The sequence below is a fragment of the Crinia signifera genome, chromosome 4, assembly GCF_055691185.1.
Source record: "Crinia signifera chromosome 4, ASM5569118v1, whole genome shotgun sequence".
Classification (NCBI taxonomy): domain Eukaryota; kingdom Metazoa; phylum Chordata; class Amphibia; order Anura; family Myobatrachidae; genus Crinia; species Crinia signifera.
The window spans coordinates 39,433,460-39,505,548 of NC_139220.1; the positions used below are offsets into that span (position 1 = coordinate 39,433,460).

The window sequence follows — 72,089 nt, forward strand, 5'->3', positions numbered from 1 at the left end:
TTTGTCGAAACAGTATCCCCTGCTTTACCACCAAGGACTCCCTCTGTCGGTTCAGCAAGACAGCTTCCTCCGTTTTTAAACTCTCCTGGAGGAGTCTTTGTCTGTGTTTTACAGACCACCTAACTGCTGCTATAGAAGAGTCATTCTGCTGATCTTCTCTGACTTGGCATGGACTCAGCTTTTGAAGATCACTGAGCTCCAATTGACTCAACCAGCAATATTGTCTTGGTAGTGCATCTATTGTGGCACCTAAGGCTGTTAGGCACTCTTTGACTGGGGGCACCACAACTCGCCCCTCGTGGCACATCCCCTTCACATCTGGAGCAGGCACCTCTATCCATTCATCTTCTTGAGACTCCACAAACCTGCCCGGTAATCTTGACAAAGCATCTGCATCTACATTGCTTTTTCCTGGTCTGTACTTTATGGTGAAATTGTAAAGGGCCAGGGCCGCCAACCATCTGTGCCCCGTTGCATCTAGCTTTGCTGTGGTTTGCACATAGGTAAGAGGATTGTTGTCTGTGTGCACTTCAAATGGTACTCCATATAAATAGTCATGAAGTTTGTCAACAATTGCCCACTTAAGGGCCAGGAACTCCAACTTGTGCACTGGGTAGTTTCGTTCACTGGGTGAGAGGCCTCGACTGATGTAGTAGACTGGTCTCAGCTTTCCTTCTTTCACTTGGTATAGCACTCCTCCAAGTCCCTCGAAGGAAGCATCTACATGAAGAATATATGGCAACTCTGGATCAGCATATGCCAGAACGGGTGCTTGAATCAGGCAGTTTTTCAAACCCTCAAATGCTTGTTCACACGATTCATTCCACCTTTCACCAAAGGTATCATTTACCCGGAACAATGGTTTTTCTTTCTGGTGAGAGCCTCTTGGAGCTGGGTAACCCCGAGTTAGATCTGTAAGAGGTTTGACAAGTTTACTGTAGTTGGGGACAAACCGTTTGAAGAAGTTACCAAACCCCAAGAATGACCTTAAGTCCTTCAGTTTTGTTGGTCGAGGCCACTCTATCACTGCTTCTATCTTTGCCGGATACGTAGAAATTCCATTCCTGTCCACAATATGTCCCACATACTTGACTTTGGCTTGGCAGAAACTACACTTGTCAAGAGATAACTTCAACCCCTTCTTCATTAAGCGATCCAGCACCTTGAGCAGTCTTTCATTGTGCTCTTCTAATGTTCGGCCAAATACTATCAAATCGTCCAAGTAGACCAGCACTTCTCTGAAGTTCATGTCACCCACAACTTCATCCATGTATCTTTGGAAAGTGGCTGGGGCTCCTTTTATTCCTTGTGGCATTCTTTTAAACTGAAAGAATCCAACTGGACAGATGAAAGCGGTTTTGTCAGCATCCTTCCGACTCATCAATATCTGATAGTATCCACTGCGTAGGTCCAGCACAGAAAACCACTTGCTTCCCTGAAGACAGTCAAGGGCTTCATCTATCTTAGGGACTGTGTACTGGTCCGGAATAGTGCGCTTGTTTAAAGTCCGATAATCCACGCACATTCGTATTTTCCCATTCTTCTTTCTAGCTACTACAATAGGGGATGCATAGGGGCTCTCTGATTTCTCAATTACATCATTCTCGAGCATCTCTCTTAAATGTTCTCGAACATCATCCAAGTCAGCAGGTGCTAGGCGTCTTGACCGTTCTCGGAAAGGCCTGTCATCTGTCAGCCTGATGTGGTGTTCTACCCCTTTGGCTTGGCCCAAATCCCAGTCCCCTGAGGAGAAGGCAGCCTCTCTTTGCAGCATCTGCTCAACAAGCCATTGTTTGTCTTCTTGACCAGCATCACTTCCAGCAAAGCAGTGATCAAAACTTTGCATGTGTAATTTGATATCTTTTGAAGAACTCTTTCCCTCTTCCTTCTTCTTATAAGCATCCAAACACATAGGGTGAATTTTAAGAGTTTTACCATAATTTGCCCCTCCTGCCTCTTTGCACCATTTGGCCAGTATCTCAAACAAGTGGGAGTTTGTTCCAATAATCACTGGGACATCTCGAGGTTCTCCTTCACTATTAGGGCAAACAAGTGCAACCACCTCTACCTCCTCTTCTATTCCAGCTATTTCTTTTGGGAACTTCAATGGTACAGTGATGTATCCGAGGTAGGGATAACTCTTGTCACTCAAGCCCCAGATAGTCAGTCCACATAATGGCTTGATGGGGAAGTCAGACAGATTCTTTCGGTACCAGTTCTCAAACACAATGGACACTTGAGAACCACTATCTAGCAAAGCTATACATGATCTTCCATTCAACGATGCAGGAACATGAGGCGTAGGGCCTAGCAATCCTTCAGGAAAATGGCTCCATCCTGGGTTAGAGTTCCCCACAGTGTTAATGTTCACTTTCTTTAGAGGGCCAGTGTGGGGTATCCTGGTCCTCCCCCTCAGTTTTCCGCCGGCTTCCCATTCCTTGGGCATGGTGAAGGAGACCTCCTCTTTCTCCACCTATGTGAACATTGTCTAGCGAAGTGCCCAACTTCTCCACAATTGAAACACTCTCCCTGCCTCCGAGCGGAGATATCTTCTGACATGGGTAGTCGTTCTGCAAGGTGGCCTTTCTGCATCTGGGACTGGATCTGTTTCTGCATCTCCAACAGCTGGGCAATCTGTTCCCCTTGTTTCTCCACAATCTTCATTAGCTCAGCACCGGGAAGGGCAGCATCAGGTTTTGGCTGTACAACCTTGACTTTCTTGGTCACCCTTTCTCTGGACTCGACTATAGATTCCTCTTGCTTAACATCCTCTATTAGCTGAAGGAAGGTAGGTGATGTTTTCCCAAGTTGAGAATTTCTTATCTTCATTGCTACTGGGTCAAGGGACAAAGCTCCCCTTAACAACTGTTGCATACGCATGTTGTCCACTTCTGCTAGGGATATCCCTTTCTTTGATACGATAAAATGGATAAGCTTGTCCAGTCGATAGATATAACTGGACAATTTCTCCCCGGACTCCTGGTAAGTGTGTCGTAGCTGGTATAGAAGATCAGTGGCATCCCCTGCTATCCCATATTCCCGGTCCAGAGCCGCTAAGTACTCTTGAGCAGTGGCTTGGGAATTACTTCTCCTTACAGCTTGGATTAATTCTCCAGCTGGACCTCTCAGGCTTTCCACTACCCGTTGTCTCTTATAGGGTTCTGAGCAATGCCATTCTGCCAGGTATTGGGAGGCCATCTCCATCCAAGCTTCATAAGTTTCTTCCCCAGCAGGGACTGGCGTTAGTCCTGAGAAGATTCTGAGCCTTCTGTAGCTCCCATCATGCTGTGACTTTCCTAACTGTTCCACCAATTGCTGTACTGCAGTGAGGAACAGTTCACTTTGACCCTTGTCAGTTTCACTAGTACAGGAGGACGGCATAGGATTTTCTTCCCTGGTGGCAGAGAATACTTGTTGGCTAATATTTCCATCAGACACTTCAGCAATAAGAGGTGTTGTAGCTAGGGGTGTTGGCTTCAAAGGAATAACAATGTTCCATCTTTGTTTACTTGGCCCAACTATGATGGAGGGAAGAAAATCTCTATCCAATTTTGCTTGTGTCTCACATAATATCAGGCTGGTCTTGTCAGCATCTCTATGTTTCTGTCCAAGTATTTTAGGCTGTTCAATCCCATAAACCCTGTGAAGCACCTGCATGACTTCATCCTCGGTCACACCTTGAGAATCCCCATAGATCCCTAAACATTGGGTTGGGTCTGCAGCCTGCTGTTCACACCACAAATACATTTCCTCTCTTATACTATCCATGGCGTCTGTGCTGAGTAGTGTTCACTGAGGGTGTCTTCAGAATCTCAGCAGTGCCTCCACTGTAACACCCCCTTCTGTAGTATGCGAAGTGAGGGTATATATGTACCAGATGATGTAGGTGTATCTCACCTCTGAACTTTATTGGCAGTGCCTCCACCCGAATCACGGCTTCTCTTCTGGGGAGTGTTCTGGAAGTACACCAGGGGGAGATTCGGGAAACCCCCTGCCCAGTACTAATACGCTGTGACACACTGTGTGCTGCAGAAGCCAACTTGGCACATTTATTTAACTGGGGCAACTAAATGCAGCTTTTATAATTTTATATGAAAATCATACATTGGAATGACATGACAGAATGACGGGAACAATACAATAATAGGACATTGGGGATGAAAGCATAACACCAGCTCCTAGCTTATACTGTGGACAATCGGCTAGCACAATAACTCTAAATGATTCCAACAGTCTCTGACATAAACATCACTTGTCATACACTGTTACACTGACTCAGTATCTCAGAGACTAACCTTACAGGTGCTGGCTAATGGGAATAACCACATGTGCTGTATGTAGCATATTTACTTATAACTCTACAATACCTTCCATGCACAATGATACCACACACAACCACACAAATGGAGCAGTGCACTGCAAGTTGGGGCCCTTCTATATTGATGTAAGCATGGCTTGGAAACACTCTCTGTCCAGTTTACAGCTTTGCAGGAGTTGTTAATCCTTTGCAGTAAAGTAGAACAATCCCAGTGTGTACACGTGTATGCAGCAACAAATAGTAATTCCTCAGCTTGTATCCTTGCTTAGGTGTATCCTGAGACTTGTAGTTCCACAGCATTTATTTATCATCAGGGGAATACCATGGAGTATAAGTTCAAATGCATGATGCTTGCTGCATATTTACCTGCCCTCCCATCTATCCCTAACTCTTCAGCCCTTGTGGCCAGACACAGTCCAAACCCCACTTAAATAACAGTTACTTATCTGCACACATGGGGATCACAAGACTTGAACTTGATTCTCACTCAAGATGGCTGACTAGCAATGTGTCCTTCCTCAGAGGTGCATGCAAGCCTCTCCCTGGTGCTCCTCACTGTCACTTCACAGCACTCCCTCTGGCTCTGGAATCCTTCTTCAAACTGTGAGTTCTGTCTATATCAAGAATATTGTGACTTCTTGTACAGGGTCCCCTCTCCTGGACTTCTCACACAGCACAGTCTCTCTCTCTGGATACTCTTTGATCTCCTCTCCCTCATGCACTGGGGGATTCCAGTCCTCCCACACACAGATCCGTTTTTAGCTCCTCCCCCTTTTTACAGTGGCCTCCTGGGAGGTGTAGTTTCTCTTCCTGGAATGTTAAAAGACATTGTCCATCTCTCTCCTTATTTGTGTAGAAGTTATTAGTAGCCTCTGGGTGCTCAAGTCCAACTGTAGCACTCCCAGGGGTTACACGTATAAAGGGTTATTTTGTTACGTTTACCATAGAACATATATCAGCCCACATACTGTAGGTCCTATTAAATGGGTTTATCTATGTCACATAGTTCTCCTAGGTGTCAAGAGGACAATGCGATATATATCACTGTTTGCATGTATTGCATGCCCTATAGTTAGAGCATTTTGGCTCAAAGTCCGCAAATATGCTTTAGAATAATCTAGTAAATGACGTTCCTTTTACCTCAGATATTAGGTATTCTACCACAGAGACAATGGATATCAAGAGGTGGTAAAAAATGATTGTTGATCCTAAGTTCAGTGGCTAAAAAGAACATACTGCAAGTATGGAATCACTCAGAAATTCCACCATTTTTTTATTTAAGGAAAAGTTATTTTTTTTTGTTTAGAATGGAATGGTTGGAAGCCTCTTTGAAGAAAGAAACAAAAATGGCAGGTTTTTTCGAACTATGGGAAAGCTATATTTCAATCCTTCCCACTTCTACAAAAAATATGTATTAATTAAATGTTTTTAAAACACCTCTTGATATCTAACAAGAATAGGGGCTCATGACCCACCAATATAGCGGTGATTCCTTCTCTGTCCCAGGGCTGTCGCGTGGTATGTCCCAGAAGCAAGTACCATAGGGATAGGAAAATTATTGTATAGAGAGATAAGCATATGGATATGTGGCACCCCGGACTTTTTTGTAGAGTCCCAGCAGCGGGACCTTAGGGGTTAAAACCCCCGTGCAGTGCAGGGCGCAAGGAGCGTCCCCAGGCTGACTGACAGCTCTGGGGGACGTATAGGAAGAGGAAGTTCCTGGAGGAGGGGAGGAGGCTAGCGGGGCGCGGTGACGCGCACGTGACCCCCGCCGACCCCGAGACGCACGCCGGGGAAGCAGGGAGAACGGCGTGAGGAAGAGGGAGCGTGCGAAGCAGCGGGGAACGCTGGAGAGACGCCGCCGTGCATAGGACGGCACCAGAGCCCCGGGGAAGCGGACAGGAGCCGAAGAGGCCGTCGCAGAGGTCCTCCCCACGGAGATGCAGACCAGAGCAGGAGCGGCGCATCTGAGTGCGGCAACGCTGCAATAGCAGCGCCCACACTAGAGCGCCCCTGCACAGAAGAGCAAGCCAGCACCAGCCTGACAGACGGCCGGAGGACCAGCCAAGATGGGCAGGAGCCTGCACCTTGGTCCAGTAACGCAGGTACTCTCCCTTACAAGGCCCCAGGCTGGATCCCCAAGATCCACTCCCTGCCACCAACGTAACTGTGCTAAAAACTAGGAGCCCACTCTCAAATCCCTGTCGCTAATAGGATTCATGGCTACAGCCTCAGGGACTCCCTGAAAGACCCACTAGACCCTCTTTCCCCCCACTTCATCGTTGGTCTGCCTGCCGCGCCATGGAAGCGGAGGCAAAGTATATGTAATTTGCATATCCAGTTTACAGTCAGGAAAACTCCACAAGTCCCTGCATTACCCTGTCAGCTCTGGAAAGACTGCCATCTTGTGGCTAAAAGTGACTACTACTAGATTCAACTTTCCCTTGGCTTTCCTTGCCGGATTACCCTTACTCCTCAGGAACCCTTTCTGCTATTCCCTCTGGTTACATTAAAATGTGTCTGGTTCAATGTTATGCGATAGGTTATAATTTGTCTGTCACCTGTAACGGTGAGCACCCTGTAAATGTAAGCGTTGGTTTCTAAAGTCTATCGACACCATTAGAGTATTAGTCCGCTAGGCGGCCATGAAGTGTTATTTGTGAAATAAGTCACTATAGTACCATTCCAAGTTTGGCACACGCTAAGCTTGGATGTGAGATCTGTATTTAATAAAACGCAAACAGTTGTACCTGCTGAACGCCTTGCTTGAGTTCTTAGGGCGGCGCGGTCCCTACAGTCGACGAGGAGAAGAATCGGTGTGGAACCACGAGTATCCAGCAACTCAAGGTAAAACATACACCCCTGCCGTTGGCGTGTCACAGATAGATCCATTCATGACTGGACTATGCTTCGGATCTTTATTGGTTTTTGACAATGTATAAACTTCAAAGTCAAAATTTATTGTATGTTTTATGCTACCAAATCCCAAATAAAGAATAAATAAAAAAAAATTAAAAATAAAATCTCCGGTGAATGCGAGACAGAATCATTGGGAGAGTGTCTGTCTTTGTAGTCCAAAATGTTAATTTTTTTTTTTGCAATTCAAACAGTCTGGTTTAAATGCTTCAATTAATTGTCTTTTTTTTTTTAAATGCAAAAATGGTCTACATTGAATGTTGAATAAAGTTAATATTCTTATTTTAAAGTGACTCACCATTGGATCTGCGGTACTTGTGTAGTTTTATGGCGGCAGCTTACGCTATGTTTGAAGCTACGCTAATAGCATAGCCCAACGGCTGCCTTACTTGTGTAGTGTCACGGCGGCAGCCTAAGCTACGTTATCAGCGTAGCCCAACAGCTGCCTTACTTCTGTAGTTTCATGGCGGCAGCCTAAGCTACGTTATCAGCCTCATACGTTTTCATACCTCCACTATCCACGTCGGCGTGGGCTCGAACTTATATAGTGTGGCGAGCGCAGCGCAACGCTTCGGTCTCGGTGGCTTGCTGCGCTCGCCACACTATATAGAGTCGACTCCACGCCGATGTGGATATGAAAAGGTCGGGAGGACGCGAGGACGCATACACATACTCAAACCCGAAGATTGGGGACTGGGGCCAAATTTGGCCTATAACAAAAGGATCTGAATCAGCCCCAGCAGACCACCCTGGGATCTAGGGGACACTTGTGTAATACCCTGGTACTGCAAGAGTTAATAACTATTTAGTTTTATCCTGCATAGTTACAGTATTTCCTGTGGGAGAAGTTTGGAGATCAGGCAGTGTTCACATGCAATCCTCCTGTAGAGGGAAAGACAGAAAGTGAAAGTTAGAAAGCAGCAGATTCAGCAGAAGTCTGGAGTGAAGGAGAAGGTGCATGGGGATGCAGTTAAAATCCCAGCGGTCGGGATCCCGGCGTTCAGAATCCCGACGCCGGAATCCCGACCGCCGAAATGCCGACACATTCTCCCTCCTGGGGTGTCCACGACACCCCTGGAGGGAGAATAAATTAGTGTGCCGAGCGTAGCGAGGCACCGGGCCCGCTGCGCGGCGAGCGCAGCGAGCCCGCAAGGGGGGGCGATCCACGTCCCCCCCTTGTCGGCATTTCGGCTGTCGGGATTCCGGCGTCGGGATTCTGAACGCCGGGATCCCGACCGCCGGGATTCAATACTGAATCCGGTGCATGCATGTTGCTGGGACCATGGAACGACTAGCCGTCATTTCCATGGTCCCCAGCGTTGCACCCTGTCTATGGAGAGAGCAGCAGCACATGTGGGTTGTTGTGAATAGAGCCCATTTCTGCAGAGAAATATGAGGAGAATGCAGCCCCTCACATCGCATGTGGGGAGTGCTGCCATTCCCAGCAAGGCACCTGACAGAGAGAGAGACCGAAGTGTGAGAGCAGCAGTACTCAGAGTGAGTACTCAAGGGTGATGCCCACCTATAGATGTGCCCTAGAAGAGTGCCAGGTGTGAGTCTCAGACGAGGACGTAGCTGGGTGAGTGGTCGAAGCCACGCGGCATGCTGAGTAGCCCCCCATTGACAAGAGTCCTTGATATGTATGAGAGAGACAGTAACCTGTGATGTGTAGTACTACTGGTCCCAGGATGCCCTGGTATGAACTGCTGTTCGCCATATTTATGCCGCTGCAATTAGTGATGTGCTGGAGAAGGTGCCCTGATGTAACCAATGTAACCGATACGAATAATGTGCTGGAGGAGTTGGCATGATACGTGATCTAATGTAACCATAATGCTTTGTGCTGGAGGAGAGTGTTCAGAAGTTTTCCCTGCTATATCCCTGCTATATGTTAAAATAAACTGTTTATTGCTGTTTTATGAGATGGCCTGGCGCCCAATCCTTTCTGCGCTGCACTGACACCTTTAGTCCACTCCCACAATGCAACCGTAATTAAACTCCTGATTATTCAAGGGACCCCCTGGTACCTGTGCCTTACCAATGACCAGCCGGAGGAAAGTAAGTGTGATGCACTATACACAGTGACTGCAGGTATGCCATACCTAGTGCCAGTGGGGTTTTACACTTGCATGCTATCCTGCTCCTTTCTGAAGAAGCCATTCATATAAAAAACTTGCTCCTGAAGAAGCTGGGGGAATAACTCCAGGGAAAGCTGATGTTACTAAGTATATACCACCACCACCAATTCCACTGGACGATAGTTATATAAGGATAAACCATACCCTTTGGACTGTTCCTATCATCCATTTAACCAACACCTGAAGGCTGATCCGAGGCGAATTTACAGAACTGCTAGTTTATCCAGGTTAACCTTCACACACCCATCTAGGACCATGGATATACTACTCAATTGTATCTACTATTCCCACGAACTCCATTGGGATTGCTGGCCACCTGGTTACTTACCTTGTTGCTTTACAGAGACTGGAGCCATAATCTAAATCCATCATTTCAACTGATAATCTAGTGGTAATATGCTCTATGAACTTATATTCACGTAAGCAAGCATTGAGAGACATTGGGGTAGATTTATTATCTACTCACGCGAGATCTCCAGTGCAGCTCAGAGCCAGCAGCAGTGACAGCCCTGCCCCTGCTTTAGGCATAGGGCATCATCACCTGCAGCTGTCGAAGTCGATAGCAGCGGTGGGCAGAAGGGTCAGTGATGCTGACATACATTAGCGCATACAGGCGCGCATTATAAAATATAGCAGCTGCGCTAAGCTTCCTCCCCGTAGCGCCGCCAATAAATAGTATATAGTATAGCATCATGCATCAGGGGAATCGCTATCCCCTGCCATAACGCATGGGGATAGCGCATATTCCCCTGATCGCTGGATTGTAAATCTACCCCTGTATATTTGATGATGTATGCCAATTGTTTTATTTTAGTGAAGGTGTATACTTTTGTATAATGCTTTTTTATTGTGTTGCTATTAAATATGTCATTTTAAAATTTGATTTGGTTCCTGTCTACATTTACAGTGTTGAGAAATAAGTGCCATCTAAGTTTGTTATAAACTTATTGTTTTATATGTGAAATCTTGGTGGCAGAGCCGATGTGTCTGCAAGTGGCCTCTGCCCCTGCATCTAAGACAGGGGTGGCCAAACCATTCCTCGAGATCTACCAGCAGTTCCTGTGTAGCACCGCAGTGGGTTGCTATTCACTAACAACTGACATTGTGAGTATCTGCCTAAGGTATGGGCCACTGAGGGTTAACTGAGAGCAGGCTGCTTTAAGGCTCCCAGCTGGGGCGGAATCAACCCAGCAAGATGACTGACAGCTTTGAAAAAAAGGGAGCTGGATTGGCTAACAGAATGTGGGGTCAAGAGGTGAAGCAGGAAGAAGCACGAAGGGATGGCCATCGTTGTCTTTGCCATTGATGTTTGCCATCGATGCCAAAAGTGCAAATGGCCAAATATGCAATGGATGACCATCAATGTTTTTACATATCAATAGTCATCCATTGTCTTTGACTGATTGGCCCGTGGGGAAATCAGAATATGGGGGTGGGGCATCACGGGTGTCCTGGGCTCCGTGTCCCAGGAACAAGCAAAACAAAACTATTTGTTTAAGCTTGACATCAATGGTGGGAAACTATCTGGTTCCCCGCTATTCAGAGCAATGCAGGTCCCCGCTATTTGAAATATGTCTTTCACACCAGAAAATGCATTCCCAGGTTGGCCCCTTTTACACCAGCCTAGTCCCTGCATTTTCTGGTGTGAGAGGGTGAGAAAACCACCCCTCCCCCCCTTTAACCAGTTTTCTCATTTAACCGGCTATATCTTTGGAACCAACTGACCCATTTACATAACACAAGTATCATATTGAAGAACTTTTGAGTGGGCTTAGAATGATTTTGGCCCAGTGAAACTGGAACATTTGGTTCCAGAGTAATCTGCCCTCAAAGAACATGAACAGCCATGAAATTACATTTCAAAAATAAAAAAATCGGTTTACACACAATGTCTCTGGAACCGATTGACCGATATGGACCAGCCTGGTATCATATTGAAGGCCCAGCGATTTGAAATTGAATGAGATCAACCATAAGCTTCTGTGGTGCTAGGGTGGGAACTGGCAGCCGTCTAAACCAGGTGGGGGTCGGAATTGACGGGTCCCATATTATCCTATTGGGAAAAACGTTACAGCTTTGCCAGGCGATATCTCCGGTTCCCGGGGGGCTAGAGACATGGGGCTGGGCTCGTTGGAAAGCCCTGATCCTCAGCTACTAAATGACAGGTGGGCATGTGCCCGGGTGCCTCCCCCCCCTGAATCTGCCACTGTCCCTGCTTGCAATAGAAGTAAAGACTACGCTCACAATGCTTCGGGCATACATCCTAGGGATGGTAGGGCATGAAATACCGCCTGTCGGCACATTTTGGTTCGGAAAACCGTAAAAAAACCTATGTTGACCTAATGACCCTGTTGACCTTACCCATGTCAACCTAATGACCAATGATTGTCGACCTAATGGTGTCGACCTAATGACCGTAGCCCCACCATACTTGCCTAATCTCCTAGAATGGCTGGGAGGCCCCTGAAATTCAGGTGGCATCCCCAGTCCCCCACAAAGGTTGGCTAGTCTTTAGCACCCCTTTAATACAATGAATCTACAACAGCTATCTATGTAGAAACACATTAAACCAATACAATTGTGTTGTTGGATGGCATGTTTTAGGGGACACATGTACCTGGATTTCTATTCCTAGAACCATTTATCCGCAATCACTCACAGCTTAGTGCAGGTGCTCGTTCTAATGTGCACAAATCAGAATCATGCCACCTGTCCACACTCCAGACAGCAGGTTTTCTGGCGACGTTCCTCACTTCAGTTTGTGAAGTGTGTCTACCTTCATCGTTACAATCTTAAGATAATTGGTTGATTTACTCCCTATTCCCCTAATAGGCTATATGTGCCTGATAACTAGGATCCGTTCATGTTGAGGCCCTTTTCTCTGGAGTTTCTCCAGTAACCAATGGATTGAAGTTCTGAGATTTTACAGAAGCAAATTCATCTTTGGTTGCATCAGGCATTTCCTTATGGTACGTAGATGGTGGTACTGTACTTCAGCATCCTCTGTGGTATCAGGGCCACATTCTGTAAGCTTCAAAAGTGATAAAATGGAGAGTGATAAACAGCCAGCCAATCAGCTCCTACCTGTCATGTCACAGGCTGTGTTTGAAAAATGTCAGGAAGGAGCTGATTGGTTGGTTTATCACTCTCTATTTTATCACGTTTGAAGCTTAGAGAATCTGCCCCCCAGCTTTAAAAGTCTTCAGTTTATTCTGCTATAAATATACAGATGTGTCCAGATACGACACAGAAGGTCGACACCTGAAATCGGTCAACAGGGCTAAGGTCGACAGTGTTGGAAGGTCGACACAAGCATTACGTCAACAGTCAAAAGGTCGACATGAAATTTTCACGTTTTTGAGGGCGAATGTCGACTAGTTGACATGGACACCGTCAAAGTGTACTGCATCCCCTTGCATGGCTTTGCTATGCTCTGCACACTGTTGGCTAAAAAAAATTTGAAAAGCTCATGTCGACCTTTTCACTGTCAACCTAGCCATTGTCGACCTAATGATTGTGTCGACCTTCCAACCTTGTCGACTTAAGCTATATCAATCATCACCTTAGACCAGGGTTGTGCATCCCAGAATGCCCTGCCACAGTTTTAGCATGCCCAAATCAGATGTATTTGACGTTCCCCTCGGGGCCAATGTGCGGTCCCATGCTCATTGGATCTGAGCCGGAGGTCGGACTTGCTGACCGTCCGACCTCCGACTCGGTCCCCCTCCCAGCAGCAGAGAATGTGGTCGTATGCGATACATAGCATGTGAAAGGTCCCAGGTGGCTCAGGGGGGGTCAGATGGCCATACACTGCTACGATTCACATTAGATACTAAGGGCTACATTTACTAAAGCTTCTAAAAATGAAAAGAGGTGATGTTGCCCATAGCAACCTATCCAAATGTATTTATCCATTTCTAGGATGCAATAAACAAATAACAGGCACATCTAGGGTTGCCACCTCATCCCTTTAAAACTGGAGACCAGAGCCAGCCCTAGCCTAAATGACGCCCTAGGCAAGAGTTTGGCTGGTGCCCCCTAGCACCGCCACTAGTTCCGCCTCTGACCCTTCTCCCCTTTCCCAGCACCATCAACACTCATCATAGCAGTCATCATTTTTTTGCTCCTACCCGCAATATTTTAAATAGAAACAGTGCACACATTTAGTGCGCAGCCCAAACAGGGGTGTGTTCTTGCTGGGAAGGGGCATGGCCACACAATAGTACCCCCAATTCAAATTATGCCACACAGTAGTGCAACTTTATTCATATTATATCATGCGATGGTGTCCCTTATTCATGTTACATCACACAGTAGTACCACTTTACCTTATGTACATTACTCACATTATACCCTTAGAAAAATCCTGAGAAAATATTGAAATTTAACCACCTCCATTGCCACAATGCAACCCAGCACAAAGCAGTGTGTGCTGGGCAGCGGAGGAGAGCTGCAGCTGCTGCTGTCACTTAAGGGGAGGGGGCCCGGGGCCCCCACTGGGCCCTTCCATCAGACTTTGGCCTGGGTAATTTGTACCCCCTACCCCTTTCTCTCGGCACCCCTGATAATATCACACAGTAATGCCCCTTACACATGACACACATTATTAATGTCCTTATAACCATAATGCCCCTTACACATTATGCCAACCTTTATTAATGCCCTTCATACACATGACACACATAATGCCCATTACACATATGTTGCACATTATTAATGCCCTTATACACATGACACACATAATGCCCATTACACATATGTTGCACATTATTAATGCATTTATACATGACACACATAATGCCCCTTACACATATGCCGAACACTATTTCACAACCAACCCACCCGCAGACAGCACTCGCACAGCCGCTAACACTATGACTGCTTGGATACAGATGTTTCCTCATACACCTTGCCTCAATAGGCCATGCAGCTCCTGGCCAGTTCTGCAAACGTGGGGTGCCTTATTTGCTGAAAATTTGTCTTATTTGCATTGTTATGACCAGCACACACAAGGAGCTTCTGATGATTAAAATATTGTGTGGCATGCCTATATTCTGTGTGCGACTGTGGCTGTACCTGAATACGGAATGCTATGTTACAGTGATTTCCATGAATACACTATTTCATATGCAGATACAGCCTCACACACACAGAATATAGGCATGCTGCATATCATTTTAATCAGCAGAAGCTGCTGATGCCCCTAGACATTCCAAATGCCCTAGGCAACTGCCTAGTTTGCCTATGCCTAAGGCCGGCTCTGCTGAAGACATATTAATTACACAGGTTCTGTGGCTTATTAAAAAAATACAGTTGGAATGAAGTCTGATGGCTGTCTAAAAAAAAAAAAAAACAGTTGAAATTGAGTCTTGAAGTGAGCCAGCCACAGAACCTGTGTAATTAATATGTCTCCAGTTTTAAAGGGATGAGGTGGCAACCCTAGGCACATCTGATTGGTTGCTATGGGCAACATCACCTGCGGACAGTCATAGACCACACTTCAAGAATGAGATCCAATGATGTAAACACCTAGGTGATTTACATTTGGCACATTTTCTTTCTTAATGTCTTTGCCTTGCCCTGCTGGTGCCATCTCCAAACCCAACCTCTCTTATCGCCAACCCCATCCCCATTGACTCCTCTATTTGGTAATACATCTTTCCACCCTGGGGTCTCCCTTCATTATTTTTTGGTGTCACACTCAAACAAGGATTTCAAGAGTGAACCACTCGGTTGACTCCTTAGGTGTCATGAGTTTTGTCGTACTCCAAACTCAATTGGAATTACCTAAAAGAGACATACGGACAGGGCTGGATTAACAATGGGAGCTACAGCTCCAGGCCCACTCTCCAAATCGGCCCAATTTGTAACTGAGGGGCCAGGGCTTTCCCACAAGCCCAACCCTGCGCGTATTCAATTATTCAGAGCACTGCTGCAATTTGCATAAATCTCTGTAGGTGTTTTTAAAATATAACCAGGAAAAACATAAACAAAAAATTGCGCGGAAATTAATAATCTGTTGGATTATGACAAATATACTTCACATGGGATGTTGCTATAGGCAACCAATCAGATTCTATTTACAGATGGAGCCATTCTTATCGTTTTCTACCAGTGCGTCATTCGCTGGTATTTGAGAATAGGGCGCGCAAGCGTCTCCGATGTGCACGTGCCGCATTCGCTGGCGGAGGATGACGATCGGCGCACCGGGAGACGCTCAGATGAGAGCGGTTCCACCTGTATTAAAGATGAGTTGTTGCCCGTAGCAACCAATCAGTACCTATTTCTTATTTTTTTAGCACCTTCTAGAAGATAATAGATATAATGTGATTGGTTGTCCATAGCAACATCTCATCTTCAACAGAACTCTAATTTTAGTAAATTCACTCTTGTCTTGTGATATCTATTTTTATGTTGTTTTATTAAAAGTTATTTAAATTTGGCATAATCCCCCAGATTATTCATTTCATCCATGCAGAACCCTCAGTGGCTGGCTCCTCACAGCCTTTATGTCATTTTATTCCCATCTAAATCCATCTTGTTAGACGCCTAAACATATTCGACCGCATCTAGATCAACAGTAATGGAAGTTAGACGCCACGTGGGAGCGTGGTCGACGGGATTCTTTCATTCTTTTTGATGCTGAATGTCACAGGGGTCCCTGTGGACATTGTATACAGATGGAGCGCCTCTCATTAGGTGCTGGCAACCACCAGATCCCCTGCACTGATGATCACCGGCGGAGAGGTGTTCCATATGACTGGGACGTGCAAGAGTCTCACACGCACATGTGTCCAGGCACTCGGCGGCTGTGGACGCAGACCCTGCCCATCTCAGCTTCAGGGAGGCGGACAGGGTTAGGGAGGGTACGGGGGGTCTGCGGGCACTGATGAGGAGCGGCAGGGAGGCAGCAGAGGGTGCCAGTGATCTCAGTGGGAAGGGGACGCTCGAGCATCTCCTGTGCGCGCGTCCCCTTCACCGGCTGGCGGGTCCTGGTAGTTGGCGATAGAATCGATTCAATCGACAGGACCTGCCAATCTTCCGTTACTGTCGATATAGACGCGGTTCACTATCTTTAGGCGTCTAACTAGATGGGTCTGACTAAACGTAGTCAACCACATGGACAATCCAGACAGCGTAGATCCATCAACTGGATACCGATATGATTACATTTACATCTGTTCTTCATATGTATGTACAGTTGATGGTTTCTCAATTTTATTTTACAATAAACATAAATTGCATACAATATGTTAACAAAAACAAAATGCAAAGCCAAGATACAGTAGTAGTACAAGATGTAGTTATAAATAGTATCCTCTAGATGGCACCAACAGATTATAAGTGTTGTCTGGTACTGTATTCAGTAGTTTTGTGATTAATCTGTAGGTAGCTTCAGGATGCAAGGTCGGGTCCTGATTGCTGCAAGACATGGGGGTTTACATCACAGATATTTGATTTACAGATTTTATTTACGGTATGATGATTAATGTCCGTCACATGCGTTTAATTAAAGTGGTTTGAAGAATGTCAAGTCAATCAATGACAATACATTTTGAAAGCACGCTGTACATTCATCAGCTTGTTAGGTTGAATGGTCATACAATAAGCATCATTTTCTAAAACCAAATTCACAGGGACTCGTTAGGCTGTGAAGCAGATACTTTAATATCCGCGTAACAATTTATAGCAGTAGAGGGTTAAAGTGACGCACTTATATTAGTGCGTCACTGCTGTTACCAGGCACATCCCACTGTATTATTACCCTACTAGCGCTTCACTGCTGTTAACAGGCACCTCCTGCTGCATTACCATATTAGTGCATCACTGCAGCTACCAGGCACCTCCTGCTATATTATGATATAAGTGCATCACTGCATCTACCAGGTACCTCCTACTACATTACCATATTAGTACATCACTGCAGCTACAAGGCACCTCCTGCTACACTACCATATTAGTGCATCATTGCAGCTACAGTAACAGGCACTTATATTAGTGCGTCACTGCTGTTACCAGGCACATCCCACTGTATTATTACCCTACTAGCGCTTCACTGCTGTTAACAGGCACCTCCGGCTGCATTACCATATTAGTGCATCACTGCAGCTACCAGGCACCTCCTGATATATTATGATATAATTGCATCACTGCAATTACCAGGTACCTCCTACTACATTACCATATTAGTACATCACTGCAGCTACAAGGCACCTCCTGATACACTACCATATTAGTGCATACTTGCCTACTTTTGAAAACTAATTTCAGGGAGATTATACTTAGCAGGAGAATTTTGCACAGCGCCCCATTGAGGGGGCATGTCAAGCTCCACCCAAAGGACGTGTCTAGTTCCATATAAGGAAAAGAGATTGTGAACGCTGCACCTAGAAGCGTGGGTACTGATAAATCTGAGAGGAATCTTTTAAAATGACTTATATCCAAATGTAGATGATCCCCAAAGCAGTTAGTAAGAGCTACTGGGAAATGGTGCTGATGATTCAGTGTAAATATCTGTCTCTAATTCCTTTTTTACCCCAAAAATGTAACAGTGTAATGTGGGTTAGGTGAAATGAGGGAGATTGGTAGACTAATGAGGGAGAGAGGGAGATTGCTGCTATTTCAGGGAGTCTCCTGCAGAATGCAGGAGGGTAGGCAAGTATGTATTAGTGCATCATTGCAGCTACAGTAACAGGCACTTATATTAGTGCATCACTGCTGTTACCAGGCACCTCCCACTGCATTACCATACTAGTGCATAACTGCTGTTACCAGGCACCTCCTGCTGCATTATCATATTAGTGCATCACTGCTACTACCAGGCACCTTCTGCTGCATTACCATACTAGTGCATCACTGCAGCTAACAGGCACCTCCTGCTGCATTACACAGAGAGAGAGGGTGCAAATGCACTATGCGATCATTACATTACAATATAATATATAATAAGAGGTTGTTAGTATAGCATTGGCCAGTGATATTGGCCTACCCACCAATCGTCCAGGTCACCTCTTGTCGAGCAGGTCCCTAACACTATGGGGTTGGCATCTGGGCGTGGGGCCGATCTGGCTGGACTGTCTCAGGGCATCACAACTTAAATACACAGTCACTTTTTATATCATGTTTGTCTATTATTTATGTATGCACATTTCTTTCACACACTCTCTACCTCCAAACATATAGTAGGGACCTCATACTTATAATTTTACCACTTTACTATCACTATTCTTTATTTTTATTTATTATTTATTAACAGTTTCTTATATATCACATACAGATTCCGCTGCACTTTACAGAGAGAATATTTGAACATTCACATCAGTGCCTGACCCAATGGAGCTTACAATCTATATTCCCTACCACATGTACATGCACATCCAGATATTCTAGGGTTCATTTTGTTGGGAGCCAATTAGCCTACCAGTATATTTTTGGATTGTGGGAGGAAACCAGAGTACCCGGAGGAAACCCACGCAAGTACGGGGAGAATATACAAACTCCACACAGTTAGGGCCATGGCGGGAATCGAACCCATGACCTCGGTGCTGTGAGGCAGTAATGCTAACCATTATACCATCAGTACTGCCCTCCGTAAACACTCCGTTTATTGTGATGCCCTGGGGGGGTCGTTAGCTGGATCATGTTTCAGGGTTCCCTGCGTCCCAGGTGGTGACCTCGAAGTGTTAGGGACCTGCTCGACAAGAGGTGACCTGGACGATTGGTGGGCAGGCCAATATCACTGGCCAATGATATACTAACAGCCTCTTATTATATATTATATTGTAATGTAATGATCGCATAGTGCATTTGCACCCTCTCTCTCTCTGTGTAAACCATTTTATTCTCATTACTGAGGGTGTGCAATTTAGAGCCACTTTTCCCTACCTCCTGCTGCATTACCATACTAGTGCATCACTGCTCTTACCAGGCACCTCCTGCTGCATTACCATACTAGTGCAGGGTTGCCGGAATGGCCGGGAGGCCCGGAAAGGTGGGCAACCCTCCCGGATTCCGGTGGTCCCCTCCCCCCCCCCCCCTCATTTACCTGGGGGCAGAAGCTTGAAATTGCCGCTATTCGCGGCATTTCGACGGAAGGGGGCGGGGCTAAATATGCAAATCAGTCATATTTAGCCCTGCCCCCTCATCGGAGACCCACATATCGCGGGATTTGCATCACTGGGGGCAGGGACTGATTATGTCTCCATCAGGCCCCGCCCCCAGAAGAGATGCTGACAGTCTCCTCTCCGGGGTTCTCCCGGAGAGGAGACTGTAAAAGTCGACAACGCTGTACTAGTGCATCACTGCTCTTACCAGGCACCTCCTGCTGCATTACCATACTAGTGCATCACTGCTCTTACCAGGCACCTCCTGCTGCATTACCATACTAGCGCATCACTGCTGTTACCAGGCACCTCCTGCTGCATTACATACTAGCGCATCACTGCTGTTGCCAGGCACCTCCTGCTGCATTGCCATACTAGTGCATTCGCAGTAAGCAGCAGTGATGTACTTTCCAACATCATCTGCATTAGGCCCATTGTATATTGTATGCAATTGCTGGTACGCTGTTACTGTTCTTTTTGTACAGCTTATAAAACAATGGGTGAAATTTAATAGGATGAGAGATTCAGAAAGTGAGATATTTGGTAAGAAATCTCCAGTTGTTTTAAAGCGGCAATCATTTACACTGCAAAACCAGTTTGATTTTGCAGTGTAAATGATTGCCACTTTAAAAAAAACAGAAGATTTCTTAACAAATCGCCCACTTTCTGAATCTCTCATCCTATTACATTTCACCCGTTGTGTACACTTTATGACACTTTAAAAATAAATGTTAATAATAATAATAATATAATGTTTTGCAACATTCTCAACACTTTGAAATGAAAACACATTCGAGGATGTATTTCTTCTTTATTTCACTTTAATTGAATAAAACTGTGATAAAATCAGAAATAAACAGAGCAGTGAAAAAAACTGGATTTGAGGGAAATGGCACCTATAAAATCTTTAATAAATACATGTCAATAAATTAATATACAAGGTACGTTTGATATTTAAATAATAAAAAAATGTTCACTGGCAATCACTTCAGAGTATTTATGGTAAAAAAATTATATTCTCCAGTGAAAGATTTGAATAAATTAAACATAAATGATGTAGTTCGTGAAAAACAGGCAGATCCGATGTCGCAGATACTGTCCCTGTCATATATTGCACACAAATCTTCACAAGTTGCAAAATCTTTGATCAGATGACTCCGTGAATAAAATAAAGACTGTTTCCTGCAAACGAAAAAAAGCAATTGAAATACATGTAATACTAAAAACAAAAATCATTAAATAACTTCGAGCTAAATGATATAGCTTTCTCCCACTCCCATGTCCAAGACTTCTCTCGCGCTGCCCCCCTGCACTGGAACAACCTCCCGCCACCCATCAGGCTTTCTGATTCCCTTACCTCCTTCAAGCTCTCCCTCAAAACCCACTTTTTTCGACTAGCCTATCCCTCCTCCTAACCTCTTTTGATCCTCCTATCCTGCCTCCATTCCCCTCCGTTCCTACTTATCCTATTGTTTTTCGTTCGTCCACCCACCTATTTTTAGTATGTTAACTCTTATGCGTAGGGTCCTCCTGCCTCACGTACTCACCCTACCTCTTTACCTCACCTGTCCTCCTGTCCTGTTCTTCCCTTCCTCTACTTCATCTTCAGTCTCCTCGACAATTTTTACACCTACTTCTGAACTGATGCTGATTTTATTTCTACCAGCTATACCCCTATTTATACTGTATTTTTCAACACACCCTGTACGTTACCTTGTCATTTGTTTTTTGTTTGCTATGTACGGCGCTGCGGACACTTTGCGGCGCCTTATAAATAAACGTACTCCTACTACTACTACTCTCATTTAGTTTTTGTTCAGACATCTGCAAAATGATTAAACAGGGCCGTCATCAGTGAGGGGGACTGCTGGACTTCGGTCCTTGGCCCAGACAAAAATGGGGCCCATGAATGGAGTATATCCAGGCGAATTTGTATGCAAGCTCAATGTTTTGCGTATGCGCAGCCGCATTTCTGCACATGTGCATACGCTGGGTGCGTATGCAAATTTTTTCCCCGGGTGCAAGCACCCAACATTGTGGGCGGTGGGCAACAGGCCCGGATACTCAACCATGGGAACGCCCAGCGTTTCATGGGTGTTACCATAAAAACACTGGGCATTCCCCTGGTAATCGCCGGGTGACTTGGGCACCAGGGGCGGGCAACTGCCTCACCAGATGTCAACTGCCCACTCATTTCAGCCCTACAGTGCATGCATATATATATGCGTGCATACACCACATGTTTCGATGGTCAGCGACCATCGAAAGATGAGGGTGTTCCCCCACCCTGCGAATGGGTGTTTATGTTAAACATCCATTCGCAGCCAGTGCGTGCCAACACACGCTGCGAGGGGGAGGCGGGCGCTGTTTGGTGGTTTGGTGAATCAACCAGAAAAAAAACCCTGTCTCCAGTTCTGCAGATACCGGAGATTTCGTCAGACACGCCAGGGGTTCAAGAAATTAACTATAGGGGAAATAAACTGGAGGATTGGGCAACAAAATGAAAGTTGAGGTTTAATATTGATAAATGTAAGGTTATGCATTTAGGGGGCAGAAAAATGGGCGATCTATAAATTAAATGGGGAAAATAAAGGGGAATCCTGAATGGAGAAGGATTTGGGCAGTGGCGTAACAATAGCCCAACAGCCCCCGCGGTAGTGGGGAGGTGCTGTGTAAATGCAGGCGCCGGGGCGCTGCGGGGCTATTGTAACGCAGTCACCACAGACCCGCAGATTTACTGATATTCGCTGCGGTCCCGGCTCCCCTCCTGGCTTCGGACGGACGGACCATCATAAAATGTCTGCCCCCATATAGCAGACAGTTCTCTGAAACTGTCAGCTGTATGGGGGCGGACATTTTGTTATGGTCCATTTTTCATAGCAGAAGCCAGGAGGGGAGTCGGGACTGCACTGATGACAAGTTCTGCGGGTCCTGGCTGCTGGGCAAGAGAGATGAGGCACAGGGGCCCGGGGGGGTGGGGGGCATGGGCACTGCAAATTATCGGCAGGGGGGGGCATGTTTTTTGGTACGCCACTGGATTTGGGGGTGCTCACTGAAAGTAGACTTAGCGACACTGCTAAATGTCAAGGAGCAGCAGCTAAGGCAAATTTGGTATTAGTATGCATAAAAAGGGGAGGACAGTGTAATCGTGCCAATTTATAAATCATTAGTACGGTCTTATCTAGAATGCAGTGTAAAAGAAACAAAATTGATTAAGGGTTTAGTCTCGTTTGGTTATTATGAGGAAAGGCTATCCAGGTTATGGATGTGTACATTGGAGAAGAGGCGTCTAAGAGGGTATATGATTAATATATACAAATACTGTACATACAGTGAACTAGCTGGCGGTCTTTTTACCAGAAGGACTATACACAGGACCCCCTAAGGTTATGCTGCCCATATGCTGCACATACACACGCCTCTGGGGAGACTATCGTCCAGAAACAGCACGGGGGTATATTGCGTGGATTCTATGCCAAAGTAGGAAATTGTAACAGGTTTGGGGGTCCAACCACAAATCAGTTGCCAATCGATAAGTCAACCTAACCCGGCAAGGGTTAATAATCCACCTGTACACATTACAGGTACTAAGTAGAGACTGAACATGATTGGACAACAGCCTTTTAAATATCCAGGCTGAAGACTGCTGCTCATATCCTTCTGAAGAAACCGCTGTATACTGCCATAGCGGAGAAACGCATCAAGGGGCAGAATCCTTGTACTTCTCGATTACCAACTGATTTGTGGTTGGACCCCCAAACCTTTCACAATTTCCTACTTTGGCATAGAATCCACGCAATATACCCCCGTGCTGTTTCTGGACGATAGTCTCCCCAGAGGCGTGTGTGCATTAACAACGCTAATCCATTCCGGCTGAACATCTAAGGAACCAATAGACCTGGGTGAGCGCGTCTTTACGATTAACAGCTACAACAACTTTCCGGCAATTTCCATCTTTCCACTTTCCACCTCAGCTGGCAGCCGAAGACGGACAGCTCACTGCTATCAGCGGGTCATCAATAGGCGACGACCGCTGGCGGGGTAGCTAGAGCTATCTGCGGCTAACACAGCTCCATATCCTGGCTACTACTTCAATCAGCAATCTACACCAGTTATTATTTTCATTTATTCATTAACCTATATGGCACGATCCGGCATAGGGGACATTCAAGTACAAATTCCCGCATTTATTGCATAAGGAGAGCTCTCCAAAGACTACGTCCATTGGGCATCTGGACAACCACTTATCAGAATCAGAACCAATTTCGAGTAATGTATATATATGTATGTTTTTATTTTTATTGTTTTTTATAAAATAGTTCTATACTGTTGGTATAGTTGTATACTATATATGTATTCACATAAGAACATATAAAAAATTAAATATTTTAATAATTTAATTTTGTCCGATTGTGTGGTATCTACGATTTATCGTTTATTTCCTTTTCCTTTTAGTGTTCTGACAGCAAAAGTACCAATTTGTTGTTTTGGGAGCAGCCATTAGTCTTAAATTTATAATTCCTATTATTTCCAAAGGTCAGTTTAGAATTTTTGCTCCCGATTGGCTTGCTTCTTTAGCCTTAGTTTGTCTAGTTTAAAAACAAACAGTATACTTTATATTATTCTATTATTATTATTTATTTATTATTATAACATTTTCACCTTTTCATATATACAAATGGGGATGTAAGCGTTAAGTTGGCAACAAAATTGTTGAGAGCCAGGGCCATCTGAAGATGACATTAATCCCTTCGAGCAAACCATTACATTTTTTAGTTTACTAATAATGAATAGGCCTGTCGTATGAATAGGCCCCTTTTATGTTATATGTTCCTTATTTTATAAAACCATTAAATGCAATTGAACAAGTCACATATGCATTTAACAACATATAATTATATTTCATTAACTGTTTATCCATATCCATGTTCCATGTAATTGACTGTTTATCACCTTTTAACATGCCTGTACAGGTCGGGTACAAATTCCCAACATTCAGGATCCTGACAGTCATAATCCCGACCGATCGTGGTTAGTATTTTAATCCTACCCCTAAACTTTACCCACCGCAAAACCCCAAACGTCTCCTCGAACAGCTTGACCTTAAATGTCCCCTCCCACAACCTAACTCTAAACGTCCCCTATACCTCCCAACTGTCCCGATTACAGCGGGACAGTCCTGCTATTTGGAGACTGTCCAGCTCTCCCGCGGGTATCAATATCCCACGGGCGGATGGGCAGTTGGGGGGAGTGGGAGATCACTGCAGCCTAAGGGGTGAATTTATGAAGCTTGGAGAAGTGTTATCTATCCCCATAAAGAACGTTATGAGCAAGGTGATAATGGTTCAGCCAATCAGCTCTTACCTGTCAATTTACATATTGTAGCTGAATGGCTGAACCATTATCACCTTGCTCATAACGTTCTTTATGGGGATAGATAATACTTCTCCAAGCTTCATAAATTCACCCCTAAGTGCACAGCATCTCTTCAGTACAGGGAGGGAGGAAGTCCAGGGAGTGAGCCGGGGGCTGCCCAGCTGCTAGGGGAGTGCTGGGCAAGCCCAAAAAATATGAAAATGGGGGTCGCTGTGCTAGGCCATACCCCTCTAGCTGAAGCCATGCCCGTCCACACCTTAGCCCGCCTTCGGTCCCGATTTTTTTGTGACAAATAATGGGAGTTATGAAACCTAAATGCACCTATCACAGCCTAACCCTAAATGTCTCCTCCCACTGCCTAACACTAAATTTCCCCTCCCACAGCGTAACCCTCCTGCTGCCTAAGCACTGCCCTCTCCCCCTTCCCCCTCCAACCTAAACCTAACCCCCCGTCCTCTGCAGCCTAACACTATCTCTCCCCCTAGTGCAGGGGTGTCCAAACTTTTTGCGACGAGGGCCAGATTGGGTGAAGTGTAAATGTGTGGGGGACAACCATTCAGCCTGACATTCTTTGAATCATTAATCACATCGGAATGGTCCCCCACTCTGCCCCCATTCACTCTATGTCCCCCAACCTGCCCCTTCACTGTATTTCCCCCAGCCTGCCCCCATTCACTGTATGTCCCCCAGCCTGCCCCTCCTTCACTGTATGTCCCCCATTCACTGTATGTTCCCCACTCTGCACCCATTCACTGTATGTCCCCCAGCCTGCCACCATTCTGTTAATGTCCATCAGTGCCTCCATTCATTGTATGTCCCCAAGCCTGACCCTCCTTCACTGTATGACTCCCATTCACTGTATGACCCCCATTCACTATCTACCCCACTCTACCCTCATTCACTGTATGTCCCCCAGCCTGCCCCTGCTCCCCCTTCTCTGAATGGCCATCACTGCCTCCATTCACTGTATGTGCCCCAGCCTGACCCTCCTTCACTGTATGTCCCCCACTCTCCCCTCTCCCTTCTCTGTATGTTTTCCAGCCCCTTGTGTGAGCCAGAGGAAGGAGAGGCAAAGCAGGCACTGCAAGGACAGGAGATGCTTGGGCTCCCGCTGCTGCCCTCCTCCGCTCTGCATGTTACTGGAGCAAGCTTCCCCCTTGCTACCCCCCTCCCCAAACACTGCTGTCACTGTGATTGTGGAGTAGGGTGATATACAATTGCAGCAGCAGGGGTAGGACGCCAAACACATCTGACTGTGGCGGCCGGCATCTTCTCACTGCAGCAGACCACAAGGTAAAGGCGCGCTCGCCAGGGCCCCACCTTTAGTGTCCTGTGCTGTGCTTCCCACATTGGATGCTCTGCCTGCTTCCATCTGGAGGCTGCGGGCCGCTTGAAATGACAGCACGGGCCGCAATTGGCCCCCGGGCCTGAGTTTGGACATGCCTGCCCTAGTGCCTCACCCTAACCCCTGTACATACCTTTGAGATCCTTTGGGATTCTGAATGTCAGGATCCCCCAGTGGTATTGTGGCTCTGCCAGGATCCTGCCTGTACATCAGGAACCATTAGTATAAATGTAAATATTCCATGCACTAGCAGCGGCATGTTCACTGTTCTCTGGAAAAGCTTTTTGTGACATTTTGAATTCTAGAAAGTCTTAGAACATATAAACTGTTTATATTATTCTTAAAACAGGTTTCTTATTGCTTTGAAATATCACAACATGTCACTGGCTTGCAGAATGTGTAGTTTTGCAAAATAGGTTCTTTCATTTACAGGCAAAAACTAACTGGCAGTCGCCGGGAGTAAAGCAACAGTGTGCAAAAGACACACAAAGTGGCTTACCCTACAACGGTTGGTGTATGCTACTCAGAGGGGGTTATTCTGGTTCACTTGCAAAGGCAAATTCACGCTCTAATGGACAAAACCATGTGCACTGCAGGTGGGGCAGATGTAACATGTACAGAAAGAGTTACATTTGGGTGGGGTTTGTACTTCAAACTGATATCTACATTGCAGAGTAAAAATAACTATATTCACCCTGCACAGAAACAAAATAACACCCAAATCTAACTCTCTCTGCACATGTTACATCTGTCCCATCTGCCCCACCTGCAGTGCACATGGTTTTGTCCATTAGAGAGTGAATTTGCCTTTGCATGTGAACCAGAATAACCTCCGAATGTATTCAAGAAGTCCACTTGTACTTTTTGGGGGGTCTGAACAGTTCAGGATAACCAAATATTGGTGTAGCTCCTCCATAGAACATGGGCAGGACATGAGAGTGTTGCATACTTGCCAACTTTTGAGCTGCCCTCTCCAGGAGAGGGCAGCCAGCTCTGTTAGGCAGGGGGGTGGGGCCATATCCAGGAGTGGGAAAAGAGGCGGTTCGGGGGCGTGGCCACACAGATGATGCCTTGTGAGGGGCGTGCCTACAGCGTCGCGTCATTTTAGTCCCGCCCCCCCGCCGTGCAATGCCGGTATTTCAGGCATTGCACTGCGGGGGCCTGGGCTAAAATGACGCGATCGCGGCATTTTACCTGTGGACCCCCCCCCCTGGCGAGGGACACATCACGGGAGCTGGGGGGGGGATATGCGGGAGGATTGCCACCCTTTCCGGGGGGCCGGGAGGGGGACCTGATTTCCGGGACCCACCCGGCCATTCCGGGAGGGTAGGCAACCCTGGAGTGTTGGGAAGTTGCTTGTCTTGTCCCGGTGGGACTTTTCTGACCTGGAGGACCCTGCAGATTACAGCCCCGGGAAGCAGACATCACAGTCATTTAGTGCACAATGGAGGGGCGGGTGGATTATTGTTCCTTATTTTTAAAAACTTACCCGACTTATTTTCATTCTTTACTTTCATCCTGGCACACATGGCTGGCAATCCGCACTTCACCTTTACACCTGAGACACAGAACATGTATTACTGTAAGCCACAAATCATACGTAAATAGAAAGGATCGCGTTGGAATCACCATGGCTGCATGCGTTAGATTGGTATAAATGCATATAGCGCACTGTCCCAGCAATGCGCAGAACTGATTACATTAGGACAGGGGATATGGTGTCCATGTCGACTTGATTTAAAAAAAAAAGCATTAAAAATTAAAGTCGATATTTTCCACATCGACCTAATGCTTGTGTCGACCTATGACCATGTTAGCTTAATGCATGTTGACCTATTTCATGTTTCAACCTATTCCCTGTAGACCTCTAGTGGTCGACCTATGTCCTGTCGACACAATGAGCCGTTCCCCACCACATCCATAACGATATTTTGCTCTTGGGGAGAATTGCATTTTGCAGGTTGAGCTACTGTAGGCAGCAGGAAGCACTTGGGATATCTTATGCCACAGGACCGTAACATACGCCTATTAGTATTAACCTTTCCACACATGTCTAAGCTACATACACTGCAGCATTCCACTGGGAGGACAATTACTATGGAACATCAGAAGGATCTGTGCCATCCTCATTGCTGTGTTTACAGGTTAGGTTGCTAGGCAACAGCACAGCAACCACTTGTACCTTAGTGATAGATAGATAGATAGATAGATAGATAGATAGATAGATAGATAGATAGATAGATAGATAGATAGATAGATAGATAGATAGATAGATAGAGATTATATAGAAATATCTATAAATAGATATATAGAGTGAGAGAAAGAAAGAAAGAAAGAAAGAAAGAGAGAAAGAAAGAAAGAAAGAAAGAAAGAAAGAAAGAAAGAAAGAAAGAAAGAAAGAAAGAAAGAAAGAAAGGCAGGAAGGATGGATGGATGATGGATAAGCTATGATATAGATAGAAAGATATAAAGATAGATATGATATAGATAGAAAGATGAATAGATAGATAGATAGATAGATAGATAGATAGATAGATAGATAGATAGATAGATATTATATAGGAAGAACGAAAGAAAGAAGGATAGATAGATATTATATAGAAAGAAAGAAGGATAGATAGAGATTATATAGAAATATATATAGATAGATAGATAGATAGAGTGAGAGAAAGAAATAACGGAAGGAGGGATGAATGGATGATGGATTAGCTATGATATAGATAGAAAGATATAAAGATAGATATGATATAGATAGAAAGATGAATAGATAGATAGATAGATAGATAGATAGATAGATAGATAGATAGATAGATAGATAGAGTGAGTGAGAGAGAGAAAGAAAGAAAGGAAGGAAGGAAGGAAGGATGAATGGATGATGGATAAGCTATGATATAGATAGAAAGATATAAAGATAGATATGATATAGATAGAAAGATGAATAGATAGATAGATAGATAGATAGATATTATATAGGAAGAACGAAAGAAAGAAGGATAGATAGATATTATATAGAAAGAAGGATAGATAGAGATTATATCTCTTATATATTTAGCCAGATCTGTCACTCAACCCCTGTGGAGAACGTTCCTGTGTAGGACAGTTTCACTTTCATGTGTCTGACGTTCCACCCCCTTGACATAACCTCCCCCCGCCCAGCCAGGGCTACAGTACACGCCCACCATCCACCATTACTCCACAGCCACCATCCACCATTACTCCTGCACATCCCTACCCTCTGCCAGGACCCCCGCGATTTGCGGGACCCCCCCGCGACCCCCCCACCCGCGATTCGCGGGACCCCCCCTGACCCCCCTCCCGCGAATCGCGGGACCCCCGCGACCCCCCCTCCCGCGAATCGCGGGACCCCCGCGACCCCCCTCCCGCGATTCGCGGGACCCCCGCGACCCCCCCTCCCGCGATTTGCGGAACCCCCGTGACCCCCCCTCCCGCCATTCGCAGGACCCCGCACCCCCCCCTCCCGCGATTCGCGGGACCCCCGCTTTCCACCCTCCCGCAAGTCGCGGGACCCCCGCGACCCCCCCTCCCGTGATTCGCGGGACCCCCGCGAACCCCCCCTCCCGCGATTCGCGGGACCCCCGCGACCCCCCTCCCGCGATTCGCGGGGCCCCCGCGACCACCCCGGTATCCGGACTATTGTTAGACAGCACTTACATCGACAGCCATTACATCGACACCATTAGTTCGACACCTCAATAGGTCGACATGGTTTTAGGTCGACATACCATTAGGTCGACATGTCATTATGTCGACAGCTCATTAGGTCGACAGCTCATTAGGTCGACAGCTCATTAGGTCGACATGTTTTTAGGTCGACACTGCCATTAGGTCGACAGTGTCTATGTCGACAGTCAAAAGGTCGACATGGGTTTTTTCACTGTTTATTGAGCCGACATGTGCCGACAGGCGGTATTTCATGCCCTACTATCCACTAGGGCGTGGTGGGAGAATAAAATAGTGTGCCGAGCGCAGCGAGGCACCGTGCCCGAAGCATAGCGAGTGGCTGCGGTACACTTCAAACTGTGTCCATGTCGACTGTGTCGACATTTCGGCCAAAAAACAGTGAAAAAAACCCATGTCGACCTTTTGACTGTCGACATAGACTCTGTCGACCTAATGGCAGTGTCGACCTAAAAACATGTTGACCTAATGAGCTGTCGACCTAATGAGCTGTCGACCTAATGAGCTGTCGACCTAATGAGCTGTCGACATAATGACATGTCGACCTAATGGTATGTCGACCTAAAACCATGTCGACCTATTGAGCTGTCGAACTAATGGTGTCGATGTAATGGCTGTCGATGTAAGTGCTGTCTAATATCCGTCCCAGACCCGACCACCCCCTCCCGCGATTCGCTGGACCTCCGCTACCACCCCCTCCCGCGAAACGCGGGACCCCCGCGACCCTCCCGCAAATCGCGGGACCCCAGCGACCCCTCCCTCCCGCGATTCGCAGGACCCCTGCATCCTCCCCTCCCGCGATTCGCGGGACCCCTGCGACCCCCCCTCCCGGCATTAAAAGGGCCCCCCGCGACCCCCCCTCCCGCGATTCACGGCACCCCCCCCTACTCTGATTTGCGACCCCCCTCCCGCAATTCGCGCCGCCCCCTCCCGCGATTCAAGGAACCCCCAGTTGCGCCCCCCTCCCGCGATTTGCGGGCCCCCTCGGCACTTCTCACGATTTGTGACCGCCCCGTAATTCACACATTCGGGGACCCCACCTCCCGCGATTCATGCCCCCCTCACGCAATTCACGGCACCCCCCATACCCCCATTCCTGCGATTCGGAACCCCCCACGACCCCCCCTCCCGCGATTCATGCCCCCTCACGCAATTCACGGACCCCCGCACCACCCCCCTGCGCCCACCGTCCCTTGATTCACGCCCCCCTCATGCAATTCACGGCAACCACCCACACCCCCCCTCCTGCGATTCGCAGCCCCCCCACGACCCCCGCCTCCTGCGATTCATGACCCCTCCCGTGATTCACGGACCCCCGCACCACCCCCCCTTGACTCACGGCACCCCACGCGCCCCTCCCGCAATTCACGGACCTCCGCAACCCCCCCTCCCGCAATTCACTAACCCCGACAACCCCCCTCCCGCAATTTGCGGACCCCCCTTCCCACGATTCAAGCCCCCCCGCGCCCCCGCCCACGATTTGCGGACCCCGGCCCCCTCCCGCTAACCGCGGATCCCCACACACCACCCCCCCTCCCGCAATTTGCAGACCCCCCAGACCCCCTTCCGGCAATTCCACCCCCCAGCGGACCACCGCGGCCCCCGCATTTCACGTACCCCCGTGACAATGGGGGATCCTGTACCACCACAAGCAGGTACCGCCCCTAGGTGGGAAATCCGGCCCTGGCTGCGGCACTGCAGGTTTCCCCACTGCCCTCTGCACCAGCGCCACAACTTTTATCAATGTCTTGCCCACATACCACTATTATACAGCCTCCTGCTCTCATGCACGCTCACTCCCTCCCAGTGGGAGGAGACGCTCACCCACTGCCGGGAGCTGCATACTGTCCCCCACCCTCCTCCAGTTCTAGGGATGCCCATCGACCATCAATGATTTTCAAATAATCGATGGTTTATGGCCGATGTTGAATACTTTTGCCATCAATGTGGGAGAACACTGCCCTGCCTCCTGTTCTCCTGCCCCGTAACTTCCGCCAGTGGAGACCCGCTCACCCTGTGTTGCCCACATTCCCCTATCATGCTTTACCGCCCAGCCTCCTGCTCTCATGCACCCTAACTCCCACCCAGTCAGAGGAGACACTGACTCCTGTATTTCTGTGCTGCCACGCTGGACCCTCACCCACTGGCAGAAGCTGCACAGTGTCCACCACCCTCTTTAGTCCCCCGTATGCCAGGGCCGGATTTGTGCCTAGGCCCGTGAGGCACGGGCCTCAGGGCGGCACCAATCAAGGGCGGCACTTGCGGGCTGCTATTCCTTTTTTTTTTAAAGGCATGCTGCCACTTGCAGTGCCGCTGTGGGTGTGCATGCTGAAGATCTATACCTCCCTAGTACGTCTATTCTATGCTGGGACCCCGACAGTCTCTACAACGGAGCGCTGGGCATCAGGAGAGATGATCGAGGGACTAAGCTCAGCCAGCTGGGGACTCCCGGACTCCCGCCTATCCAATCAGATCAGGCCATACCATCTAGCGATCAATGCGGTGACAGGTGTTCCACCCTCACACCCGGGCTGCCATTCTTTTAAATAGCAGCATGGCAGAGCGGGTGACAAGTGGCAAGTGACAAGCGGCGCCGCCGCTAACATGATTCATCATATGTCAGCGGCAGCGGCGCTCGTTACCCGCCGCTACCCTCCCGCTCTGCCATGCACACAGTAGTACATCACCGGCGGCGGCTGCCAGGCTGTATCCAATGGTCCCCCTGCGTCTTCACCTTAGTGAGCTGATTTGCTCAGGCTCACTGCCTCCAGCGCCCATTGGCTACTGTATACACACAGCCTATTGGCTGCTGTGTATGCAATGGGCGTGGAGAGCAGCTGAGCTGAGCTCATCCTGTGCTCAGTCAGTCAGTGTCTGAGAGACTGACTAAGGGGGGGTACACACCAGAACGATTAGGGCTCAATTCCATCAATCTGGATCCAATTCCGACCGATTGGATGCAGATTGTATGTAGATTGGGCATGTTTAAGTCCAATTCCGATCCGATTCCAATCCGATGCGCGTCCCCGCTGTCGTTTGGTCGTTTTACAGATCCTACCTGCTGCAGTGAGGATCTGTAAAAGATCCATTCAACTGGATACAGACTCAGATCGGATTGGGATCAGATTGGATGCAGATCGTTAGCAGATTGTTAGCAGATTGTGTGCTCCAACAGATCGTGCGAAAATCACACAATCTGCTAACAATCTACTAACAATCAGGATCGTTCTGGTGTGTACCTGGCCTGAGACACAGTCACAGCAAATAAAGTTAATACTCAGACTCCCGCCCACCTTCCCTCTTCCATTACCAATGCTTTTTTTACAAAAGTTTTTTGAAACCATTGAAAGTGTCTGAGTGGCATTCTTATCGCCTGGATGGGGGATTTGGAGTGTATGAAAAAGTAAGCAATAATGCAGGTGCATTAAGAGTCATATAATGAAAAATAAATTATAACTTTTTATTATTATTATTGATAAAAATATGTGAAATATTATAAAACAGTAAGTGAAAAAAGGAATGAAAAAAAGTGTTTTAAAATGTAAGTAGCCACTGCCTATATTCAGTATATTAGGGACAATAATATGTGTATAATGTCAGGTGCCCATACACTGAGCCGATTTGGGTGGATTGCGACAAATCGGGCCATGAAATTAGCCCAAATCGACTCGGCTTGATGCGCGGACCCAAGCAGGTGGTTGAACTGGCTGGCTGTCCACACACCTGTTCTGGGACCTCCTTCCCGTGCAGAGAGGGGCGGGCTGGGGGTCCAGCCAGATGGGGGGGGGGGGGGCGGCCAAAAATGTTGTGCCTAGGGGCGGCCTGACCCCTAAATTCGCCCCTGCCGTATGCCCACACACCCCTATCACTACCCAGCTTCCTGCTCTCCTGAACCGTAACTTCCACCACTGGGTAATCGCTGACGCTGTGTTGCCCACATACCCCTATCATGCCTCATATCCCAGCCTCCTGCTCTCATGCACCCTAACTCCCACCCAGTAGGAGGAGACACTGACTCAGGGCCACCGTCCGGTACTCCTGTGCTGCCACGCTGGACCCTCACCCACTGCCAGAAGCTGCAATACAGGGCATCTTTCATACAATTCTAACCATATTTCTCACAATACAAATGTTCACAAATTAAGGGGCGTAGCCCCTTACGCCGGTGTGAAGAGCGCCCGTAGGGCGCGATGAATCACCTAGTAGAAATATATATAGATAGATAGATAGATAGATAGAGTGAGAGAAAGAAAGGAAGGAAGGAGGGATGAATGGATGATGGATAAGCTATGATATAGATAGAAAGATATAAAGATAGATATGATATAGATAGAAAGATGAATAGATAGATAGATAGATAGATAGATAGATAGATAGATAGATAGATAGATAGATAGATATTATATAGGAAGAACGAAAGAAAGAAGGATAGATAGATATTATATAGAAAGAAAGAAGGATAGATAGAGATTATATAGAAATATATATATATAGATAGATAGATAGATAGATAGATAGATAGATAGAGTGAGAGAAAGAAAGGAAGGAAGGAGGGAGGGATGAATGGATGATGGATAAGCTAAGATATAGATAGAAAGATATAAAGATAGATATGATATAGATAGAAAGATGAATAGATAGATAGATAGATAGATAGATAGATAGATAGATAGATAGATAGATAGATAGATAGATAGATAGATAGAGTGAGTGAGAGAAAGAAAGAAAGGAAGGAAGGATGAATGAATGGATGATGGATAAGCTATGATATAGATAGAAAGATATAAAGATAGATATGATATAGATAGAAAGATGAATAGATAGATAGATAGATATTATATAGGAAGAACGAAAGAAAGAAGGATAGATAGATATTATATAGAAAGAAAGAAGGATAGATAGAGATTATATAGAAATATATAGATAGATAGATAGATAGATAGATAGATAGATAGATAGATAGATAGATAGATAGATAGAGTGAGAGAAAGAAAGGAAGGAAGGAGGGATGAATGGATGATGGATAAGCTATGATATAGATAGAAAGATATAAAGATAGATATGATATAGATAGAAAGATGAATAGATAGATAGATAGATAGATAGATAGATAGATAGATAGACAGTATATAGTAAGAAAGAAGGATAGATAGATGGATAGATAGATAGATAGATAGATAGAGTGAGTGAGAGAAAGAAAGAAAGGAAGGATGAATGAATGGATGATGGATAAGCTATGATATAGATAGAAAGATATAAAGATAGATATGATATAGATAGAAAGATGAATAGATAGATAGATAGATAGATAGATAGATAGATAGATAGATAGACCTAAAACATTTGAAATTTGACAAATCTATTATCTTCTAGAAAGTGCTAAATAAATAAGAAGTAAGATCTGATTGGTTGGCCATGGCAACACACAATGTAATGAGGTGCGAATTAGGCGGCCATGCAGGATGCTGGACTAACTCTCCGGTACAAGCCATTAAGTCATTAAGCCCCACTCCCATTGCATCCAGATGCCATGATTCGCAGCTTAATGGAGAGGGGGTGGGGCTAAAATAATGTAAAATTACGCAAATTACATCATTTTAGTCCCGCCCCCTCCCTGAACTGCTGGGAACAAAGGGCAATGCGAGTTAGTGGGCGGGAGATCTGGGGGTCAGGGGATACTGTGGGTCACTTGCCAACCTTTCTGGGGAGACGGGCGGGAGGCGGACCTTATTTTTTTGAGCCTCCCGGCCTTTCCGAGGGATTTTTTTTTTTAAAAGGGGCAATCATTCACATGGTTTTGCCTTGTAAATGATTGCCCCTTTAAAAAAAAACACAGAGTTCGTCCAGCATTCCGCACTGGCCACCTGATTCGCACCGCAATACTTCCAGCCCCAAGAGTCAGCCCTTTATATAACAGATTGGCATCATTTTCTGGTCACTAATTCGGTGCATCTCGCAGCGCATCTGTTACACACGTAACATCACAAGTTTAAAACCAGCACGGTAATAATTAGAACAGTATTTGCTCAAGTCATATGTTTCATGTCCTTCACTAGAATTTCTTTTGGAATAGTTGAAATATAATGACCCCAGACGTGCCATTTCTGTGACATATTGCTCCAGTTCCGTGTTCAGAATGTATTCCATTCCTTAAATAGACACTGGGGAGACCCTCTCACTGACATGCTTAATAAAGCCTTTGACTGTAAGCTGTAGATTCCCCCAAGGTCATATCAGCTGTAACATATGGAATGCAGAGAGCGGAATCGCTGAATGTCAAAGGACATGTTCTCCTGTGTAGCTGTCCGGCATGCACAACGGGAACAAATGTCATATACCACGTCGTATCTCTTATTCTATATTGCCTCTTCGGGGAACATAAATCCTATGCGTTGCTTATTCAAATAAAAATAAAAAAGGAGGACATTTGAATTTAAAAGGAATATTAATTCGGACCCCTGTGAATCAAATCCCTATATTTTCTGATTACTGGGACAGAGGGAGGAAGTGATGCAAATTATAGGCCTACATTTATGTATGTCATTTTACTGCTGATTTAAATCCCATCTTTTTGTATTTAATCATCTAAAGAACCACTAACATCAACTAAGTTGCTTAATGAATGCAAACCCCCACTAATAACTAAATATGTAAATATTTCCATATAAGTACTTGAGGTACAGGGGCTTATTCTGGTTCATTCGCAAGGCTGAGAATTCTCAGTCTTGCGAGTCCATCAAACCCCGCCTTGCGATTGGTGGCCTGTCCCACACCTGCACACTTAAGTGCGAGCGCCCGGCAAACACCCTGTTCGCCATGGCCGCACACACCCGGCATCTGCACATGCGCAGAAATGCAGACGCACACCAATGGACCCCTTGCGTATGAAGGGGTCCGAACGAACGGACTTGAATAAGGTCCACACAGTATTGCATTGACCTTAAGGTGCGATGTCCCGCAGCAGCAGTGTATGGTCGCCTGATCCCCTTGAGCAGCCCGGTACCAACATCGCATGCAGTCCTTCCACATGTGATGTATCGCATGCGACCCCGGTTCCCCACCACCGGGAGGGGGTCCAAGTCTGCAGTCATCCAGGCAGGTCCAACCTTCGACTCCACTGCAATGCTCATGGAACTGTGCATTGGATCAGATGCAATGTCAAAGCATGCAATTCGGGCCGATTTCTCAGTCCGATCCGTCAGGATCCGGTGAAATCGGCCCAAATCACATAAGTGTATGGGGGGCACTTACACTGACTGCTGAGTACAAGCAAGTGTTATTATTAGCCATATTCTGACAATAGGATAACTTGCTAGGGGACATATTGCACACTTTTTTATTTTCCCTGGTAAATGCAATTTTTTATCAGCGCATATCGTGGCAAACAGAAATGCTAAAAACTCACCATCGGGTATCCCCAGGTCCACACTTTACAATTAACACACGAAACCGTAACTTAAACCTTAACTTAAATAAAACTTAACCTAAAATAAAGACACGGACACAAAGTGCTGGCGTTTCAAAAAGAATGTCAAATTTATTTTTGACAATTAAACTATGTGACTATAAATGGTGGCGGCACTAAAGAACGGTCACTATAGGAAAGTGGGGTTAAAGATCACTACACATACACACCATCGCCGGTGATCACTCTCCCTGGTCAGCCACCCAGGCAGGTGGTGTGGCCATCCCCCGTGCAGAAGCATGGCCAATGACAATCGATGTCAAGGGAGAGTGCACCCCACTATCTACACACACACAGACTTCTTAAAGGATGACCGTTCTTTACCGCCGCCGAAGAAGAGAAATAGGGAAGGGTGGGTGGGGCTTCGCAGGACAGACGGAGTTCACATCTAGCATGTGATCTTTCCTACCCTGTCTAAATCCCTCCCCCTGCTCTGATTGGCCTTATGCCCATCTTCATTATCATATCACATGACTAGCTACAAAGTGCAACCTGCAGGAACCCATCAGTGGTTTATGCTCCCTCATTGCTTAATCAGCATTCGTGTTTCTTTGTTATTATTAGTTACCAGCCTGTCAGCCTAACAATAATATCAGCGCTTGATAATATCAGTAATATCAGCGCGGATCAACACTTGAATTGTGAGCATAGCCGCCTTACTTGGCGCTGTGATGGACCTGGGGAGATCGGGACTGCTTCTGTCAGTGGCAACTTCGAAACGCCCCCCCCCTCCCCCCATACACACACAAATGCCAGCCGCCTGTCACTCAGCCAGTGTACACAGCCTACTTTCAAATGCAAAAGCTCTGGCTGTGGCCGCACGGCAGGCACCCGCATGCGTACTGTGAACTGTGCGCATGCGCCGCCTTTCCGATAATCAGCAGGGCTGCTAATTCTCAGCCCTACATAAGTGTCTGAATCAAGCCCCTTGTGCCAACCAGCCAACTAGAATGAAATGTAATTAGCCTTGACGGTGCTAATCATTTATTTGCTCCCTCGCTGAAAACCTGCAAAAAATGATCGTTACTATTAGTTGGGAGGATCAAACATTATTGATTTTTTCCCAACTAATCAATCTACTGTAGTGGTAATGGAATCAACTGAACAATCAATAAAGTAGGTGGACCCTGGCCGGCAATGTCGGCCTACTTTTTCCATCATCCTGGTGTCCATTGCTGCCAGGGCTGACCCAGGATCCCTGGCAGCAGCAGCGGTTGCTGAGTGGGAGGAGGGAAGAAGGAGGAGCAGTGCTGCAGCTGCTGCACATCAGTGTCTCTCCCCAGGGGTGTGTGCTTCACTCCATGTGCAGTATTCAATGAGAAAAATTTGTCGTGTTTTATGGCGAGTTTGTGCTTTTCTCGCGTTGGACGGAGACTTTTGCTCTCAAAAAGCGAGCAACCCTATTCAATGTGCACTTCTCGCCGTCCTTCTGAGTGATTTTTGCTGTGTCTCTCCGTGTAGCAATTCTCCATCTTTTCATGGAGAAGTGGAATGTGAACTATTAAAATAAAAGGTTTTTTGTTTTAATTTTGGTGTCAAAAAATCAGGAATTTTATTCTGTGAAGGGGCATGCTATTTTTATTCATGTGCTTATAGCACATGAATATATATTTAAATAAAAAAAAAATATATATTTATATATATATAGGGTGTAGGGGGGACGGCGGCACTCGCACACAGAAGAAAACACACGGAGGCAAAAGTATACCAACGTTTCGTGGCTGCGTTGCCACTTTATCCTTAGGCACCTTGATAAAGTGGCAACGCAGCCACGAAACGTTGGTATACTTTTGCCTCCGTGTGTTTTCTTCTATGTGCGAGTGCCGCCGTCCCCCCTACACCCTGCATGTACTGGACCCCCATCGGTGGTCACACAGTTGGAGGGCACCGCCAAGGGAATTTAACCCCTTCCCCTTTGTTGGGTTCATCAGCAGCTAGGAGTGCCGCACCCCCGTCTCTCTCTCTATATATATATATATATATATATATATATATATATATATATATATATATATATATATATATATAATTTTGTTATGCGATTAAATTTATCATCATTCTAAAATGTTTTTGTGTTTTTTTTTTGGGGGGGGGGGGCTCCTTTTACTATACCTTAGATTGCTGCTATTTCTCCTCCCCCCCTACTTGTGGCATACTACCAAGTGCAGCCTGGCCCTTTGCTCCCTCCTACGTGTGCCTGCGAACCCCTCCCCCTTCCTGATCCCTCCTGTGTTCCCCTCTTTCTCCTAATTACAATCCCACCTGGTTTTGTGTTGGGCCACTCCTACATTTTATTTATTCATACTTATCCTGGGCCACTTTAAGTACCCAATCTGCCCCTAGATTTTTGTATTGTCCATCTAAGCCACTTGTCCTTCCAAAAATCAATGCCCCTTCTGTCTGTTTGTCCATCTATCCATACATGCTCCAATATGGTGCTCAGTTAGTCAATGCTCCCCCCCACTCCAACCACCATCCCCATCCATATGTTTTTGTGCATCCATCCTACCTGTCCTGGTAGTTTCTCTCATGCTCGATCCCCCTCCATCTCTTTCCCCCTTCTCTTTCCCTTGCTCTCAGACACTGTCTCTCTCTCTCTCTCTCTCTCTCTCATGTTCTCTGTTGTTTCCCCCTTTTTTTCTTGTTCCATCCTAGACGTTTGTTCTCACTAAAGCTTGTACCCCTCTATCTCTCTCTCTTGCTCCTCCCACTCGTTCCCTGACACCCTCTATACCGGATTCCCTCTCCCACCGCCTTTCTCTCTTTCTCCTGGACACGTCTCTGTCTCTGTTTCCAGGACACGCTCTCTTCCCTACACCCTATTTGTCACACAACTGTTGGGGGGGGGGGGCCCTATAAAGATTTTGCTATGGGGCCCACAAAGTTCTAGTTACGCCCCTGACTGTACCCGATCATTACATATGCATGATCGGGAGCAGTGAATATACCCGGTCCCCTGCTGGCTCTGGGGGGGGGGGAGCAGCTTGTGCTGCCTGGGTCCCGGGGAGCCCACCTCCCCCCACATACGTTCTGGGGCAGGCAGGGAGACTTCCATCTCCCTGCCTGCCGCCGTCCCACGGCTCCCTGCAGCGGACGAGCGTCCGCTGCAGGGGTTAAGATTCGCCGCGAGGGGCAACTCGCCCCTCCGACATTGAATACAGGGAGAGAGAGAGGCATCCAGCCCTCCGGAACACAGCGAGTGTGCAGCGAATCCTAAACAGGATTCGCTGCACACGGCGATATTTCACATTGAATACTGCCCCATATCTGCTCCAGTGTCTATGAACACATTTATTTAATAGTAAGCAGTGGCATCAAAATCTCTAATTCCTGTAGCATGCATAGGTGCCAATTTATGTTTTTGCTGGTGGGTGCTCAAGCCAAAAATATAGGGGAGTGGCTTCATGGGAAAAAGGCGTGGCCACAAAATAATACTGATTTATATTATGCAGCACAGTTGTCTACAATATTCAAATTATGGCAGCAGTGCCAAATACATAAATGCCCCCACAGTGCAGGTACATAAATGCCTACACAGTACCTGTGCCAGCGACAAGGGAGGGGGAGTGCAGTGGGACACGGGCGGGTGGGCCGCTGCTGAGCGGGTGGGTGCTCATCAATTTCCGTAGGTGCTCGGGCCCTCAAGCACCCATAGAATCGGCACCTATGGAAGCATGTCTCCCCTGTGCTACACTTCTTTCCCTCCCACAATTTCCCCCACGCACGTTTGTCCCACCCAAGCACACAACATTAATGGCATTTCAAGATTTAGTTTAAAAAAATATAGAGAGAGAGAGTACATGATGTAGCAGGCATACAATGCAGTATCTACAGGTGCAGCAAGGAACATATGTGGTAAGTGCAGGTCTTGCAGCCAGGGCCGGCAACAGAAATCTTGGGGCCCAGTACATAGACAAAAAAAGAACCTCTTGACATCCCTCCACTACAATATATATTCACACATTTACATATATATATATATATATATATATATATGTATATATATACATATATAGTGCCAGGGACAGCAAAAGACTGGGAGGGACTGCCCGGCGGGACCCTATCAAGTGACATGTAACCGGGGGGGGGAGGGGGGGTCACATGGTAGGGGAGATCGCTCTGCATAAGTTTGTTGTCTGCTGAGCTCCGAGCCAGCAGCGGAGCAGAAAGCATAATAAAAAAACGGAGTATATATATTTTTGTGCCCTGTGATCATGGGGCCCCTCTGGGCCAGATGTGTCCGTGACCCCCCCTGTCTTCGGGCCTGCTTGCAGCACATACCTGTATGCACATACAGTATATGAAGTATGCAATGAGTTCCTGCACAAAAAGTATTACATTTACAAACAAAGTGAACATTCAATTTTTTTAAAGTATTTGCTAGAGAAGTCTTCACATGGTGTAGCAACTCCGGCGTAGGTATGTTGTCTACATGCTTGATAAAGACCTCCACTGCAGGCTTTGTTGACTCAAAATGAATCCCATGCACATCGGGGAAACTTAGGGTCTGATTCTGAGTTAATCGCAAAACAGGTTATATTTGCCTCGCAGCGCTAATGGAGAAGTGCACTTGGGGGCAGATTTATTAAGCTTGGAGAAGAGATAAACTGGAGATAAAGTGGAGAAAAGGTAAAAGGAGATAAAGCACAGCCAATCAGCTGTGTTTGAAAAAGACAGTTGGGAGCTGATTGGCTGGTGCTTTATCTCCTTTTACCTTTTCTCCGCTTTATCTCCAGTTTATCTCTTCTCCAAGCTTAATAAATCTGCCCCTGAGTCAGGGTCAGAGGTCATGCCTCAGGCATTCTGAGGGTCCTACAGCAGGGACAGAAGAGGATACAGCTCGGAGCACTCTCCAACAGAAATAAGAGAAGAAAAAAAAATATTGCATTTTTTTGTCACTTGGAGAAAACGTCTCACAATGAAGTTCTAAAGTCACCATCTTGAATGTCTTACTACCGTACAAGCTCTGAAATTGAACAGATACAGTATATCCCTCTAGACAAATTCCAGGCATTGTTCTAACAAAGATCTCTTGACTGTCGAAGCACCCAATTTCAAATCCAAACCAGGAACAGATTGGCACTCGTGAGACGTTTTCAGTAATGCAAAAATGATTGTATTGAGGGGACGTCTCCTCTTCAGGGAGATGGGCATGGTTAGGGCATAGTTGCCTACCCTCCTGCATTCTGCAGGAGACTCCCTGAAATAGCAGCAATCTCCCTCTCTCCCTCATTAGTCTAGCAATCTCCCTCATTTCACCTAGCCTACATTACACTGTTACATTTTTTGGGGAAAAGGAATGAGAGATAGATACATTTACATTGAATCATCAGCACCATTTCCCAGCACTATACCAAGTATAGTAGCTCTTACTAACTGCTTTGGGGATCATCTACATTTGGATATAAGTCATTTTAAATTACACACCCACGCTTCTCTTTTCACAATCTCTCCATATATGGATCTAGACACGCCCTTTGGGTGGAGCATGACACGCCCCCTTTAATCGGGAGCTGTGCAAAATTCTACTACTAACTATAGTCTCCCTGAAACTAGTTTTCAAAAGTAGGCAAGTATGGGTTAGGGGCAGTGCGTGGAGGCAACGGGAAGCGACGGGGAGCTCCGTCAGAAAGGGGCGGGGGTGCGCAAGCGTCTCCAAAATGTCATTCCAAATGAAACATGCAAAAGCCACTAAATGCAAATTAACTTGTTACCTACTTGTTACTCCAGAAATAAAACAACCAAAACACACAAGACACTTTCAGAAATGAAAACAGTTTTTTCTTTCATTCTATTGCCAAATGACGCAAGCACAATGCTGTCACACACAGAGAACTATTTCTGACAAATTATTGTGACCAGATGGCACAAAATAAAGGCCATGGACAATATTGTCTTTAAATGAATGAGATGAACAGATTAATCTGACTAGACCAAGCAGTTAGCTCTTGGAAAACACTTCCTTGACCTGTCTTCCCATCTGTGTGGCCTGTTTCACCTCAGTGTGAGCCCTTGAGCACAGACTGTGCACTTTCAGCACACACTTCAATGTAATGTACACACTTCATGCACAAAGTAACATTTCTATCTGAAGGGATACAGAAGATACCATTGCTATGTTTCAGTCACAATATTAATCTGTGATGTTGTGTGTGCAATGGCCACCAGATGGCTCTGCACAGTATGAATAGGAGAAGGTTTTGTACTATCTGGCTGCATTTCATGCATCACATACACACGACAAGGCTTTACTTTTTTCTAAGTGTGTGCGTGTGACACATGTGCTGTGAATGCAAGTATCCAAGTAGTGTGTACTGTACTATATGTGTGTGGCTGAGCCATCTCTACCAGTAATACAGCCACAGGACGGACAGCAGTATATACTGTATAGATAAGACAGATACATACAAATGAGTTTAGTAGATATGGGATTAAATGTATTTATTTATTAGCAGTTTCTTATATAGCGCACACATATTCCGCAGCGCTTTACAGAGAATATTTTGAACATTCACATGTGCACAGCATACCCTCCAACTGTACCGAATTTGCCGGTACAGTACCGTTTTTTAACAGTCTGTACCGGCAAATTATGATTGTACTGAATGTACCCAGGGCCGGTGTAAGGCTTCTCAGCACCCTAGGCAAAACTTCAATGTACTCCCCCCCCTCCCCAAACCCACACCCATACTGCCACCAATACACAATTTCCAACCCCTTAAGGCATACTTGCCTAAAATTCCAGAATGGCATGGAGGCTCCCAAAAATCAGGTGGTCCTCCCAGCCCTCAGTGAAGGTGGGCAAGTCCCCTGCTTTCCCTGGAGGCCTACCTTTGCCACCCACAACAGAGTGCAAGGAGGAGGGGGCAGCAGGGAAGTATGCCTCAAGAGAAAGTATGGAAGTGAGGTGTTAGAAGTTCCACAGCTGCCATTTGCATTAAGTACAACAAGGATCCTCATAGACATCACAGACTTGGTGGCGCCCCCCAGATCTTGGCGCCCTAGGCAGCTGCCTAAAGCTGCCTAATGGTAGAGCCGGCCCTGAATGTACTGATTTCTCTATTTTTCTTATTTCAGCCTCACTCTTATGTGCGCCACATCCTCCTCCTGGCTCCTGGGCCCCTGTGCTGCGCCGCCGGCTTCCCTCCCTCCACCCTCCCCCCCCCCCCCCCCCCCCGGCATTCCCAAGAGAACTTTGCAGTTTGCACTTCCGCGGCCGGTGCCGTGCGTCATTACGTCATGCGCCGGCACCGAGCACCAATCATGGGAGGAGTAGGACTCGTCCTATTCAGTCTCCCTCTTGGCGCCAATTATCGCCCAGTGTTCACCACTGCTTGCGGTGGCCAGCCAGGACTTGGAGCCCCGGCGCGTGTGACACTGACTGGGCTTGGATAGCACATCGGAGGAACCTGCCACAGCACACTGTAAGTGCACGGCAGCAACTCAGGACTGGCTGTACTAGGACTTTAAATATTACATATCCACACTTCTCTTGACTCTTATCCATCGTGACGCACCGGCTGCAGCTCATGTCACTTGGTGGCTGCTGGTATGTTAAATAAGTATATTAAATATAATTATTTTAATATGCCAGCAGCCACCAAGTGACATGAGCTGCAGCCGGTGCGTCACGATGGATAAGAGTCAAGAGAAGTGTGGAAATGTAATATTTAAATATTTATATTATAAGCGCTTACTTTTAATTTTACATGCCCGGAAAGGGGGTGACCACGCCCCCTTTGCGCATGATCACGCCCCCTTTACGTATGACCATGCCCCCTTTCTCCGTGTGTACCGATTTTGGTCCTCCAGATGTTGGAGGGTATGGCACAGGGCTCTGGTGTACTCTCTACAGTGCATTGCTGCTATTAGTCTGGTACAGTATCATGGGTGTACTAACAGTATTTAACATTTTATCATGGGGGCCAGCCCATGCACTCTGTACCAGTTAGGCAAACCAATGCGGCGATTGGCTACACAACTACCGGAGACTGGCTGCAACCCCTAAACATCATTGGCCCCTACTTCTGCATTCCCCCATGGACCTTTCATGTCCCAACCCAACACTAGACAGATGGGGCCAGATGTACTAAGCTTCAAAAGTGATAAAATGGAAAGTGATAAAACGCCAGCCAATCTGCTCCTACCTGTCATGCCACAGACTGTGTTTGAAAAATGTCACACAGGAGCTGATTGGTTGGTTGTTTATAACTCTCCATTTTATCACTTTTGAAGTTTAGTGCATCTGGCCCATTGAGAGAGAGATGAGATAAAGACATAAATATGAGATAGACTTATAAATAGAAATGTCTAGCTATCTACTAAGATATGTGATCAGATAGACAGATGTGGGGTAAGAAGATATAAACACAGATTTGAGATAGGTAAATCGATATTAGATCAGATAGATAGATCAGGGTTGCCGACCCTCCCGAAATTTCCGGGAGTCTCCCGAAAATCGGGGCTCCCTCCCGGCCCCCCGGAAGGGTGGGCAACCCTCCCGGATTCAGGGGGGACCCCCCCCTGTCCCCCGGATCGCGGCATTAAAATGCCGCAATCCTCGGGTCTCAGAGGAGGGGGCGGAGCTAAAATGACACAATCGCGTCATTTTAGCCCCGCCCCCTCCACGGAGATCACTGAATTTGCTGGTTTAACAGCATGGGGGCGGGGCTTAGTGATGTCACTCTTAAGCCCCGCCCCCTGAGTGGCTACTGAATCTCTCCTCTCCGGGCTTCTCCCGGAGAGGAGAAAAAGAAAGTCGGCAACCCTGAGATAGATAGATAGATAGATAGATAGATAGATAGATAGATAGATAGATAGATAGATAGATAGATAGCAGTGATCGGGCACCGTGCAGGCATTGCTGTTGTGTCGTTATACTGATCTCATGCTCCAGCAGAGCCACACATCATTGTGTATCACACACTGGAGGTTATGCTGCTTGGTAAACAAGTGTATCCAGCTCAGGTAGTCCCTCCTGACAACAGTGCTGCTGCTGCTGCTGCCAATTAGCAACAACATATTACAGCTCACTATCAGACACACAACACAGTTTGTAACCAATTCCTTGTTGAAGTAAACAGGGGAAGACTGGCATACTGGCCCCTGCATATGCTCCTTACTCAGACTTCTGCAACTTTGAACAGCTACAGGGGATTTACAGTCATACTGCATACATCTCACTGGCTGAGTGCGTGTAACTGTGTGGCAACTGGGCGTTTGTACAGTATGTAGGATATTAAGTGTTCCGCAGTCTTGTGTGTATTGGCAGAATTGTAGTATAAGTGCTCCGCAGGCATGTCATGTGTAGGCAGAATTGCAGGAGGAGAAGTGTTCTGCGGGTGTGTTGTGTGTGTGTAGGCAGAATTGCAGGAGGAGAAGTGTTCTGCGGGTGTGTTGTGTGTGTGTAGGCAGAATTGCAGGAGGAGAAGTGTTCTGCGGGTGTGTTGTGTGTGTGTAGGCAGAATTGCAGGAGGAGAAGTGTTCTGCGGGTGTGTTGTGTGTGTAGGCAGAATTGCAGGAGGATGTGTTCTGCGGGTAACCCTGGAAACTCCTGTGTTTAAAGACCAGGGTCCGACCAGGGATTTTGGTGTAAAAGGGGTATAAGTGTTCTGCAGGTGTGTTGTGTGTGTGTGTAGATGGAATTGCAGGAGGAGAAGTGTTCTGCAGGAGTGTTGTGTTTGTGTAGGCAGAAGTGCAGAAGGATAAGTGTTCTGCGGGTGTGTTGTGTGTGTAGGCGGAATTGCAGGAGGATAAGTCTTCTGCGGGTGTGTTGTGTGGGTGTCGGTGGAATTGCAGGAGGATAAGTGTTCTGCGGGTGTGTTGTGTGTGTAGGCGGAATTGCAGGAGGATAAGTCTTCTGCGGGTGTGTTGTGTGGGTGTCGGTGGAATTGCAGGAGGATAAGTGTTCTGCGGGTGTGTTGTGTGTGTAGGCGGAATTGCAGGAGGATAAGTGTTCTGCAGGTGTGTTGTGTGTGTGTAGGTGGAATTGCAGGAGGATAAGTGTTTTGCGGGTGTGTTGTGGGCCTTATTCTGGTTCACTCTTAGAGGCAAATTCCTTCTCAAATGGACAAAACCATGTACACTGCAGGGGGGTAGATGTTACTTGTCAGAGAGAGTTATACCCCTTTCACACCAGCCTAAATTCCCGGGTTGGGTCCGGGAACAACCCGGGACTAGCTCTGGTGTGAAAGGTTCCAGGGACAAATTCCCGGCTTAATTTGCCGGCAATTCAACCCTGCTAGGTAGCAGGGTTGCTCCCGGGTCCTTCCAGGGTTACTGGCTGGTGTGAAAGGTGCAGGGACATGTCCCTGCTTCCCATGTTGCCTTTGCTAGTGCTGATTTGCTAGCAGGGCAACTTCCTGTTGTGGTGGACACGCACAGACACGCCCAGAGACAGAATACAGCGTGCAGGGAGACACTGTGCATGTTCTGTAGCACCACAAACCCCAGAAGTACATTTTAACCCCTGAAAGCCTGCAATGTGTGCCATGTCTTGGACAAATGAGGAGGTGAAAGAGCTATTAATCATTAGAGGGGAAGATGCTTTCATATGCCTTTTAATTTGTTTTATACAAGTAAACAAAGGCTTAAACACTACAAATGTTTTGTGTCTTAATTATTAATAATCAATAATCTAATGTGATCCTAAAAAAAGCCCATTTTCAATGCTATTCTCATAGAAATGCAGGGTCATCCTGGGTTCAGTGTGAAAGGTGCCGACCCGGGTTGTCCCTGCTTCAAAAGCATGTGTGAATGGGTCCCAACCCGGGAATGTCCCTAGTTGTCCCAGGAATGTAATTCCCGGGTTTGTCTCTGCATTTCTGGTGTGAAAGGGGTATTAGATTTGGGTGGGGTTTTTCTTCAAAGTGAGATCTATATTGCAGTGTAAAAATAAACAGCCAGTATTTTCCCTGCACAGAAAAAAATAACTCACCCAAATCTAATTCTATCTGCACCTGTTACATCTGCCCACCTGCAGTGCACATGGTTTTGTCCATCTGAGAAGGAATTTTCCTCTAAGAGTGAACTAGAATAAGGCCCTGTGTGTGTAGGTGGAATTGCAGGAGGATCAGTGTTCTGTGGGTGTGTTGTGTGTGTAGGTGGAATTGCAGGAGGATCAGTGTTCTGCGGGTGTGTGTGTGTGTAGGAGGCAATGCAGGAGGATCAGTGTTCTGCGGGTGTGTTGTGTGTGTAGGTGGAATTGCAGAAGGATAAGTGTTCTGCGGGTGTGTTAAGTTATGGTGTAATGGTTAGCATTACTGCCTCACAGCACTGATGTCATGGGTTTGCTCCCCTCTATGGCCCTAACTGGGCGGAGCTTGTATATTCGGGTGTGGTACAGGGTTCCGACAGTCGGGATTCCGACAGTCATTACCCTGACGTCGGGATCCCGACTGGCCGGACTCAGACAGCATGGTGAGCGCAACAAAGCCCCTTGCGGGCTCACTGTGCTCGCCATGCTGCAGGCACAGTGGCTCGCTACGTTCGCCACCTTTTCTATTATCCCTCTATGGGGGTCGTGGACCCCCACAAGGGAGAAGAGCAGGTGGCCGTCGGGAACCCGTGCGTCGGTATTTTAACAGTCGGGATCCCGACGTCGGATAAATGACTGTCGGGATTCCGACTGTCGGGACCCCATGCGGCACCTGCATATTCTCCCCGTACTTCAGAGCCGGCCTTAGGCATAGGCCAACTAGGCAATTGCCTAGGGCATTTGGAATGCCTAGGGGCATCAGCAGCTTCTGCTGATTAAAATGATATGCAGCATGCCTATATTCTGTGTGTGAGTGAGGCTGTATCTGCATATGAAATAGACTGTAACATAGCATTCTGTATGTAGGCACAGCCACAGTCGCACACAGAATATAGGCATGCTGCATATCATTTTAATCATTGGAAGCTCCTTGTGTGTTCTGGTCACATAACAATGCAAATAAGATGAATTTTCAGCAAAAAAGGCACCAAACGTTAGCAGAACTGGCCAGGAGCTGCATGGCCTATTGACGTAAGATGTACGAGGAAACATCTGTATCCAAGCAGAGGCAGAGGTCACAGTGTTAGCGGCTGTGCGAGTGCGGTCTGCGGGAGGGTTGGTTGTGCAGTAGTGTTCGGCATATGTGTAAGGGGCATTATGTGTCTCATGTATAAATGCATTAATAATGTGTGACATTTGTGTAAGGGGCATAATGTGTGTTATGTGTATAAGGGCAATAATAATGTGTGACATATGTGTAATGGGCATTATGTGTGTCATGTGTATAAGGGCATTAATAATGTGTGACATATGTGTAAGGGGCATTATGTGTGTCATTTTGTGTATGAAGGGCATTAATAAAGGTTGGCATAATGTGTAAGGGGCATTATGGTTATAAGGACATTAATAATGTGTGTCATGTGTAAGGGGCATTACTGTGTGGTATTATCAGGGGTGCCTAGAGAAAGGGGTAGGGGGTACAAATTACCTAGGCCAAAGTCTGATGGAAGGGCCCAGTGGGGGCCCTGGGCTCCATCCGCTTAAGTGACAGCAGCAGCTGCAGCTCTTCTCCTCTTCCCAGCACACACTGCTTTGTGCTGGGTTGCAGTGTGGCCATGGAGGTGCTTAAAATACATTATTTTCTCAGGATTTTTTTCTAAGGGTATAATGTGAATAATATGAGGAGTAATGTACATAAGGTAAAGTGGTACTACTGTGTGATGTAACGTGAATAAGGGACACCATTGTATGATATAATGTGAATAAAGTTGCACTACTGTGTGGCATAATTTGAATTGGGGATACTATTGTGTGACCATGCCCCTTCCCAGCAAGAACACACCCCTGTTTGGGCTGCGCACCGAATAGGTGCGCTGTTTCTATTTAAAATATTGCGGGTAGGGGCACCAAAATGATGACTGCTATGATGAGGGTTGATGGTGCTGGGAAAGGGGAGCAGGGTCAGAGACGGAACTAGTGGTGGTGCTAGGGGGCAACAGTCAAAATCTTGCCTAGGGCGTCATTTAGGCTAGGGCCGGCTCTGCCGTACTTGCGTGGGTTTCCTCCCACAATCGATAAATTTACCGTTAGGCTAATTTGGTCCCAACAAATTAAACCTAGAATGTCTGTGTGTGCATGTACATGTGGTAGGGAATATAGACTGTAAGCTCCACTGGGGCAGGGACTGATGTGAATGTTCAAATATTCTCTTAGAAAAGCGATGCAGAATATGTATGCGCTATATAAGAAACCTTTAATAAATGAATAAATAAATAAATAAATATGGTATTTGCTCTGCACAATAAAAATGCATAATACTTCACCTGACATCAAAGTGTGGGTTCACCCAGATCTGGTGTTTTGAACTTGATGGAGGGGGAATTACTTGATCCATGTATAAAGGTTAAATAAATTCTAACAGCAATGTAACCCAAGGCATTGAGTGATTGCTTGACTTCACTTTCGGTTCAGTACTGTAGTTAGCAGTCATGAAGCGGCTTGTAACCAGTGGCGGTTTTTTACTATGGGCTGCAGGACTGCAGCCCCCCCAGGTAAAATCTGTCTCTGTGCTCATTGTTAAGCTGTGTACACACGGTACAATTTTTTGCTCAGTGTCACGTTAAAATCAGCGACCAGAGATGGTCACTGATGGAAAGGAGACTCGGCCTGCAGAGGGAAACAACTGGTCGGACCATTGGGGGCTGATCACGGGAGCGTGCACCCAGCGATTTATCGCCGCAGCACAAACATCCAGGGCTGCCACTAGGAATTTTGGGTCCTCGACTGATTTCCAGTCCAGGCCCCTCCCTTCACTCACCACCCGACTCCTGCTGCAGGTCCCAAAGCACAGGCTTCTTCAATGCAGGATGCAGACGGACAATTAAAATGCAGCACCGGCTGGTGAGCCAATCAGAGCTCGTGTACTGGCAGCCACTCTGATTGGTACAAGAGCTCTGACTGTCTCAAAAGCCGGTGCAGCATTTTAATTGGCTGCCGGCGTCCTGCATTGAAGAAGCAGGTAGCACAGCAGAGGCAGTTGGGGGGGGGGGGGGGGTAAAATTAGCTGCCCGGGCCCTTCCAGAGGCAGGGGCACGGGACAGCTGTACCCACAGCACCCACCTGTTGGTGGCCCTGAAAGAATCACTGCCAATATGGTCACTCAGCGACCATATTGCCAGCGATATTGCACCGTGTGTACACAGCTATAGTCCGTGAGACCTCTCTGACTTCACTGTGACTCGCAATGACTTCCTATTGGAAGTGCGACCTGCCAGTCACCCAAAGCATTCCCATTGCGAGGTGTTCCCTCCCTCCGCTGCCTCTTTGGCTCCTATAGAACATGGGGGGATAATCCGCATGCGCCAGACCTGGTGTCGGTCCTCTGCATTGTACAGGTGCCAGGAATGTGTTTTTGCTTCTCTGGGCTGCGATGCCGATGTGTGCCCCCACGAGGCTGGTATCGCAGGAAAAAAGGGACTGTACAGGTCCACACAATTCTGACTACATTGTAAAATCTTTTGCACCCTGCAAGCCAGAAGCGTGGAAAATGGGACGGGCGATAGAGAGCCCACAAGTGCTGATTGTGAGACCATCGGAGTTATTTACCTGACAGGCTTTTTATGCTTAGTCTTTAGCAGTTGGGCTGTGATGCTTACACGTATTATTGCAGGCTAGTTTCACAGTGCTGCTAGTCTGTGCGCCACGATCATACCGCTACTCCCTTGGCGTTCCTTAGCAACCACTGTCATTATTCTTAACGGCCTCACTACTCAGTTTAAATATCAGCATTATATAATGTCTTGTAAAGGCTTTCTGTATTATTTTAAACACACTTGAGCTTAAAACTACTGCATACATTGTAACTTTTTTAAATGGTAAACTTTCTATAGAAACGGCAAAATTAGGACATAGGCCCTTATTCTGATCGGTTCGGAAACGGCCGATGCGGCCGTTTCGCCGATGTTTTCGCTCTGCGCATGTGCAGAGGGCACTCTGCGCATGTGCAGGCGAAATCGCCGCAAACATTTTTTGACCGCCGCAAAGGGGGCGGATAGGGGCGTGAGGGGCTACTTAGCCTCATTTCCCTATGCATACGCCCCGCGTTTCATGGGCGTTCCCATGCAAACGCGGGGCGTATGCATGGTAATGAGGCCATGACGCGCGTGTAGGGGGCGGGCAGCTGACATCGCCGGATGTCAGCTGCCCGCCCCAATACAAGATTTCACACGGACAAGTGTCCGTGTGGTCTTGTGTTGCGGGACCTGGTGGAGCGTGCGGCCCTGCATTCGATGTTCGGCGACCATCGAATGCAGGGGCAGCTCCCAAGGTGGAGGAGGCGTATCCCCGTCCACTTTCATACGGATCGCCACATATCCGCGTACGGACGGAGGTGGCGATCCGTACGCAAGGCGGGGATTCGTCTGTGCGGTCGGAGCCGCATATGCGGCTCCGGCCGCACCGATCAGAATAAGGGCCATAGTGATAATCACTGTATTTAAAAAAAGTTTAAAAACTTGAATTATTATTGGAAAATCTTATTTACAAAAAAGTGTACCCCAAAAAAACTTTAAAAACACTATTATTAAATAAATACATAAATAAATAATCAATTATTTGTTTAGGTTCTTGAAAAATAGAACAGAAGAGAATAGAAGGGAAATGGGGAGGAGGGGATGCTGAAATCTATGTATATTTAATAGCAGAGTTGCCTACCCTCCCGGAATGGCCGGGAGGCTACCAAAAATCGGGTCCCCCTCCCGCCCCCCCCCCCCCCTGAAAGGTGGGCAAACCTCCTGGATACCAGTGGCACCCCCCCCCCGAATCTCCCTGGTCACAGCGGTAAATTACCGTGATTTACCCACGGGCGGGCAGGTGTAAGCTCACCTGTTCCGGCAGAGAGCTGCTGACCAGCATGGGGGGGGGTTTGCCGGGGGGGGGGGGCTGCTGCGGCTCAGTAACTCCCTCCAGTGGCCCTCCTGGGTTTTCCTTATGCCCCTACTCCATGCATAGTTCATGGTAAACTTCAGCTCAGTAAAATGGGAGTAAAATGTGGATGTAGGGTCCCCTCGAGCAGAGTGGGGGGAATAATCGCTCTGGTGGCATCTAAAAATCACTCATTCGAAAGCAAAGCAAAATGTCAAACCTTAAACTCAAACTGCGAGTCACATGTGGGACCTGCGAATTTCATAATATAAACTCAATTCAAGATCACTTGCTGATTGCTAGGAACATGTTTATGGTCACTCATTTTAATTTCAAACTGGTTTTACATTTTTTTAGCATCTCTTGCCACAAGCCCCGTGCACGGCAAGGCACAGCCCATAGCTAAGCTCCTATTAATGATCTCTCAGATCTTTACATCTAAGAAATTGCAAAAGCAGAGCTGTGAGCGAATCTACTACCCTAGTAGTATCAGAGTAAGTGACGGTGCGCTATAGGGACAAGAAGCGATCAAGCTAATGATTTTATAGCAATAAAACAAGGTTATCGCTCCGACATACAGTAGTTTGCTCATTCTACATGTGAACTTCAGCAGGGTCGAAACTAGGTGTTTCGGCGCCCGGGTCGGCAGTCATTTGGTTGCCCCCCCCCCCCCCAAAAAAAGAAAAAAAATATCACTGCCTTGGGGTCAGGCAGCGGGGGACCGGGGACTGGAGAAGGTTAACTCCGGCTCCTAGCGCTGCCGGGCGGTGGGCGGGAGGCAGATTTTGAAAAGACTTGCCGGACGCTGATTGGCTAGTCTTTTCAAAATCATCAGCGCTTCCCGCCGTCAGGCAAATAGCGAGCAGCTGTGTATGTGAAAGCCGCCAGGCAAATAGTGAGCGGCTGTGTATGTGAAAGCTGTCGCTACACCAGTCCCTGGACCCCCGCTGCCAACATACCTGTGTGTAGCGTCCAGGGGTCCAGGGACTGGTGTAGCGGAAGCCTTCACTCACTCCGTCTCCTAGCGCTATCTGCCAGGCGGCGGGAAGCGCTGATGACTTTGAAAAGACTTGCCGGACGCTGATTGGCTAAATTCAGCCAATCAGCATCCGGCAAGTCTTTTCAAAACCTGCTTCCCGCCCACCGTCCGGCAGCGCTAGGAGCCGGAGTTAACCCACCAGTCCCCGGGACCCCGCTAGGACCTGGCATTAACCCACCAGTCCCCGGACCCCCGCTTCTCATCCCAGGGACCACGCTGCTGGGACACCACACTAGCGCCCCCACCCTCCAGCACCCGGTGCGCGTGACCCCCTAGCCGCCCCCTAGTTACGGCCCTGACTTCAGAAGAATAATGGTTGTTTCTGAACATGCAGAGCAAACAGGTAATGCCGGATCAGTGCCCTACAATGCGCATTAAGCCGGGGTATAGTGAGGACGGTTCCAGTAGAGCACAAGCTTCAGAAACTTCATAGGGCACCATGCATTGGGTCAATTAATCAATGAGTTTTTGTTTTTCCTGTGGGAGCAACCATTGACTCTAGGGGGTACATTTATTAAGATGTGAGTTCGATTGAAGAAGGGATGTGCCCATAGCAACCAATCAGATTATATCTATTATTTTAGGTGATGCTCAATACATAAGAACAGAATACCCATCTTAGTAAGTTTACCCCTAGGTATCACATATTTTTGTGTATGCCAATATGTATTTTTTATCCCTATGGGAGACAATGTGTGTGTTTTTTTTCCAGTGGGGGGGGGGGGGGGTATTGTGCATGTGTTTACTTTATACATTATAGATATTATTTATTATATCATATATTTTAGATATTATTTATTATGTTTTAGATATTGTAGGTTTTTCGCTGTGGGGTGCAGAATTTTTCTCCCCTGTTGGGTACAATATGTCTGTGTATATAATGTGTGTGTGGGGGGGGGGGGGGAGGGGTGCCATGTCACAGACTGTGTTTGAAAAATGGCAGGCAGGTGCTGATTGGTTGGTTGTATATTACTCTCCATTTTATCACTTTTGAAGCTTAGTGCATCTGGCCCAGTGGCGTAGCTACGTTTTGCCCCCCCCCCCCGCCGTTAGGGGGTGGGCGCCCCCCCCGTCGCCGCCCCGCCGAGCACCCCTACCCCGCCGCCCCGCCGAGCACCCCTACCCCGCCGCCCATGCAAACCCCCCTCAATCCCCACAGCCTTACCTGTCGCGCTGGTCCCGGCGGCTCAGTTCTTCTGCTGAGGACCACCAGAAAATGCCCGCCCCCATACAGCAGACAGTTTCAGAGAACTGTGTGCTATATGGGGGCGGCCATTTTGTGGTGGTCCTCAGCAGAAGAACGGAGCCGCCGGGACCAGCGCGATAGGTAAATCTGCGGGGGATTGAGGGGGGGTTTAACTATAGCACCACAGCCCCCGGCGCCCCCACATGCACAGCGCCCCCCCCCCCCCCCCGCGGTGGCGGGGGCTGCGGTGCTATAGTTACGCCCCTGATCTGGCCCAGTGAATGCTAGTAAGGATAACAGATTGTCTTAGCCACTAATAAGAGCTTTAGTGCTTGTGGTCAGGATTACACACTTGTAGGAAACAAGATCTGATGGTTCTACTACTACATCATCAAAACTGACAATCTTCATGATTTCAGCTATTCTATCGGAAGTGAGCATCAGGATAATTAACAATAATCCCAATAAAATGAGAACAGGAAAATCATTATAATGAATGGAAACCATGGCCGGCCGGGGTGCAATACAGTCAGAGATTGACGGATGTCAGCCGATCTCGGAAGTTTGTTTTTTAGTTTTGCCTTGTAAATGATGCCTCTTTTAAACTATGTCCGGCATCGTCCGGCATCCCACCCATCTGGTGATCTCGGCTGCATTTCAAATTTTTTTCCTATTTCTCTGACTTATTTGAAGAAATGACTTAACTAGGAATGATCAAAACCAGTTGACTAATTAATAGTAGCATAGCTGTAAGGGCCATGCAACAATCCTATAATAAGGTCAAAAACATACGGTCAAAATGGCATTTGGGCATACCTCCCAACTTTACAGATCAGGCAGGAGGGTCCTAAATTTTGGGGGCTTCCTACCCTGAAGGGGCATGGCCTACACTTGTGATCCTCCTGCGAGGCCACACCCCTGTTTTCATCGCTGTAGGGGCGTGCCCAGCAGCAGTGGCATAACTAAAAATTTAGCTCCCCCCTGCCAAAAGTTTGTGGCACCCCCGGTGCTCAGCCAGTGGGAGGCAGCAGCATGTCAGTGCGTCCAGCAGTTGCTGGCACCCACATAGACCCCACTGTGGCTTGCTCCCCCAAGCGGCAGCTGGGGCTGTCTTACAGTAGTTACGCCACTGCCCAGCGGCTCTGTGAGCTGCTGGCCATGCCCCCCAGACACTCTGGCTGCAGAAATAGGCACCGCATGCGCACAGCATCTATTCACGGGTGACAGGGAGCTCCCTGCGGGACAGTGCAGGCCCCTGGCAGGACGCAGGAAGGCCAAAAGAAAAAATGGGATGGTCCCACGAAAAAGCAGGACAGTTGGAAGGTATCTTTGATTACAATGGGGCCAATATGAAGCCTGTCCTGTAGTACTGAAAACCTTCTTTTTAAAATGATTGAACTGTGCAATGCTACAGTAGCGACAGTCATCAGAGCACAATTCATCTAGTGCAAAATTCAGAATCTTTCAACTAAAATAATGTCCATAGAATTAGAGATGTGCACCCGGCCACTTTTCGGGTTTTGGGTTTTGGGTTCTGATTACGTTGAGTTTTTGGGTTCTAATGGGTTTTGCCAAAACACCTCCTAAGTGTTTTGTGTTTGGATTTCTGGGTTTTGGATTCAGATTTTTTGTTAAAAAAGCATAAAAACTGCTAAAATCGCCGAATTTTTTATTTTTTTTGCTCCTACGCTATATTAACCTCAATAACATTCATTTACACTCATTTACAGTCTATTCTGAACAGCTCACACCTTACAATATTGTTTTTAGGGCAAAAGGTTGCACCGAGGTAGCTGGATAACTATGATAAGCCACACAAGTGTGCGGCACAAACACTAGACTGATATGGCAATCTTAGCATACCCTCTAGGCTGATACTGCACACCTAGAATTACCCCTTAACTGATATGGCACAGGTAGCATCAACCCTGGACTTGATACGGCACATTTAGCATCACCCCTGGACTGATATGGCACACTTAGCATCCCCCCTAGACTGATACGGCACACCTAGCATCACCCCTGGACTGATACGGCACATTTAGCATCACCCCTGGACTGATATGGCACACTTAGCATCCCCCCTCGTCTGATACGGCACACCTAGCATCACCCCTGGACTGATATGGCACGCTTAGCATCACCCCTGGACTAATACAGCACACTTGGCAGCACCCCATGAATTATACGGCAGACTTAGCTTACCCCAGGAATTATACGGCACAGATGGTGGCACCCCTGGACTGTTACGGCACACATGGAATTATACGGCACAGATGGAAGCACCCCTGGACTGTTACGGCACACATGGCGGCAGGCATGGAATTATACGGCAGACAAATTCCTGCAGTAAAAATAAAAATGTGTATTCTTTTAATTATAAAAAAGAGCAGCACACCTTACTTAGCAACACCCCATGAATTATACAGCACTCTTGGCTCACCCCTGGACTACAGCGCATTTAACAGCCCTTGCAGTAAAAAAAAAAAAAACTCCTTAATTTTATTTTCATTAAAAAAAAAGGGCAGCTCCCCTGGTCTGATATGGGACACATGGGGCACCCCTGGAATTATACGGCACACATGCGGGCACCCCAGGACTGATACAGGACACATGGGGGCACCCCTGGACAAATACAGCACACATGTGGGCACCCCTGGATGGATACAGCACACATGTGGGCACCCCTGGACTGATAGTACTGGTAGCCAGTGGAAACAGCAGATTGGAATTATATACTGCAATAAATACTGGTAGCCAGTGGCAACAGACTGGAATTATATACTGCGATAAATACTGGTAGCCAGTGGAAACAGCAGACTGGATTTTTATATACTGTGATAAATAATACTGGTAGCCAGCGGCAACAGCAGACTGGAATTATATACTGCGATAAATACTGGTAGCCAGTGGAAACAGCAGACTGGATTTATATACTGTGATAAATAATACTGGTAGCCAGCGGCAACAGCAGACTAGAATTATATACTGCAATAAATAAAATACTGGTAGCCACTGCCAGTGGCAACAGCAAACTGGAATTATATACTGTGATAGGTACTGATAGCCAGGGGCAACAGCACACTGGAATTATATACTGCAATAGGTACTGGTAGGCACTAGCCAGTGGCAACAGCAGAGAGCAGACTGCAGCAGACACTAGGCAGTGCAGGGCAGGCAGTGGCACTAGCAGCACCAGTGGACTATCACACTGTGACTGACTATACAGGAGCAGACTCAGCAGAGGCAGGCCCCAGCACAAAGGAGAGACAGAACACAGCACCAGTCATCCTTGCAATGGTGATGTCTTGATCACTGAGCAGCATACCTCCCAACTTTCGTCTGGAGGAAATAGGGACACTCGCGCGGCGAAGCCGCGCGAGCGCCCGAAAAGGGGGCGGGGCGTATGCAAATGAGGGCGCGGCTTATGCTAATTAGCCGCGACCTCATTTTCATACGAGAATAGACGCTGTGCGCATGCGCACAGCGTCTATTCTACTAGATTGGGGGCTCTCCCAACTGCCACCCCCCGCAGCGGGACAATGCCTGCCGCGGGTGGGACGTCGGGACAGGACCCGAAAATCGGGACTGTCCCGACGGAATCGGGACAGTTGGGAGGTATAGAGCAGTACACAGCAGCACGGGCCCCAGCAGAGACCACACACAGCAGCAGCACACCCTTCCCTACCCTTCTCCGAGATTGGAGTGAAGATGGCGGCGCGAGGTTGCGGAATTTAAGGGTTCCGTGATCTCGCGAGAATCCGACGCCGGGCGATGACGTTTTGCCTGTGCGCCCGGATTCGAGTAAGGCGGGAAGCACCGAGCGCTGCTCGTATCCGGGCCCGGATTGATGACGTCCGTGCTGGCTCGGATCTTAGGAATCCGTGCCCGCACATCTCTACTTAGAATATAGAGGACTGTCTACTATATGTAAGAAGGATAAGGTTCTTAAAGTAGTCACATGACAGAAAACGGTTCCAGGGCAATGCTCAAATGCATAGAATGTGCCCAGAAAGTGAGATGAGGATGCCAGAGAACGGAACTGGGGACTCCAGCCCTGTTCCAGCATATGGAGAGGCACCAGACAAGGCCTGACAAACCAGTGGGCAGTTCCAAAAATGACAATTAACATGGTAATTATACATCGAGCATGTGGTGATAACGGTGAACATGTTGATTGTTCTGTGACTGAAGCCGCACATTAAGGCAATTGTGAACTGCAAACTCTAAGTCAGGCATGTCCAAACTGTGGCCCTCCAGCTGCTGTGAAGCTACACATCCCAGCATGCCTTGCAATAGTTTTAGCATTCCCTAACAGCAAAACTCTGGCAAGGCATGATGGGACTTGTAGTATCACAATTTCTGGAGGGCTATAGTTTGAACATGCCTGTTCTAAGGGTTTAATTGACTAAGACGGGAATTCTATTGATGATGAGATGTTGCCCATAGCAACCAATAAGATTCCATCTATTATCTTTTTGAAGGTGATAAATTAAAAAAACTAGAATCTGGTGGTTGCTATGGGCAAAGCCTTGAAAAGAGATAAAATGGAGAGTGATAAACCATCAACCAATCAGCTCCTACCTGTCATTATTTAAACACATCCTGTGACATGGCAGTCAGGATCTGATTGGCTGGCAGTTTATCACTCTCCACTTTATCACTTTTCAAGCTTAGCATATCTGGCCCGCTATCACTAAATGTTAGTATTGATTCTATGGAAGGGTCATAGTATAAAGCCTCTATAGTGGATAGTTCGACACTAAATGGTCAACACTGCAAAAGGTCTACACAAACAAAATGGCAACACATAAATTGTCGATGCATGAAAAGGTTGTTGTCATTTTGTGGATTTCATCACCTGAACCCCAAATTCAGCACACATTACCATTCCCAATCAAAGTGCAGACTGATGGTAAAGTTTAAAACAGATTTTGATTTAAATCATGTCGACCTTTTCATGTGTCAACCATTGTCATTTCATTGTTTGTGTTGACCTTTTGTATATGCCAACATTATAACAATTGTAATATTATTATTTATATTGGGCTTTACGGTACTTGTTTCCTAGCACGGCCACACCGATTTACATCGGGGTGGTCGTGTCGGAAAAATCGGGTCGAACGCATCGCATGCGATTTGGTCGCATGCGATGCGATCGTCGCGACCGACCGATTTTGGACCCGATTTTTTTTTTTTAATTAAATGTAAATCGGGTCCCTGGGACCCGATTTTACATTGGATTCAATGTAAAATATTCCCAACCCCCCCAAATGTCACGGTGTACACCCCACCCCACGATAGACGCCAACCCGAAGCGTGGCGAGCGCAGCGAGCCCGCGAGGGGCGGCGGTGCGCGTCCTCCGACCTTTTCATTCCCCTACTATCCACGTCGGCGTGGAGTTGAGAATAGAATAGTGTGGCGAGCGCAGCGAGCCACCGAGCCCGAAGCGTGGCGAGCGCAGCGAGCCCCGCGAGGGGACGCGGATACCTTCACAGGTAAACGCGTCCCTTCGCGGACTTCACAGGTGTCCGCGTCGCCACGGACACCTGTGAAGCCCGCGAGGGGACACGTATAACTGTGAAGGTATCCGCGTCCCCTCGCGGATACCTAAAGGTACACGATCCATAAGATATGTGGCCGTGCTAGGAAACAAGTACCGGCTTTACTGCCACAGGTCAAAGTTCGTTTTTATAAAAAGCAAACTCAGCCGAATGACACTACCGATAGAACTGGCGCATATGGCCATAGAGTTCTATCGGCAAATTTACTGTCATTCATATGGCTGAATAATCCATCTGTGAATTCAGCTTAAAATACGAATGGAAAATGGAACACATTCAGTCACAGCGGTCAGATCTGGCACGCTTAACTGTGTACAATTTAAAAAAAAACAAGTATAACCTGCCGCAGGCTCTTGAGCTGGTCCTGGTATCCGAAATACAGGGGCCCCCTGTACAGTATATCAAAAACCAGCACCAGACTCTTTTACCAGTGCTGACTACATAAATATGGGGGACCACTATCCCATACCCTCCAACAATTCCGATGCAAAAATCAGTACAGGCCAGGGGGTGTGGCCATAAATAGTGGGCGTGACTGTCATCCCAGTCCCCGCTCGCCTGGATCCCCCGACTCGGCGCCCAGGAGAGGTGTGTGGAGGGCACGGACTCTCTGGTCAGGGCTCCAATCCGGGTGTCCCACACCCGTGTCCGCCCATCCAGCCTGGGGAGGGGGCGAGCAGGTCCCGGCTGCAAGGGGAGAGGGCGCTGGGAGGGGGGAGCGGCTCGCACACACCGCCCCCCACAGCTGTGACGTTCCCCAACCAGAGTCTCTCCCTGAGCAGGGGGAGGCGGGCCTGCACGTCCCACAGCCGTGCACCCTGGGAGATGTAGTCCTGGCCGGCTGCTCCCCCACACTCCCTGGGGAGCAATCAGTGATGTTACTAACTACATCTCCCAGAGTCCCTCAGCCAGAGCTGTAAAAAAAATTGGTACAATCGGTACACTTTATTTTAGCCGGTAGAGAGAGTTAAAAAACTGTACTGTACCGGCTAAAAGTACAGTTGGAGGGTTTGCTATCCATATTTTCTAACCAGGACTGGTCCAAGAGACCAATGCTGTTTTTTTACATACAGTACAGGTTAACTTCAGTTTTTTGTACAGGGGGCCCCTGTATTTCGGATACCAGGACCAGCTCAAGAGCCTGCGGCTGGTTATACTTGTTTTTTTTTTTGTTGCCTGTATTTCCGAAACCAAGAGCTGCTCAGAAAGCCCGGGACCGGTTTTACATTTATTTATTTTCAAAATTATACACAGAGAAGCATCAGTCAGATCCGTACAATTGCTTTGGAGTTGTCCATAGTTGGCTGATGGTAAACTTGACACCCAAATATGAATATGAACTTCAAAAGTAATCTATAACAGTGTTGTTATGGCATAAACAAAGCCATTCTATATACACAAAACCCCTCAATCTACCGCTCACTGTATGCGCTTCACCCTTCTTATTTTCCAGCTTGCAGACTCTGCCAACAGAACTGAACATAAATCTATTTTAGACTTGCCTACACTCCCGGAATGGCTGGGAGCCTCCCGCAAATCGGGTCATTCTCCCGGCCCCCTGGGAAGGGGGGCAAGTCTCCTGCATTCTGCTAATTGCCCCCGCTCCCCCCTTGCCAGCTGATGTAATTACCTTAAATTGTGGGTCCGCGGAGAGGGGGCGGGGCTAAAATGATGCGATTGTGGCATTCGCGGCCTGCGAATCACGGAGTTTTACGGCATGGGGGCATGTCCAAGTGATGTCAGACTTGCTCCCGCCCCCCTGACGTGTTGCCTCTCCGGGCAATGAAAAGTAGGCAAGTATGATCTATTTTACCCAACTTTGCTGTAGGGTGATATGTCTTGGTGTCTGCAGGATACACCAAGCAGCTAAAATATGCTTGGTCAATAATAAACTCAAACTGATTGATATTATATGTGATCAGTGGGCTGGTGGGATTCATTCTTTTTAAATGATCTTAATACATACCTCCCAACTTTGAAGCTCTAGGAGGCGGGACACAGCTGATGCGCGCCGAACTTTTTCGGGTGGCGCGACCTAATTACGGGGGCGTGACCTATACCGCAGCTCTTCCGCAAGGCCACGCCCCCATTTTGACGCTATGGGGGCATGACCCAGAGGCTCTGTGAGCCTCTAGCCATGCCCCCAGCCCCCTAGCAGCCATGCAGCCGACATGGGGGACTCCCAACAGCCCCCCCTCACCGCGGGACACTGCCGCCGCGGGAGGGACAGCGGGACAGGCCCTGATAATCGGGACTGTCCCGCTAAAATCGGGACTGTTGGGAGGTATGTTAATATATGTTACACACTCCTTTCATACACTCAATAAATCTGCTTATAATCTGCTTATGTTCTTACTTTAGGTTGTAGGTCATTGAACCAGGGTTGCCGTCTCTCCCGGAATGGCTGGGAGAATCCCAAAAATCAGGTCTTCTTGCCCCCCAGCCCCCCCACCCCCCCCCCCCCGAAGCTGCTTTTCGGAAGGTAATATTTTTTTCCCTCTGCAGCGGCCTATCTTTCACTTATGTCCCATATCGCTTTAATGCTGTGCATGCAACAGGGAGGTGAGTGTGAAACCTGCCTTTACACAAGGCAAGTATGGAATACTGTTGTACAGAGTATCAATGGAAGACTAGGAAGTCTCACAGTGGCAGAGGCGGATTGGCCAAAGACCATACAGGGAAGGTTCTGGATAGGCCAAAGTACATGTGAGGTCACCTGTCAGTCAGTTACTTTTATTTTTAAGATGTGGCCCTGCTCAGAGTAGTGGCCCCCACCCCCCTACTGTCTCCCACATAAATAAACTTTGCTGGTTCACAGAGAAGAGAACCCAACGCTGCAAATACTCATCTAAGGCGGGTGCCCATCTATATCCATTGTGACATCTGTTAAAGGCATAGTTTCCTACCCTCCTGCATTCTGCGGGAGACTCCCTGAAATTGTAGCAATCTCCCTCTCTCCCTGAAGAGTCTAGGAATCTCCCTGATTTTACCTAACCCATAATATACAGCTGTCACATTTATGGGGGAAAAAATAAATCTGAGATTTATATATCAAAATGGGATCATCAGTGGCATTTCCCTGCATTGGTTATAAGTAAAGGTGCCCATACACTATGCGACTGCTCCCCTCCCACATGCGATTTGAGCTAATTTCACCCGATTTCTCAGCCCAATCTGCTTTAGGCACAATGATCCATAGTGTTACATGCATTTTAAAAAAGGTTTGTAGTGTCCACTTACATGGAACCACGGTTAAAACACGACACTTGGAAAAGCCCTGACGCCCTACTTCAACAGGTACAGTAGATGTTACTGACTGCTTTGGGGCTCATCTACATTTGGATGTAAGTCATTTTACGACACGCCTCTCAGATGTAGCAGTACATGGGTGGGATGCAGGAACATCCGCCCCCCCCCCCCCCCCCACCCCACTTTAAAAGTGGCCAAGTATAGGTAAAAGGACATAATGGGTAAAGGGACAGGAGTGGGAGCTATCTGCGATACCAAAGGAAAAAAAATCTGAATAATAGCGAATAACAGGATATGTAGCCCAAATGACACAAAATAGTGTCTATCTCTATACAATGGTTTATGAAGAAAAATAAAATAGTGTAACCATAATGCTTTTGTTTCTGAAACAACACACCACACCTTTTAGGGTGAGAAATGGTTAAGAGAAATAATACAATAACCTTTAACACTCCTTCACTTCTTTCATGAAGAGATTAGTTGTTACACCTGAAAGAAATACCTGTCTCCTTTCCCCTTATACTAGGGGTTAGCATGAGAATAAAGCAGAGGAAAACAATGATCTTGCAGCACCTTTTGACACGAAAAAGGTTTCATTTATACAATAGACTTGTATGAAGTAGAGATGGGCGCCGGGGCTGAAGATTTGGATTTGGATACGTCGCCGGGATTTGGATTTGGCTTTGTCAAGCGGCGGTGAAAGGCTTTGCATTTTGACTTTTTTCAAAAATGCCCAAATCACGTAATTATTGCGTTTTTTTGTCCCTAGAGTAATATTAACCTTAATAACATTAATTTCCAGCCCTTTCCGGACAATTTTGACCACTTTACAGCTCACAGTGTTGATTCATTCAATTTAGGCCAAGGTCTGCAGCAAGCTGGCTGGTTATTAACACAGGTAACTTCTGACAGTATCAGTATGGTGTATTGGGGTGCAGTACACACAAAGAATAAAGAAGAGCAAAATTTATTTATTTTTTTATTTTTTTTATGGACGGGACTTGTTTAACACTGCCTGGAGGTAGAACAATCACACACGGAACTTCTGACAGTATACAGTAGTATATGGTGTATTGGGGTGCAGTGCAGCATTCCACACACCACAAACAATGAAAAAAAACAACACCCCTCTGCTGCACAACACCTCTCTACACAACACCCCTCTGCTGCACAACACCCCTCAGACGCCTGCACTGCAGAGCTGTGCACAACTTGTGGAAGCGTGTGAGAAATGGCGCCAAATTCTCGGGACGCCGAGCCTATAAAGACTCTGCGTCTCACGAGAATCCGACGTGAGATTCCCACGTTCCCAGCACTGAGGAAGTAGGTAGTTTTAGCAATAACTGCCCTCAGTCACTGCTGATCACCTGCTCCCTACAGTTTGACCCCACTGGGCCATTTCTGCAACCGTTACCTTTGAAGTATTCTCCTAGAAGCTGAAGTTACTGGTCCAGATTTTATCCATGATCAAAATTCAATTTAAAAAAACAACCAAAAACAATCTGAACGAGCGGCCAGTGACAGCGGAGGAAATGGCACGCTTTTCAAAGGTAATTAAGCTAAACTTATTTTCTCGACTGTAGTCTTTAAAATGGATTACTGTAATTTGGCAGCGCTCGTCGTGCCATGTGAAAATATATTTAACTCTAAGAAAATGCTGCAGTCAAGGCTAAAAATAAAACAGAAAAAAAGAATTCTTAGAACATGTTCCATCATTGACAGTTCTGACGTGAGGTAATGGTTGACCCAAAGCAAACATAGAATGACTTTAAATGGTAGGATTTAATAAAAAATAGCTCTGTGCTGGAACGTAAGAGAAAATATGTCATTCACCGATCGTCAGAGACGCCGTGACCTCTACCACAGGAAGAAATTTCTCAAATGAAGCGTCTTATACTCAGCAATCTGTCATGTTTTATTAAGTTACTTATGACATCTCTCCGTTAAAGAGACCGCAAGCTCAAATATTGTAAATGCCTTTGCTTAACTGTGACCATGGCCATCAAGAGCTCTGATGTGTCTGGCGGGTATGATGTGAGAGGGGCATGACTAAAATCTGTCAAAGTGAGTCACGCCCTCTTAAACACGGCTGCATAAACTTGAATGCTGCACTGCCGGCCTCACGCTCAGCACTGGGGAAGGTTGCCCTCCCTTCCAGCGTGGCCGGGAGGGAGACTGAAATTCCGTGAGCCTACCGGTCATTCTGGTAGGGTAGACACGTATGGGAAAGCTGCATCTGCAGTATTCTCTCACTCTCAATGCCCTATCTACTTCTCCGCTAAGCTCCTATACAGGCACATCGGCAGTAGTGGGGGTCGATTCAGCCAGGGCCTGGGCCAGAATTAACATTACGCACACAACCTTGTCACCAATGACTGTAGCTCATAGGCCTGGAAACTCCCCTCCTCTTGGCAAGTGCCTTAAAACAGGACAGCAATAGCACTGGTATATAATATGATCAGTAGAGCTGCCACCACATCATGCAGTGTAAGGGACAGAGCAGAGCTGTTGCACATGCCCAGTGTACCAGCTTCTTCTACCATGTCTACTGTACGTGTGAATCTGAGCCCTCAAACATCGCAATGGACCAGAGAGCAGCTGCCAGGAGGAAGAGACAGGAGCCTTAAAATGAGGTGGGAGATTCTGAGCTTAGAAAGTACAGTACTGGTTCTATTATGTGTGTGTGTGTTTATTTATTATGATATGTTTCACCTTTTTCTGACCACTTAACTTATTTAAATGTGTGAAACAGCCTATACTATGGACCATCTGTACGGTTAGATATTAATGCTGTAATACTGTATTCCATATATATACTGTACAAATAGACCAATTTTCAGGGCTGTGACTACTCCCCAAGACTCCCATACTTAGCACAATGTGCTTCAGAGTGGGAGAGCTTCAGAGTGGGAGACTTTGGATTACATTTGGAAACCCCCTTCTAGAAATCCTGCGTTTGCCACTGTAACTAGCACAGGATCCTTTATCTACTAGGCATCAACAATCAATTTTCCCAGAGGCCTTTCATTCAATGATAGAACATTTCATCCTCCATGATACCACAGTTACCTTGGCCACACACACACACTCCTCAATAAGATTGATAGGAGGACTCTAGTGGTACTAGGGTTGCCACCTCACTCATCATCGATTCCTAGAGATTCCCCCCCCCCCCTAACTCCCCGCACGCTCCTGGAAAAGTGGGTGTGGCCTCGTAATATGGGCGTGGTCTATTCCGGCAAGAGGGCGTGGCCTCTTGTGTTCCGCTGCTATGCGGATATGAAAACGCACTATCACAAAATGTCCGCCCTCATACAGCAGACAGTTTCAGAGAACTGTCTGCTGTATGGGGGCGGACATTTTACAATGGTCCGTTTTCATAGCAGCAGAACACAGTAGGGGAGCCGCGACCGAAGTGCAGACAAGTAAATGTGCGGGTCCCGGCCGCAGCACAGACGCAGCAGTGTTACAATAACTCCACAGACCCCCAACTGAGTCCAGACTGAGTCCAGACAGCGGCGCGCACTGAGGGGGGGAGACAAGCAGCGGCGGGCGAAGCAGCGGCGGGCAGGGAACCTGGAGGCTTTTTTAGACACCCGGATTCCGGGAGAAGCCACCGGGAGGGTTGCCACCCAAAACGGGAGAATCCCGGAAATCCGGGAGAGGTGGCAACACTAAGTGGAACCAATGTTACTGACTAGGTAGCACAATAACAATTACAAGGTAAAGTTCACATAATAAAAAGTAGTAAACAAATAGTGTCAAGCATATTTCTTATTAATTCAGGGCCTTGTGTAATAATAGCCAACAAGATGCAGACACTTCAGTGATACTTTCCAACCCCGTCTCTGCATTCTGGTCAAGTGCATCAACCCTGGAGCAGGGTTGCCTACCCTCCCGGAATGGCCGGGAGGGTCCCGGAAATCGGGTCCCCCTCCCGGCCCCCCGGAAAGGGTGGCAATCCTCCCGCATGTCCCTCGGCGGGGGCCCGTATGTCCCTCGGCGGGGGGGTCAGCGGGTAAAATGCCGCGATCGCGGCATTTTAGCCCCGTCCCCCGCCGTGCAATGCCTGAAATACCGGCATTGCACGGCAGGGTTAAAACGACGCAATGCTCTAGGCACGCCCCCCAACAGGGCAACCTCTGTGTGGCCACGCACCCAAACCGCCTCTTTTTCACTCCCGGATGTGCCCCCCCCGCCTACCAGAGCTCAGTGGCGTAACTCCCGGAGGCAATGGAGACTTTTGCCGCCGGGCGTTAGCCATCAGGGGGGGGCACAGGGAGCAGGGAGTAGTAATAAGCCCCAGCCGCCGCAGCAAGAATCCCCGGACCCCCCACGCCGCTCTGAAAGGGACTCCTGCGGCTGTCATGGCTGGATTTAGGGGGGGGGGGCACCCGGGCACGTATCCGCCCCCCCCCACCCCGTCATTTCCGACTTTTATTTTTAGGGACACGCTTCTGGCCGACGCACACAGCCTGCTGTGGATGGAAGGCTGCCGAACGAACGCTGCTTAGACGTCACACACTGACATGAGTTGGTGGTGCTGAGGAAAGCTGGAGGAGGCCTCCTCCAGCTTTCCGCAGCACCACCAGCTCATGTCAGTGTGTGACAGTGGCGTCACTGGGGGGGGGGGGTTTGACTCGCACCCGGGTGTCACCCTCCACTGGGGTGACACCAATAGAGCCGCAATCGCACCCCAGGGGCTCGCTCAGTAAACCCTGTCCCCCCGCTCTGTAAGGGCTACCCGCCGGCGCGGATCAGATCTCTATTACTGATCCGCGACGCTGCACTGCGCTCCTTACTGAGAGCCATAAAGGCTGTCACTGCCAGCACTGCGTAAGGACAGCTGAGCGCTGAGCGATAGCTCAGCTGTCCAGTGATATGATCATCTGCAGCCTGCGGCTCCGTGATTGGCTGGAGCACAGGCTACAGGGAGGAAGAGAGGTGGAATGCCCGCCCCAGCATGGCTAATCTGCATAGTTGCCAAGTCAGCTTGAAACAAGCGGATTTGGGCTTGTTTTTTTCGTGAGTTGCTTATTTTTTTTGATGGTTGCTTGTTGCTTGTTTTTGGGCTTATAAATTTTTTTTAGTAGCTTGTTTTGGGCTTGTTTTATTTTGGGCTTGGTGGTGTTTTTCTCTGTAATTCAGTACAGAGATAAGGGACACACACAGGTGAGAACTAGGTTTATAGAAATGGTAATGACTCTCATTATCTATGTTGCTGCTTGTGTGTATTCAGTAGGGCTAATCTGATTTTAACAATGATGCTTGTAGTGAGATTGTTCTATCTTTTCTTAAGATGTCCACACATGGTACAATTTAACGGGGGCGATGTGCGCTCCTGCGCACATTGCACAGCACAAAAAGTATGTGCTCACTAGATTGCATTGCATCGCATTCAAAACGCATGCGATCTAGTACAAAACGTACATCGCCTGTCGCACCATGTATGGTAAATATTTCTCAGTGCGTACAAAAGGACAATGTTCACGAGATTTTTCTTTAGAGAAAAAATTAAAGTAAAATATCTCATTGGGGCAGTTGTATGAAGGCGCGCTATGGGGAAGAAGGGGGTATTATTGCATGTTATGTGCATTGATGATACCGCTTCTCCCCATGTAAGAAGGAGCCGGTGTGCACAGGCCGATATGCAAGGTAAATGTATGAACGGTCCACAGCGCTGACTGTCCCGCCCCCTGTCGCTATCCGCTTCAAGAGCTGCCGGGTGACGAAGCCCTATACCCAAAACAGCGACATCACTGTCCCTTCTGCTGCCTTCGGGCTGCGCTGGGGATCTCACGTGAGTAGCGAGATCTTGCGCATGCCCAGTACAGCTGGCCATGGGGAAGGAGACAGCGCGTCAGTGTTAACTGATGCGCTGTCTCCTCAAGGGGACATCGCCAGAGGGGGGAGTTTGTGCTCAGCCGCTTCGGCAGACAAGATGTTAATACATCTTGTCAATGTCCCTTCCTGCTTTGCCTCGTTAATGAGGCGAAGTAGGAAGTATTATAGTATTCTTTAAAAGCCAGTTTTGTGCTGATAAAATATCATTGTAAAGACATTACATGTAGATTGTATAAATAATAACTAAAATATCTACCTATCTATAATCAAATGTAAGTTGGGCTTGTTTTGGGGCTTTTTAGGATTACGTTGGGCTTGTTTTGGGCTTGTTTTTTGGTCATCAGTTGCTTGTTTTACATTTCAGAGTTGGCAACACTGCTAATCTGGTGTGTGGAGAGACTGAACAACTGGGTGGAGGTGCTAACAGGAGGAGAGAGAAACATGGAAGCTATCGCTCTCCTCCTATTTAAAACAGCAAAAGTAAGTCTTTTTTTATGTTAATGTTCTGCATTTTATATATATTTTTTATTATTTTTATTTTTGTAGCATGATTTTTTTTTAGACCAGAGCCTTAATCCAGCTGTGACCCACAGGCCGATCTCAAGATCATGCTGCCACAGCCAGGTCCTAGGGCTAGGGTGGGATCTTGTGCCTGCCATCGCAGGAGCACTGCCACGCGCCCATCAAGGTCTGGTAGACTTAAAGATTAACACCTAAACCTGCATCCCCCCTCTCACCCTGTATCTTCCCTTACACTCTGCACCCCCTATCTCACCCATTACCCCTGGCAATGACCATGTAACCCTCATGGCAACGAGCATGGTACCCCTGGTAACGAGCATGTAATCCCTAGCCTTTAGCATAATTTGTAATAGGCATTACGGTGTTTGGCATGATACGTAATGAACATTATGGTGTGTGGCTAAATGTGTAATGGGCATTTTGGTGTAAATTTTTGGTCCGCACCTTCGGCGCGCAATGTCCCTGTTTGTGATGTTTCTTGTGACATTATGTCAATTTTGGCTCAATCTGTGTGGCATGTGAATTTTTAAGCTCATCCGTTTGGCATCATGTTTAAGGAGCAATTGTAATGGGGTCTATTATTTTGTTGCATAATGTGTATAAGTGGTAAATGGTGTGTGGTATACTACACTCATGGACATGCCCTCTTTTGAGTGACCACACACCCCTTTCCAGAGCCTACACACAACTGCATCCAAGGGGGGCCTGTGTACTTTAAATGCCAGGGTCCATTTTTATAATCCCACTCCCGACCTCTCTCTGCTCTTCTCCTTCCCTCTCCACTCTCTGAGCGGGCACACTGGCACCACTAACACCCCCCTCCAATCCCCCTCCCCTATCATGGTGCCCCCCCCTGTCATTTTCTCCTGGATCCGCCCCTGGCGGCTTCCAACCAACACGTATCGGATCTCTATAATGTATCCGATCCGCGCGGCTGCCCTCCCTACCCTATTGCAGTAGTGCACAGTGACAGCTCACGTTAGGTGCCTGCTGCAGAGAGCTAGTCTCTGGACAGCTGAGCGACGGCTCAGCCGTCCAATGATATGTGACACTGCAGCCTACGGCACCCTGATTGGCTGGTGCACAGGCTGCCCGGAGGGAGGAAGGAGGCCGGAAGGATCCCTGAAGCACGGATCCCACTCTGTCACAGCTGCCAAATTTACAGTAAGACTGGCTGACCTATATATATATATATGTGTGTGTGTATATATGCCATCTTCATTTTTTTATTTTATATATATATATATATATATATATATAAAATAATATATATTTTTTTAAATCAGATGGCACATATGATAGCCATAAATGCTGTGTGTGGTTGGTTGGGTTGGGGGGGGCTGTTGGGGGGGGCACCACTATCTAATCCGCCTCCGGGCGCCTCATATGAACTTACGCCACTGCCAGAGCTGGCTGCCCTCCCGGA

At 47.2% G+C, this 72,089-nt stretch overlaps 1 long non-coding RNA gene across 1 annotated transcript; it reads right to left on the reverse strand.

Moving 5' to 3' along the window:
- Positions 1–20,342: 20,342 nt before the first annotated feature.
- Positions 20,343–57,842, reverse strand: LOC146073974 (uncharacterized). Its single transcript, XR_014473350.1, has 3 exons — positions 57,689–57,842; positions 27,686–27,754; positions 20,343–20,657 (listed from the first exon to the last, which is right to left on the reverse strand). It is a non-coding gene; the product is annotated as an uncharacterized LOC146073974 (long non-coding RNA).
- Between the last annotated feature and the right edge of the window lie 14,247 nt (positions 57,843–72,089).